At 41.9% G+C, this 72,089-nt stretch overlaps 2 protein-coding genes across 2 annotated transcripts; one reads left to right on the top strand and one right to left on the bottom strand.

The window, feature by feature from the left end:
* Positions 1-3,013: 3,013 nt before the first annotated feature.
* LOC103191047 (1,25-dihydroxyvitamin D(3) 24-hydroxylase, mitochondrial) lies at positions 3,014-13,472 on the bottom strand. The gene is made up of 12 exons (XM_007911988.2): positions 13,159-13,472; positions 12,185-12,375; positions 11,503-11,596; positions 10,501-10,597; positions 9,320-9,411; positions 8,831-8,942; positions 6,647-6,792; positions 6,037-6,203; positions 5,322-5,400; positions 4,337-4,534; positions 4,117-4,228; positions 3,014-4,006 (listed from the first exon to the last, which is right to left on the bottom strand). The coding sequence occupies exons 1-11, from the start codon at positions 13,393-13,395 to the stop codon at positions 4,118-4,120; spliced, it is 1,524 nt and encodes a 507-aa protein (XP_007910179.1). The 5' UTR covers positions 13,396-13,472; the 3' UTR covers positions 3,014-4,006; position 4,117.
* A 5,870-nt stretch (positions 13,473-19,342) lies between these two features.
* zfp64 (zinc finger protein 64 homolog (mouse)) lies at positions 19,343-35,047 on the top strand. The gene is given in 8 exon segments (XM_007911981.2): positions 19,343-19,540; positions 22,891-23,124; positions 28,487-28,561; positions 29,345-29,518; positions 29,942-30,004; positions 30,756-31,007; positions 33,092-34,272; positions 34,274-35,047. Coding segments are annotated over 8 exon segments (2,088 nt in total). The 5' UTR covers positions 19,343-19,497; the 3' UTR covers positions 34,340-35,047.
* The last annotated feature ends 37,042 nt before the right edge of the window (positions 35,048-72,089 follow it).

A 72,089-nucleotide genomic window follows, 5' to 3' on the forward strand; every position in this document is an offset into this window, starting at 1 on the left:
TCTACCATCTGGAGATCAGAGTAGGATTTGGACTCCTTTTGCAAAGACTAAATCATGCCCCGAAACTCTGGAACATTTTTCCTCTAGCTCTCCGCTTTGCCCCTTCCTTCCCCATCTTCAGATAGCACCTGAAGACATCGCTCTTTGACTGGGCCTATGGTTACCTCCCATCTCCCCCCGGCTCAGTGTTGTGCTCTACCACTGTCAAGCGCTCTGGGACGCTACACTCAATGAGGGGCGCTATATAACAACAGCAACAACAACTTGCACTTATATAGCGCTCTCCAAGCAGGGTAGCATCTCAGAGCGCTATATAAATGCTTGTTGTTGTTGTGGAGTCCAGTCGCTCAGTGCTCAGTGCTTCGAGCACTCGCCTCACAAGCGAGAGACTTGGGTTTGATTCCCGGCATAGCGAAACATTTCCTTACTCTACACACCTCTGTCTACACCTAAAGCAGTAAGTAGAAACCTGGTTGTTAGTCGATTGGCGGATCGCTTTCCCGGGGGTAATAAGTCCTTCAAAAAAAACTAACATAATTTGGTCACTTCAATCCACAACTGTTTGTGGGACACTGCTGTGAACAATTGGCTGCCGTGTTTCACCCACAAAATATAGTTAATTCACTTTACAGTATATTCTGTGAAGCTCTTTGAGATATCTCGTAGATGCGATAAGGCGCTATATCATATGCAAGGATTATTATTATTATTTATTATTGTAAAGAGTATAAAATGACTCTCAGTAATGTCTTCTGAAGGGCTCAGTAGGTGTACTTCTGATATGGCACTGAACCAGTCAATATGGTGCAGTATAATTGGTCTCAGTGCTCCTGGGCTAGGGACAGCGGAAAGTCAGTATAGTATCTCTTCCCTGATCACTTTCTGGTATTCCCTGGTGGAAAAGAAGAATGAGTGAACATCAAGTGGAGAACAGGATGAGCCTTAGCTTTCATTCTATCCGTGGATGATTAGTGTGCAGACTGCAGAAGGTTATTACCATGTGTAGAACTTTACCCCAGAATGAGTCAGTATATTCTGGGGAAGAGAGGAGCAAATTAAAATAAGAAGTAAATATTTTGTTTACAAAAGTTGAGAAATTGAGTTGCCTCAGCATGCAAGTTGTATAATACTCTGTGCTTAATTATCAGGTTCAAAAGGTACATCTCCATCAACAATAAGGGTACAGTGTGTGGGCTGATTATTTACATTATATGTGCACGCAGAAAGTCTTAATAGAGCTCTACTGATCATAAGTTATTTATTGTCTATTACCTACGTATAACATGCTTATAACTGACACATGCTGCTGAATCACCTAATATCTTTATTTGCAGGATAGTTGGAAGGTGGGAGTGATCAATACGTCATAAAATTTGAGCTCTTACATAAACTCATAACCGGTACCAGTTTCAGTTTACGCTGTTTATCTTGTTATTTTTGTAGTTCGATAAGGTCTTCACAAGGACAAGGTCGCTCCAGGAACTTAAATGCTTTTAGCTGTCTTACTTGGCATGCTATAGCTGGGAGGACATTGAACTTTTACCATTGTATAAACCCCATGACATCTATTTGTTTTTTCCCAATCTGATGATTGCCAAGAATGAAGCTCTAATATTGCCTTTTCTAGGAAAATGTATAACTAGCTTTGAGAACATTCATATTTTCAATTGGATCATTAAATGATAAATATGTGAACTTTTTTACATTACCATAATTTGACATACTTTGCACCCTTCTTCCTTTGTTACCATCTCACTGCCTTGTCAGTAGGGTTAGCGAGCAAACTGCCCCCTCTGATGACTTTCTCAATCCAGCCAACAAAAAGTGCATCAGAGTGGTTCAAGGTAACTCGCCCATTGATTGAACCCTCGCAAGTCCTCTCTGACTGGAGTTTATTCAATGACTAGCTAAGCTATATGGAGTGGCAGTGTTCCGGCATCACTGAAAACCCTGATCTCAGCAATGACAGCACAAGAGGATGTACAGATGTCCGCACTGGGCCCGGCAAGGTTGCTGAAAATCAGCCAGAGCACCTTGGCTGAATCATAGAATCATACAGCACAAGAAGGAGGCCATTCAGCCCATCGTGTCTGTGCCAGTGCACTCGGTGTCTCTGTGATGATGTAGTTAATATTAACCACGTCTGCTTATTGCTCCACTCTGATACGATGCTTCGAAGCATTAAGGGGCTTCGCCATAAGATGCCTCACCACTGGTTCATGAAAACAATTCCCACTGTTAAATTCTCCACCACTATTATAAAAAGATGCACTCCTACTAATATAGTATTAGATGTGCGGCAAGCACAGAATTTTGTATGATACAATGCACATTTATCTAGCGCCTTTCGTGATGGGAGGATGTGTCAGAGTGCTTTACACCACTGGCTGGACACTCAAGCTGGGAGTTGATGGGAAAGATGACCAAAAACATGGTCAAAGAGGTATGTTTTGAAGCAGGAATTGTAGTGGCAGGGCAAGTAGGAGGGATTCTGGGATAGAGTTCCAGAGAGCAGGACAGAATGACTTCAACCTTGCCTGCCAATGGTAGAATGGATAGAGTGGAGGACATGAAGCAGGTCAATGGTTGCTGGGCAAAGGGAGTGGTTGTGTCAGTAGGTTCGTAGGAGGTCACAGAGATACTTTGCACAAAAAGCATGGAAGAAGAACGAAATGAAAAACTCAAACTTACCTAAAGACGATGAGCCATTTGCACTTGCACAGACTTGCTCCAATTTATTAATCAATGTAATCAACCACTGCATCAAAATGTATTGTAGTCACTCCAAAAATGATTGGTTTAAGCAGTTCCTTCCTTAGAGAACCACCTTTCTTGTATGTACGACTAGAGGGTATGACATCTGTTCAATGTGGTTCTGGTTAGTTCAGTCAAGTATCTAAAGTTTTATTACACATTTAACACTTTGGATTGTTAATGTTTTGCTTTCTATTGGCCTTATCACAGATATAGTTTGAACAATCCAGCAAAAGCAGTTCAATAAAAAGGAAACCAGTTGAAAGATTGACTCTTGCGAGATTTAATAACAGAATATATCGATAATTAAAGACACTTCCAAGTCAGAAAACACACTTCTTTACTCTTCAAATAGGTTATCTCGTTATGTAAATATACACAAGTTGGTTAATATGTTGTAAAGTCCCTGAGTTTTAACTTTATAGATTTTTTCTGAATAGAACAAACTCCATTAGAAAGTACAGCACATATTTTGACTCTTAACAGGTTGAACATTCTGTTCCATCGATTAACCAAGGAAAATTAACCTTTAAGCATAATGATAACATTTATTATGCTTCAAGGAAAGAATTAATATATACATTTAGTCATTCAGAAATAATCTGAATATTAAGTTTTGCAACATTAAGATATTTTCTCTTGAACCTATACAAACATACAATTCGGTGAAGCAAAGAGCGGTTTGAGCAGTTTCCATTCTAACTGGAAAGTAATCACAAAAATACAAAATCAGTTTGGATGAAGATCTCGCCTTTCCATAAAACCCACCCTCTCATCTTCCTATCATCAGAGTGGGTTTGGGAACATGTGTCAGATGCCAAAATGCTGAATTGAACAGATTTTTTTGGAGCAAGTTAAAGTACAAGTTCCTAAACTTCCAAGATTCTTTCTGGTTATCTGGCATATCTTACTTCTTTTGGGAAGAAAAAGCAGTACAAGCAGCCACCAGCCATCGATTACATCTTAACTCTGCAGTATATTAAATACCAGTGTCGCACACTATCACTTTATGATTCTCTAGCTAGGGAAATTGCCCACTGAGTAGCTTTGACAGAATAACTTGTATTACTCAATGTCTTATCAGCTCAACCTTCATGGTGAAATAGCAATAATCCTACATGGGTCACTGAACATGTTGTAATCCTTCAACTCCCACAACACTCTTTGGCCTTGCACTCCCTATTTAGCTGATTACAAAGTGCTGAGGTGAACGAGTGTAGCAGAACAGTGCTCTCGAAGAATCTCAGATCTCCTGAAAAGAAAAAAAATTATTTGACTATTTATTCGAAGACGAAAATATCAAAAATAATTTTTATAACACTTTTAGTCGAACAACCGGCTTAAAAATCTTGTATTTTATACCTCAACGTCTCAATAATGCGACTGGAAGTTCTCGACCTGGAATCATAATCCCAGAGTGTAGTATTTCTACATCGTCTTCATCAGTGGCTACAACTCTGTACTTCTGTATCAGCTGCAAAGCAAAGAAATCCCAAATTGCAAAAGGCTTTCTTTCACTCTGGCTAGTTATTTGACTTAAAAGTATAAGCAGATGCAGCAAAAGTGAACCTTCGTCACTCACCCAGCAAAGGGCCAATTGTAGCTGTAGCTCTGCTAACCTCCAGCCAATACACATCCTCTTCCCAACGCCAAATGGTACGTGTGCGAAGGGGTTGATCGCCCGGCTCTCCCGTAACCATCGCTCTGGCTTAAACTGATCTCCATCGTGAAAAGATTCTTCATTGCAGCTCAAAGCATGATTGTTTATCATTAGTATGGTCTGTGATGAAAGTAAGAGGTTTCTCCATTATTTGCCATGAGAAGAATCTCTTGAAAGACATCACTAAACCGTTCCGCAAAGTAAAGATGGAAAATGTGTGTTTCTTTTGCTCTTGACTTTTATGATTACAACAGTGTTTAACTCTTTAACATATATAGCCCAAGGATTCAATTTCAGGCATCACTTTATTGCAGTTATAGTTACTGTAATAACTGGTATTGGTAAATTGTTGCCTCATTTTTCCGTTTACTACAACGACTGAAGAAATAGTTCAATTTTGCAGATAATTGTTTGAATTGTGGTTCACGCAGCGTTAGCTGATCTTACCAGAGGCACCAGTTGGCACATTATAATTGACCGCATCATTGATGGAGAAAGGGAGAGGATAGTATCAAATAGGCTCATTTGTAGGTGTCACGAGAGGATGGGATATTATGCTCTTGGGGGTTTGAGGACAGTGCTGAAACTCATTGTATTGGCTTGCATTGAAAGTTTGGTGAGGTGCTAGATGTTGGCTGTCTGCCTGGCTGGTACACTTACAACCAGAGTACAGCAAAGAATTAAATCTGTTGAGGGTGAGAACACTGACAATTGATACATCACCTGCTATATGACTTAAGTCACTTGTCTCTCAATACAGCATGTCAAATAACAGTTAACTATTACTATAAGATGAAAGTTTTTTTCAAAATAGTTACAGCTCTACACAGTTTAATACATTGTTAAAAGCAATTGAAGGTTTAATTGAGTTATGTTGTGATTTTGTTGTGCATCAACTGAGACTTACTCCTTTAGGTAGCAGGTAGTCACCGAGAACAATCTCTTCATCCAGTGTTCGACTTGTGAAGGGCACAGAAGGAGTTATCCTAAAATAGACATTTGACATTGGTAATGGTTATTTTGCAATCAATGTAGCATTAAATCTGCACTTACCAAAGAATAGAAATAGTCTTCAAGGTAACCACAGTTAGTGTATGTTAGAAGATGCACAAGGCATTTGCAAAGTTTCGGCTTGATAAAAAGTAGGTATCATAGTGTATTTAAAACCCTGAGAAACAAATGAACGGCCGCAGGTATAATAATTTACCCAATGGGTGTGTAATTGACACATTTTGTCTCCAAGATTCTCCAAATGTTACAGATAAAACTACACTTCTATACATTGGTTCACAGAAGTATTTGCTGTTTATGTGAGTTGACAACCCAGTGAAGGTGCTGGTGCTAAGTATGGAAAGGACTTGTAATTAAATTGCTTAGTTATGATTCCCTGCATGCCAAGTCCCCAGTCTTGTCTAAGCTGTCAGGAGAAGGTCGAAGATTTATTGGAGGGTGGTTGAAGAAAGGGTAAACCAGAAACCAAAGCCAGTTTTGTGCATGTCCAAGTGGGCTGCTCATGATCAGCATTGTCAGAAAACAGTGCGTGGCACAGGGCAGAACAAATAACAGAGGTGAATTGAATGAACTAAGACCATAATAATGATACATAATCTTGTCACACAAACCTCATGGACTCCTTCAGACAAGCCTTTAGAAAAGGCATTTTCTTAATGTCTTCTGCAGTTGGTATTTGGTTTTCAGTTAGTGTGTTCTGTATTTCCTGTAGAAGTTTGTCTTGCGCCTTGGGATTTCGAGACAAATTAAAGATAGCCCATAGTAAACTGTTAGCAGTCTGAAACAGAAGATAGGAGTAAACATTACTACCTCAGTTTTTTTTTGTTTCTCCTTTAAACATATAATACATCATGTGCCACAGCTATTCTTGGGAGGCTCTTTGGAATTCTGATACACATATTTAATGTTGAGTAAAAATATAGCTTAATTTGTGAGCAATAATTTGAAACTTATTTTTTCCCCTGTGAATTTTCTTCCCTCCTGTCTTTCTTGACGACATATTTAATTCTACTTTTCCTTCTGCTGGGTTACAGTTCCACAGGTGCCCTCTAGTATCTTGCTCAAAAAATCATTACCGTGGAGATACATTAGATGCAATAGAGACTAGTGAGAGAAAGCATAACAAAGATAATTGTGATGCAGGGTTTGAATGAAATATACAATAGAACTCTGTTTATTACGCAATCATTAGGGTCCATAAAATAGCGATCAGAATATTACCGTTTCCACCCCTCCAATCTGTAGTTCAGTGATGGCAGCGTACAGTTCTTTCCTTGACAGTTCATTGTCATAGTAGATCTCCGACAGAAAATCATTGGCCGGGCAGGAGGAGTGTCTGCTCAGTCTTTTGTCAATGTAGTGTTTTGCTGCAACACAAACAAGAAAACTGCTTTTAAAATTCTGCACATATTGTACCTTCATAGAACCAGGTTAGTACACAAAGTCTTTAACCTTAAGATATGAAAGGCGTTTCCCCAAATGATAACTACTAGGAACACATATTTCTGGAGGCAATGGCATTCATTCGCAGAAATAGATGTGGGAGGTTCTCAAAGCATTTCTTTGAAATTCACATATTTTGTTGGTGAGGCCATTATTTTATTCAACTTTATTGAAATGCATGAAGCCACCATAACTTTTTGTGCCTTCCCATTCTTGTCTTGGAAGCATCACAATTTAGCATGATCTTCCTCTCACTCAACATCCACACTCAACTTCCAGTAAAGGTTTCTAGCTAACAAATTCTTGCTTATTTTTGTAGCATCTTATCATGTCACAGCATCTCAAATTGGCAAATGCAATTGGGTTTAGTGATCATTTGCGCCTGAAAGGTCCCACCAACAGCCACGAGTTGACAGTCCAATTGATCTGGTGGATTATTAGCAGGACCCAAGGAGTGATACCCTTCTATTTCAAATAGTATTGTGGGATCTTTAAATCCCACCAAACAGGCAGACCAGAGTAAGGTTTTAACACTTCAGTGGAAAGATGGAATCTCTGATATTGCAGTGCTCCACCTATACTACCCTGGAGTGTCAGCCTAAGACTATGAGCTACTGTACAGTATTTTATAGGGTTAATACATGTTGTATCCACAACAAGTCATGTTCAAAAGTAGTACCTTATCTACTGCTGTAAGTGCTTTCACTACTGAAACAGGAAAGTGGGTGTGTTGGTCAATAGTGTCTGGAATGAATAAGCTATGTACGTATTGCTGTCAGTTCAATGACCCAGTCACTGCCTCATGTTAACCTTAGACTGCTATAAACATTTGGCTCCAATGCCCTGTTCCAGGTCATTCAGTTTATTGGTGCAGAACTGGTGACTGATTCTGACTGCTTTCATTACAGTGAAATGGCATCAAATTCAGTGTTCAATTACCCAACTTAGAGAAATCAATTAAAGAAATATGGGGGTGGGGGAAAGGAGGGGAATGTGACATGTGATCACAGGTAATAATTATCACATTACTAAAAATTACATGTTTATAACTCCTTTCACGTCGAGAGGACGCCCCAAGGTTCTGGACAATCAATGTTTCAGACCGATCTGGTGGTCTAGATCAGGGAGGGTGGATGGCAGGTGGGGGAAGGAAGGTGATCGAAGGCACGGTTGAAGAGATGAGTCTTGAAGGAGACAAGGGAGGGGATGATGCGGAGGGACTGCGGGATGAGTTCTAGAGGGTGAGGGCAGAGTGGCTGAAGGCTGAATATGATTTCCTGAGAATAATCATCCAATATAACTGTCCTCAAGGTCAGTTGTGTATAAAGCATGAAATATCATTGCAACCCTTACATGATAAGGTTTATGCATGCATAGAATGCAGTACCAGAACTTCTGTTGCTGCAAGCAGTACTGCCATGTGAGTGCTACTCATAGTGAAGCTGGTGACTTGATATAAAAGCAACATTAAATAAGAACTGATATAAAATAATGATATTAAATAAATATTGCGGCAATTTCATGAAAATTGCAATGGAGGTCTTGTCTTCAAAGAGCAGCTCAAACACAAACCGTAAAACACTTCTTCAGTTCTTTCAAGAATCAAGTGACCTGGAAGTTTCATCATCTGATGCAGCACGGTGTAGCATGAAAGCTTATAAAAACAGAACAATTCATTAGCAAGCAAACTACAGGACTACTCTAATGTTTAAGGAACTGTGAGCTATGAAACCCTTTGCGGAGTCACTGTGGAAGTCAACTTTTATGGGATAATTGTATTCTACACTTTGTTGATTTGATTAAATACTGTTTTTGCTGTAAGCAGCCCCTAGCATTTTATTGGAGCGTCAGCCTGGATTATGAGTTCAAAGTCTCAACACTTGAAGCTTATATCTTTGACATGAATATCATTTCCGGTTTACGTGACATTATTAATGGATCTCTTCAATCAAGCATCTATACCTGTTTTGAATATATTGTCCCAGGCTTCTGTATGGTCCTTCCACGTCTTTGTGTTAAAACATTTATGGAGTTCAACTGGGGTCACCATCATTTTACCAAACGTGCTCATCATCTAAAGTGTGGACAATGACAAGAGCATGTTATTCAGAATGTACAATCATTTGCAATTCCCACATAAGAAAATGGAACGCATTATGAAAGCTTATACTTCTGTCAAACTGAAATGTCTTGTTGTGTTGTGCTTCATTGTGTTGTCTTGTAACCTGTTCTCACTTATACCAAAATAGGTGACCTGTTTCTGCCAAATGTATTCGGTTGGGTGTCCTGTTAAAATATCTAGCTCTACTATTTCAATTCTGTTGGATATTTTGATAACACATGAAGCAGTTGAACAGTTCCATTGTATAAATTTCTGATGGATTTGCGGAAACACTGTTCCCGGGCTGGTTGCTTTGACTACCAAAACAATGTACTTGTTTGTGTACTTACAGTTTTAATAGCCTTGATGAAGTTTAAGGATTCTTCGACCACATGCCGTTCCAAAAGGCCAAACCTTTTATCATATAACACCAGGCAGATTGCTGCAATTAAAAAGTTGCTGATAAATGCCCAAATATAATCGTCAAATTATTCAACCTACGTTCTTTAAAACTGCATCGTATTTTCACAGTGTTTTGCTTGTATGTAGTCTTTCTTTAATAAACGGGTGCAAATAAACATTTCAATAAAATATATTTCCAGCTTGTGGCATAAAAATAAAAGTGTCTTGAGATCTACTGAAATATGTATTCATTTTTGACTTCCTAGTTTCTTCAATGTGTCATTGGGTTGGTTTATTAATGTGCTGCCTTATCAGATGACAGAACATGGGTTTGTGCGGGAACCCTCACTGGAAGCTTTAAATCTCGCCCAGACATTGGAGCACATGGTGGAACCTAGGTTCCTCTCCCTGGAACCTCACTGGAAGGGGCAAAGCTGATCATCCATTCAACAAAGTTGCTGCTTATCCTCTTTCCTTGCAGTTACTTGGAGCTCACATAGGCTTCTACCTCTGAGCTACAGCCAGCGGGTATAGCCAGAGGTCTGGATCAGTAAGTTAAACAGGAAAAAACTAATGAAATTGAGATCCCTCTCATTATTTAAAAAAAATGCTTTCTACTGAGTGTCGTCTTTGTGAAGATGTTCAAACTGTTACAGCCCGGGGTCAATTTCTGGAATCCACCTTAGGTGTTGACACAAGTTGATCTGTGTTCTTTGCCCCTTAGGTGTGCAATCCCACATCACCCTTAACTGTCAGGAAGAAACACTTTCAACAGGAATAGTTCTATAGCTGAATTATTTTAGCTGCTGATCATGTATTTGGGGAACAATAAATGCTGTGCCACGGTGGCGAGCTATTTCAGATTTGATAGACCTGGGAGAAACAGTGACTGTGCCCTTCAGTAAAGGCGAGTAAATAGTTAATTTACTGGGAAAGGACTGCAATTAGCTGGAAACAGTTTTGCACAAGGTGCTACGGTCACAACTCGATATCGCCTTATCTCACTTCCATTTAGAATTTTAGTTCATCCTCGAACACACTGGTGAATCACAGTGAACACAAAAACACTTCTAATCCAACAGCCTCTCGTTTATCTGCACGGATCAAAAAATACTTTCAAAAGACGTACTTTCAAAAGACCATTTGTTCAGTTCGTGGTACAAGTCATCAATCCTGCCGGTCTCATCGCGGACCTCCTCAATTTTCCCCATGAAATCCTTTAGAACCTGTGAGAGATTCCATCATTACAAATTGGTGGCTTGTCGAAAGTTTGGTGAGAATTGACGCTGACATTCGCACGCACCGTGATCTGGGTTATTCCTCCCTCCAGCCATTGATCAAAGGTTAATTTCTTAAGCATGTTTCATTTTAATAATATATAGATATAAATAAAACTGCGTACGAATGTGTTTATTTCCCCGTTTAATAATGACAAGCCTATACAATGTTCCTTGCCAACACACAACTGAGCAAACAGGGGGGCAAACATACTGAATAAATCCAAGAACAAACACTGAAGAGAGAAATAGCTGACATCAAAGACAATCAATTAATCAATCAATCAATCAATCAATAAATAGCAGTAGAGAGATAAACTATTTTGTCCCACTGACAAAGTGATGGACTGAAATATGCCTCGTGATTGTGTTACATACATATATACATACATTGCAAAATATTGTCACATCTCACGCCCATGACAATGCTTACAATTAACTCTTTTAAGTCAATTGCTCTTCAATAATAACTGTTCATTTGTACTGTATCTATAATTTTTCATTAAAAAAAAAGTTAGGCATTTTTCGTTCGGTTCCAAAACAAACCACATTTGATTGCCTTGTGCAATCATTACTCTTAAGGCTTGAAACCCCCCCACCCCACACCCCCACCACCCCACCACCCCACTCCTCCACACCCCCCACCACCACCACCACCACTTCTGGCATTCTTTTAATCGAGTTGCATCAATAAAAAAACACACACCGAAAGCAGGAAGTTTATAAAATAGATCAAATACATGTGTGAGACGTATATACATTGGAGGGGGGGGGAGAGAAAAAAACAACCTCAATCTTGAATCTCAAGAGGGAAGACACCAAAGGGTCTGTGACAGTTGCAGGTGCTGACTTACCCCATTTATTTTCCCATCGAGTTTGACCACTTCTGTGGGTTTCATCAGCTTTTTCTGAAACACACTCCTGACTCTTTGCCATTCTTTTCCTTCTCTGAGGACAAAAAGGAGGAGAGGGGAAGGAGGGAGGGAGAGAGAGATAGAGATAGAGAGAGAGAGAGAGAGAGAGGACTTGGTGATATTCCAGATAAAACAGTTAAACTAACACACACCCCTCTCCCCCTCCTCCTCTCCCCATGAGATACCAATACACCACCAGTTTAATGACTGGGAGTCCTGATAAAAAAAAATTGCTCTCTCCCCCTTTTGAACCCATTCTTCGCCCTTTTGAACCCATTTATCCACGAACGTCTCGATAAAGCCATAACGATTTCTTTCTGAGCGTAACAGTAAAATAAAACACTCGCGACTTCATTGGGGGGTTGGATTTTTGCATCGAAATGCATATTCTTTTGGGGTGAAGGGGTCGAAAAAAAGAAAAGGAATCCATCACAATGTACAGGGGTGACCCCCCCACCACCCCCCAAAAAAAAAAAGTCGTGAGAACTATCCCCGTTGATCCAAAACATACGCATTATCATCGATTCGGGATTTTTTCGGACGTTATAAGGGTTATCACGACTTTTGGGTCACTGTGTGCACTGCACCAGAGGAGGTCGGGGTTGCGATGTACAGTACTTACAGGATAAGTAGTCCATATGCTTCGTCCCTGTAGTCTCTATAGGCTTTCCATGGTTTAATCTCCAGGCGTTGGGGGTATTTGCTCTCTTTACGGAAAAGGGCTTCGAGGAGACGGGGATCACCGATGTTCACTGATTCGAAAGATCCCAATTTCATTTTAAAAATCTTCCCAAATTTCTTGTGGTAGTGGAGCTGGAAAGGCAAAGGGGACGATGTGGAATAATAGCGACCAGGATATATTTTTTTTTGGGTGGGGGGGGAAGGGAAAAAAAAAAGTCATTGATTGATTTCCATCATTTGATTTGATTTGATTTGATTTGCAAAGAAAATGCACAACTTGTGGCACAACTTCATCGCCCTGAGAAATGCCATCTGTCAAGTTTTGCAATTGCTCAGGTTTTTATTCTCTTAAAAGAAAACAGGTAAATAAATGGGTGAAACCAACCGATCCATGGGTTCAATTTGAGTATTTTCCTTTTTTTTTTGGAGGGGGGAATGGTGGGGGGGGGGAGGGGGGGGAGAGGGGAGAGAGAGAGAGAGAAAGGTGGTGAGTGGAGGAGGTAAAAATGAAATTATTGGCCATCCTAATAAAAAAAATTGGGGGTGGGGGTGGTGGGGGGTGGTGGGGGGGGGGAATGAAAGAAATATATTATTTACCATCGTAATATTTTTGGAGGGCGAGAAAAGCAAATATAAAATGATTTGCAATCGTTAACATATTTGTTGGGGGTGGTGGGGGGGGGGGGGGAGGTGGTGGGGGGGGGTGGTGGGGGGGGGGGTGGTGGGGGGGGGGTGGGGGGGGGGGTGGTGGCGGAGGAAAGCAAATATCACATTATTTGGAGGGGGAAAGGAAAGGAAATCAAAAATTAAATACATTTGCAATCTCAATAGGAAATATACAGTTGATTGACTCTCCCCCCACGACCCCCTCTTCCTCTCCTCTCCTCTCCCTCTCTCTCCCATCTCTCCATTTACCAGGGTTTCGTGCTGCCTTTTGAGCCCTCCTTTCCTGATGATCTCCAACAAGTTGCCCACCACTGGCCACCTGGTGGGACCGGGCATGGAGGTGTGCCCGCAAGGCGCCTCCACAGGAGAGATGTCCTTCTCCAGGGCGCAGGAGGCAGCTGGTCTCCCAATGTGGTGTTGCAACCTCATCCCTCTCTGTCTCGAAAACTGCGCAAAGCAATTCACATGTTTCATCTGAGATCGCATTGGTTTCACCTTCCCAACGAAAGATGATGATGAGGACAAGTGTTGTGTTTGCCTCTCGTTTGGTTGTCTACCTTGGAGAGAGGGGGGGAGTGGGTATCTATACTTGTGTTGGATCTTCTGCCACATATATAGATGCGGCGGCTTCTGTTGTGCACAAGGCTCAGCCAATGGAAAAAGTTCCCTGGTTGGTGTGGCTGTCGAGCCCACCATTCATTTCTGGAAACAGGTGGTGGTTGGGGGTGGAGGGGGGGAGAGACGGCCAAGAGAGTGCAACGAACTCATACAGATCCAGGAAGAGATTGGCAACTCCAGGTCCATCCTTGATTGACTGACTTATTAACCACACCACCAGGCGCATGATCTGCAGAGCACTGTGGATTCAGCTTCGTGCAAGATCAATAAGTTGGACATCAGTCCTTTCCCCCCCCCCCCCCCCCCCCCCCACCCCAGTGAAAATTACAACCACCCCCCCAAAAAAAAAATAATGGTATGCTGCCAATCTAGAAGAAGTCGCCCTGTGTTCCTGAACACACACAAAAAAAAACAATGAGCATCAGGTAGGTGTTACCCAAGGTTAAAAAAAAATACTGTTTTTTTAAATATATATATATGGAATCAATCTCCCTCCCCCTCTCCATGGCTCAGTTACTAAAGACATTGCCTCATGTGAAACCAAACTCAGGAGCTGCCAAGTTGATCATGATCTATGCTGAATAGGCTGGTCTCAGCCAAGGCACCAACAAGGCTGCTGCAATTGAACTCGTTGCTCTCCTGGTTAGGGAGGGAGAGAGAGAGAAAAGAAGTGATCCGACCGAGGTTATCGCCTTCTGATCGGATCAAGTAAGTAGGAACCCAGTCGTTGGTCGATTGGCGGATCGCTTTCGGGGTTTGACAAACCCCTCAAAAAAATATCGGCCGTGACTGAGCACTGTGTACGCAATCGGATTCCACGTTTCGCCCGCAAAATACACAATCGGTACACTTTACAACATATTCTGTGAAATGCTTTTGAGATATCTCAACGGCTTGATAAGGCATTATATGAAATGCAAGGATTATTATTATTATTAATTTAAATGACTCTTGGTAGCAGGTGAATCCTTAAGCAAGGAGAGGGTCAAGCTTTATTGTGATGCCCGCCACTCTCCCTCATTGCTAAATAGCCTGCAGCCATTCATTCACTCCGAAGGCTCACTTAAGAGGGATAGTAACTTGGGAGAGACAATGGAGGGGAATATACTTGTGGAATAATATGCCAGCATGATCCACCCTCCACTGGACAAGAAGGAAAACTGGAGGGTGACAGCCAAACTTTATTTAGTTTCCATTTGGGTACACTCATAAGGAACATTGGATGGCTGAAGAATAGATGAGATATGAGTCACATTATACTCACGTGGGTTACATTACACTTCTGTAAAGACCTGTTTAACTGGCTTGTGACTCAATCATACATAGATTTATTGGCCCTTTCATATTCCTGTAATATAATCTATTGTCCCCATCTCTGTGGATTGTACTTGGAGTATCAACCAAAGGTTGATCTTTCTAAAAAATAATTTTCTAGAAAACAGATGATCACATTTCCTAGAATTAGGATATGTGATCAGCTGCATTTGTTCTTTTAAAAATAACGCAGAAAAAAAGCACTGTAGATGCAGAAGCATTGTTGACTGATTTATGAAAGAAGAATTTGTATTATTAGATGTTCTTACAAAACACTGATTATATTTCAGATTAAGACCCCTGAACAGTAAGATCATATTTCTACAAATCACGTTAGTTATCACACATCTTTTTGTTAGTAAATACAAACACACCCAAATCCTTTTATCCAAGTCTTTGTAATGGACACCTCTTCACTGTGTATGTGTTTGCTCCTTTTTGTTTCGATGTACAGTACCTTACACTTGTCTACAATAAAATCTATCCACCACTCCTTGACCCGTTTGTTTAAATGGCCCACTTATTCTTGAATATTATTTATTCTTCTTGTTTTATTTACCTGTTCACATAACTTGATATCAGCACATTTTATAAATAGCACAAAAATATTCTCCACAAGTCATTGATGGTTAATGTGATCAAGGGATGCAGAACAAACCTTTGTTGAACTATAAACTCACTACCATCTGGATATAGCTTCTATTTTTCACATTCTCCTTCCTGTGTGCTAAATTAGCTGTTGATCGAATTACCCAATTTACGATTCATTCTCCGAACAATAAGCTCTTTTAAGTCTTACATAAAAAATGTTATAAAATGTTTTTTTGACTTGATTGCCCTTATCCACTGGTTCAGTTTCTTCATCAAAGAACTGCATTATATTTACACAGATTTACATAAAATGTTCAGCACACAAACTGGCCATTCTGCCCAAACAGACAGTGCCGGTGTTTTACTCCAATTGAGTCTCCTCCCACTCCTTAATCCTTCCTTACCTTTCCATTCCCTTCTCCCTTGTTTGAATATCTAGCTTTCTCTTAAATGCACATATACCTCATTGATTCAACCACCACTTCAAGCATAATTTCACAACCCTATTTGTGACACATAACTATTGCTTCTAAACTCGCGTTGACTGCTTCTTCTAAGTCTCTGGTCCTTCGATGAGCATTCATCGCACTCTATATATCCATTTAAGCATATACTTTCCTGAAATCTCCTGAAGGTATTGATCATTTTGCCCCCCTTCTGTTGCAATAAGGTTCCAAAGGCACCAGGTGCCCTCAAAAATCCTACCCAAGCTGTTAACATTTGTGTTTGAGCTATGATGGTGAATATTGGCAAACTGTGGTATGACTCACTGAATAAACTCAATGAACTATCATGGAACATTTTTTTATTTAAGACAAGAGTAAACTTAGATACTAAGGTCATCACATTTCTTAACCTACGAAATGTGATCATAAAGTTTGTTTTGGGAAATCTCTTCCTCATTTCCAGGTGTTTGCATCTACGTAGAAATAGTCCAACATTTCAAATGGAATTTTGCTTCCTTTGAAAACTCAAGATACCGACCAGCCCTTCAATCATCTGTTGACCAGAAAATGCTGTTATGATTAAGCTGTATTCTGTGGCTAATAACTTAGCAGTGATGCTTGTGCATTTAAAGATAAATTAAATTTGCATAATTCAGTCACACGTTTTGTGCATGTACATATGCTGGGTTTGTTAAAATTGTTTTTCTGCTCACTTTTCCTGAAGATCTTCTTAGGGTGTGGCTCCTCAAAGATTGACGTCTCTATACCTCATCCAAGTGACAATTATTCATATGTGAGTGCAATAAATGTTGGCAGGCTCTTCATGTGTGGTGGGTATCAAAGCCACCCCTATCCCATCTTCATTCAATGCTAATCTTACCCAATGTCCAAACATGCAGACTTTCTAACAGAGGTTTAAGTCCAAACCTAGTCCTTTCTGATCTGGATGGTCAGTACTACACCAGGCAGTTTATTTACTCAGGGATCCATCAAAAGTTGCTCTCTTTTTCTGAATATTTTGAACGAAGACTAAATAACAAATAATGGAAATTATTTCAGGCTGGTTGATTTTCATGGTAAATTTACCATGTTACGCTTTTATGCTAAATCAGAACAATAAGCAGACTTTATATTACTTAAGATAAAGCAATTATAGAGTTTTGTATTACTTTGAAAAGTCCAATTGAGATGTAACTATGTAGGATATTATTTTTGCATATTGAGCATCTTTTGGAAAATAATAATGATCAATAATAACATTGTGTTTCAGTTTCATTAGCTGTAAATGTATTATATTCTTGCTTCTAAGCCCAGTGATTCTTTCTATGTGACAGGACAAAGTAGATTAACAGGTTTAACAGACGTTCAGTCAGGTCAAAATAGTGTCACTGAGTTCTTTCCAATGCAATCCTATCAGAAAGTCTTTGCCAAGACAAGTTTGTGAAATTTTTACCAGCTTCATTAACCATAGACCTATTGAACTAGACTGCCCTCCACAGGCTGGAGCTATTTCTTCACTCATGGAACGCAATCAACCCAATCTGATCTGTAGATCTCTACTGCTACTGAGTTGTAAATTCCTTTTCTCATTTAGTTTATTAGCACACGCTAGCTATGTGAAATTCTCCACATTCTCAACGTGGCTTGACAGTGTGCTTTACAATGCATTAGTACTCAAGAAAAATTGGCTGCAATAAAAGCATTATATAACTCTTGGTTCTTAACACTGGGTGAAATTTTCCAGAAACTATTCACATGTGGAACAGGCCATTACTATTAGCAGCTACATTGGTAGAATGGGCATAAAGGTACAATCATCTCCTCCTCTCATGTATCTTATCAAGGCCTTTAAAACACTGCTTTGTTACCATTTCCGTAGTGTTCTTTGTTGGGCGTAGTTGTTCGATACCCATTAAGTCAATAAGGACCCGTTGAGTGGGACCAATGGAAGGGGATCCAGAGGTGAAAAAGCAGGAAGAATTGAGTAGAGGGTTTTTGGTTGGATTTGTAACTTGTGAGCTGAAATAAGTTTTCTACACATTGATTGTTGAGAATTTAAGTGGTGATCGTTTCATTATTGAACTATTGATCAATGGCTGCTGAGTGGTATAAGGAGCCAAAATCTGGCAAAGCTTATCGTGGAAACCACGGTGACGATCACTAACTAATAATTTGCATTTATCTGGCGTTTTGGATTGGGGGGGGGGGAGGATGTCTCAAAACTGCTCCACAGAGCTGAGTGTGAGCCCGAGTTGAGGACGAGTGAGTTTGGTGGGTAAAGTGGCTAAAAGTGCAGTTGAAATGATTAACTTCTAAGAGTTTTGAAGGTGGGGAAGTGAAGGGCGAGGTGGATGGAGGCTGGCGTTTGCTGAGTGGACGGGAGACGCCGGAGCAGTTTGGGTGATGGGTCCAATGGCCCTGAGTGGGATTGCCCCGACTGTGGGGTGACAGCAGCTTCAACTGTTTGGCTCCATGTGCAATTTCAGGGACTAAATGGGGACTCTTCCACTGTGAGTCAGTTATGTGTCTCCCCACCTCATCACCCCCTCCCTCCTCATCCCCTCTTCACCCCCTCCCTCCTCATCCCCCCTTCACCCCCTCCCTCCTCATCCCCCCTTCACCCCCTCCCTCCTCATCCCCCCTTCACCCCCTCCCTCCTCATCCCCCCTTCACCCCCTCCCTCCTCATCCCCCCTTCACCCCCTCCCTCTCACCCCCTCCCTCAACCCCCTCCCTCCTCATCCCCTCTTCACCCCCTCCCTCCTCATCCCCCTTCACCCCCTCCCTCCTCATCCCCTCTTCACCCCCTCCCTCCTCATCCCCCTTCACCCCCTCCCTCCTCATCCCCTCTTCACCCCCTCCCTCCTCATCCCCTCTTCACCCCCTCCCTCCTCATCCCCTCTTCACCCCCTCCCTCCTCATCCCTTCACCCCCTCCCTCCTCATCCCCTCTTCACCCCCTCCCTCCTCATCCCCCCTTCACCCCCTCCCTCCTCATCCCCTCTTCACCCCCTCCCTCAACCCCCCCTTCACCCCCTCCCTCCTCATCCCTTCACCCCCTCCCTCAACCCCCACCTTCACCCCCTCCCTCCTCATCCCCTCCCTCTTCACCCCCTCCCTCCTCATCCCCTCCCTCCTCATCCCCTTCACCCCCTCCCTCAACCCCCCCTTCACCCCCTCCCTCCTCATCCCCTCTTCACCCCCACCTTCACCCCCTCCCTCCTCATCCCCTCCCTCTTCACCCCCTCCCTCCTCATCCCCTCTTCACCCCCTCCCTCAACCCCCTCTTCACCCCCTCCCTCCTCACCCCCCCCCCATCCCCCGCACTCTTTCCCCCCTTCCTCAACCGACCCCACAAGCGAAAGCGGCAATAGGAAGCCCCCGCGGGTTCGCGGGCGGAAGTGTCGCCGGAGCTTCCGGTAGGAGGAGGTTTGAGGCGGGGAGTGTGTGTGGAGGGAGGGGGGGGGGGAGAGGGGGAGCAAATGTTTAACCCTCAGTTAGAGTCGCCTCCGGGGCCGCGCGGCGACAGTGACAGGAGCCGCCGCCGCCGCCCGAGCTCGACCGGGGGAGGGGGGGAAGAAAAAAAATAATAAATAAATAAAATAAAAGGGCGGTTCGGCCATGAACTCGGGCGGACAGAGCGACAGCTTCGCGCCGGCGCCGTGTGAGTAACGGCCGGGGCCGGGGTGGGGGGGGAGAGTGCCTGTATTCAGGGGGCGGGGCGGGGCTGGGAGCCCGGGCCCGCCGGCTGCCCCGCTGCTTCAGCCCCGGAACCTGGGTAGCCGAGCAGGCCAGGGAGCCCGGGAACCTGGCTATGGCTAAGGCCCAGGGTGGGGAAGGGGAGAGGAGGGGGGGGAGTGCGAGCAACTCAGGTTCCCGGGCCCCGGCGCTGCGTTATGGGTGGACACACGTTCAGGGGCTCTCTCGCTCTGTTGGCGGCGGCGCTTTGATCTGTTAGACACAGTGTGAGTGTGGAGTCGCCTCTGACCCCCTCCCACCCCCCCACCCCCCCCACTGCACCCCCACACCCCCCCACTGCACCCCCCCCACCCCCCCACTTCACCCCCACCCCCCCCCACTGCACCCCCTCCATCCCCCCCCACTGCACCCCCTCCATCCCCCAACCCCCTGCCCCCCACTGCACCCCCTTCACACCCCCACCTCCCGAACCCCCAACCCCCCACTGCACCCCCTTCACACCCCCACCTCCCGAACCCCCAACCCCCCACTGCACCCCCTTCACCTCCCCAACTCCCACCCCCCCCCCACTGCACCCCCTTCACACCCCCCACTGCACCCCCTTCAACCCCCCACCTCCCCAACCCCCACCCCCCCACTGCACCCCCTTCACCTCCCCCACTGCACCCCCTTCACACCCCCACCTCCCGAACCCCCAACCCCCCACTGCACCCCCTTCACCTCCCCAACTCCCACCCCCCCACTGCACCCCCTTCACACCCCCACCTCCCGAACCCCCAACCCCCCACTGCACCCCCTTCACCTCCCCCACCCCCACACACCACTCTGCTCCTCCCCCTTACCCCACTGAATTGACATATTCCACTTTGCCCAGGTACCCACCTTCTCCCCCCCCCCCCCCACCCCCCCCTCCTTCTCAACGCCCTGGGACGTCCTCTCGATATTTAAAAATGTCATTTGTTAATTCTCGCTCTCTTCCGGCTTCACGAGTTGTCGGTCTACATTTTTTTTAAATCGGCCGGTAGTTTCGGAGGATTGAAAGATTTTAAAATGATAACTTAGAATAATGTCAATTTCTTAATTTGCCAACACTTACAAATTGGTTTATTTACCACGGTTACTCATACTGTCCTTCGCCTTAACAGTCTCGCAGTTAATCCTGCAGCTGGAAACTGCTCTTTCTATTCCTTGCAACAACAACAAAATTACTTTTCTAAAGCGCCTTTCACGTCAGGAGGATGTCCCAACGCTCTGGACAGACAGAGTTACGGACCCGAGCTGAGGGTCGGGGTGGAGGATGGGGCAGGGCAGGGGGAGAAGCAGGGAGATCGAAAGCATGGTCGAAGAAGAGGGTCTTGAGGTGGGTCTTGAAGGTGGCGAGGAAGGGGGCGAGACGGAGGGACCGCGGGATGGAGTTCCAGGGGTGGGGGCAGAGTGGCGTTCGTCCCGCCCGCCAATAGTGGGGCGAGCAAGGTGGGGAACGTGAAGCAGGCCGGAGCCCGCTGAGCCGAGGCAGCAAACAGGGGGTAGGGGAGTTAAGAGGTCACAGTGGTAGGGGGGAGCAACACCATGGAGGGCTTTGAGCGTGACGACCAGGATCTTGAACTGTATCCTCTGTGTGATGGGAAGCCAGTGGAGTTGGGCAAGGATGGGGCTGATAGGGTTGAGGAGCCCGGTGCGGGAGAGGACATGGGCTGCAGAGTTCTCGATGATCTGCAACCTATGGAGAGAGGAGTTGGGGAGGCCGACAAGCAATGGGTTTGCATAGTTGGGTCTCGATGTAATGAAAGCATGCATGAGGGTTTCGGCGGCCTGGGCTGTGAGACAGTGGTGGAGCCCGGTGACGTTGCGGAGGTGGGAGAAGGCAGAGTGGGTCATGGGGTAGAAAGGATAGTTGAGGATCAAACAAGACCCCAAGGTTCCAGACTGGCTTAGCAAGGTGGAGTATGTAACCATGGATGGTGATGCTGTCAGCGCCTGAGGTGAAGAGGCGCTGACGGGAGTCAATCAGGAGAACCTCGGTCTTGTTGACGTTCAACTGAAGAAAGTTAGCTCTCATCCAGGACTTGATGTCTGATAGATAGTCTGTCAGGACAGCAGTGGTCCTGGAGTCAAGAGTGGAGGCGGAGAGGTAGAGTTGGGTGTCATCCACATACATGTGGAAGTTGACCCCATGTCTGTGGATGATGTCAGTCACCAAGAGGGAGCATATAGATATTGAAGAGGAGGGGACCAAGGACAGAGCCCTGAGGAACTCGGCATGAGACAGTCGGGGGGCGAGAGGTGAAGCCGTTTGAGGAGATGAAGGGTATGAGAGGTACGATCTGAACCAGTCAAGGACAGCCCCGTGGAGGTTAAGGTGAGAGGAAAGGTGGTGAATGAGGATAGAGTTGTCAACGGTGTCGAAAGCAGCAGAGAGGTCTAGGAGAACGAGGAGGAGGCAGAAGGAGCCTTGGTCGCAGATGGACAGAATCTCATTTGTCACTTTGACCAGGGCTGTTTCTGTGCCGTGGGCAGCACGGAAGCCCAATTGGAGCAAGTCTTGCAAATTTGCAAACCTGAGAGCTATCAGTTACCCATTTGCAATAATTTGCTCCTGCATTTAGCCTAAATCGAAGCCACATTACCCAATTCTCTTTCAAATAGCAAGTATTACTGCAAGATCAAAGACGTGCAGGCTTAAATTACTAATGCTGCATATTTATATACAAACAATATATACAAAGCAATATCAGGAACAACTATAACAATTCATTCAAAAAATAATATGTAACCCTGGTTATCTCCCCCTAACACAGGGGAACTAAGGCCAATCTGCCTTTACCCACCGATCAATTAAGTTCATACCAAAATTTGCTTAAAAGCCCGATTCCGCCATAAACAAGTGTGTTATTGGAAAATGGTGAAACATCTATTTCAGCTGCTGAATAGGAAATTAAGATACGGGAAACCTATCTTGGATAAATAAGATTCTGCAAAAACTATACCAAGGATAAATTGGTATGTTATGCTGCTGGGCAGTTATAGTGGGGGAGAGATCAAAAAGATGCAGAAATGTCGACATGTTTGAGACATGAAACATTGGCTTCAAATAAAAAAAATCTGATCACTCAATCCATGATTGTGTGCGGGACACTGCTGTGTGCAATTGGCTGCCAAGTTTCGCCCATAGAATACACAGTCACTATGTTCTTTCAGAGGCTTTGATACATCTCGAAGACGTGATAAGGCACTATAGCAAATGCAAGATTATTATTATATTATAGTTGTGTTCTGCATTATGCTGTACTTCAACATCTTGTCCTGTGTTCATAGTTTCTCCAGGTACCATGGTGCTGGTGGAAGTAAGTGCGGATATACACATCTGCGGCATCTGCAAGCAACAGTACAGCGCACTGGAATCTTTTGTGGCGCACAAGCAAAATGGCTGCCACCTTGGGACGACGGCAGGCGCTGGTACCGTTCAGTACGTGGGGGAAGGAGCAACGCCAGCTACCCAGACTCAAGCTGTTACAAGTACCATTACTACACAGACGCAGACCATCCCAGGTACGGCGGTGACCGTTCGGCTTGTTTTAATGGGAATGATGTGATTTGGAGCAGAGGTGGCAAGATATCGATCGTTGCTCAAACATTAGGCGACCCAACACCCTGTACCTCTCACGTGTGCCCTTCCTTTATGTGCAAGCCTCGATAATGGTGGGCAGCACAGCCTCTCCTCATCAAATGAACATAACTATCCTCGCTTCACAGCAGGAGTTGTAGAGTGAAGCACCAGATCATGATTAGAAACAGAACTGGTTGTTCTCTTATCTGAGCCAAACTGAAGGGAATTGTAATGGTTTTAATGGTGTCTTAGCCTCTGTGGATCTCACATAAGTCAAGGAATTGTACTGGGGAACTGAATCACTTACCGTGTGAGACAATGCATTTACCTGCATTCGCCCACAAATATACAGTCAATTCACTTTACAGTGTGTTCTGTGAAGCGCTTTGGGACGTCCTCCCGACGTGAAAAGCGCTATATCAAATGCAAGGATTATTATTATTATTACCTGCTGGGTTATTGGCTAGCTATATTTGCAATGTGCTATTTAAACAGTACATGTTAACTTTTACCAATTTGCTGGCAATTATACCTAACTGCAGTTTATATTCATTCATATTCAGTTGAAGTTCCTGTAATGTTAATGGTTTTAAAACATAGTTTTGTAAGTAGGAACAAATTGACGTTCTTGTATTCAGCAAGTTTGTGCTTCAAGAGTTTGAGTTTGAGATCAGAATTGGTTTGCAGTTCTGCTGAATAACACTTCATTCCTTTGGGAGGCAGTATTGTACCACACTTTGCATCTTACCCCTCCAACTCTATTTCAGTGCATTCATTCCCCGCATTTGATTTCAAAGCTATTCTCATATCTTTCTAAACTGGAAGCAGTGCATTTGTTGCCCTAGATCCATAAGACAACGGGCTCAATTTTAATGCTTTAATTTCCATAATATTGATCTTATTGAATGGTGCATGTGTGTGTGTTTGCAAATCATGCATTGTACATCCCTCCCTCTTCCATTCCAGTGATGTGCCAGTGATCTAGCCAAACAAACTTTATTTTTTTTAGCCATTATTGGTTGCATTGTAGCTACTTCTAGGCTTCTGCCACGCGAATCTTAAATTCTCTAGGCGGTGCACAAGAGTTACTCGTGGCTATCTGTCCTCCTCCCTAAGCAAAGCTCCTTCCTGATGATGTGGCAGAGGTGTGGAACTGTCCATGCGCGGACTTATCTGAGGGTACTGGCATTATATAGATGAGACATTAAACCAAGTAAACCAACGTCCTGTCTGTGTGCTCAGGTGGACGTTAAATATCCTGTAGTAACATTAGAAAAGGGGAAGGAATTTCTCCCAGTATTCTAGCCAACAATCCCTAAAATAAAATTGTCAGTCATTTTGTAGTTGTTTATTGTGGGACACTGCTGTGTCAAATTGGCTGCTGCAAATAAACAGTCACAAATAAAATCTTGTGAAATGCTTTCAGACGTCTTGATGATGTGATAAGGTGCTATATCAAAAGCAAGATCATCATATATCCCTGGCTTCTCTCCAGTATACACTGAAAAATGTTCCAATTTTTAACTCGTTCCCCCTTTACTAAAGGCTCTCAGCTCGCCCACAAAACATAGTCAGTTCACTTTACAGTATATTCTGTGAAGAGCTTTGAGACGTCTCGAAAACTTGATATGGCTCTATATCAAATGCAAGGATTATTATAGCACAAACATGCCTGTATGCCCTTCATATGGAAATCAGTTTGCACATAAAGAATGGTCACTTGGGCGAGGTAACGGAGGTGCCCGGAACCACACTCCAGCGTGAATTAGAACTAGTTAGAAGAGATGAAGGGAGAAATTGGCACATAACTTTATAGATAACCTGTGCGTCATTAGTGCTGCTCTATATCCTTCCCAAAAGTGACAGCTGTTTTCTCAGTCTCAAGTTTGGCTTCTTGTTTCATGTTGCCTGGATTATTTACTGGTGGCAGTTAAAGAGCTGGTCCTCGTATTGATCTTTGTTTTTGTTGTCAGTGATCCAAGCCGAAGCGTCTTTTTTTTTCAGTCAAATTTATTGCTCATTTCCTGGTTTTAATGTTTGCAAAAACAGTTCACATTAATCACAGGTTAACGTCTTCTCAACGATCTCCTTTAGCGATGCATTTTCATGTTAAAATGTTGTTTGCCATTAACTGCCTGAATGTGTGCTTGACACTTCAAAACCCTTGGGCCTCTTGTCATGCGTTCGAGAAAAACAGGATGCCCAGAGTTGATTGGTTTGAAAGGATCTGTAATCCAGATTTGAAAATTCTCAGGTGCCGGGCAGTCAGAAGTGGTCAGTGGAGAAAAAGTATCTTAAAGTTGTGTTAGATTTAATTTTAATTCATTGTCTTTGCATAAGCTTCCACTAAATGCCAGACCAGAGGGTTCTTATTGCCATAGAGGGTACATTTTTACCAAAAACAACTGTTCATGCATGCTGCAGATCATTTATTAATGTGTCTGGATGCTTTGCTACCATTACAGTATTTATTTTCACTTATCCATAGATGGAGGTTCAAGTCTGTATTTCCCTTACCTTTAGCCTGTGCACTAAAGATTAGGGAAACAAGAACTATGTTCAAGCCTTCCATGTTGTCTAACTGGGAAGGGAAAACAAGGACATATAAGTTTCAGCCTGGAAATTGTTCCATGGGTGGGTGGGAATCCTGGGTCTGGGGCTCAGGAAAAATGTTTCCATGAAGGGGGTGAGGAAGAGTGGGTTTGATCCCCCTGTGTTCCCAGATGAGGGAAGTGGGACAAAACAGCTATACGGTTGAGCCAGCCATGAAACACTTCACAGTACAAAGCAATAGAGAGACAAATGATTGTGTCCATGTTGCTTAAAGCACTAATCTTTCACATGTGGATTAGAACACAAGATTGATGGTTAAAATTAGTGATCCTTGTTCAACCATCAAGCTCAGTCGGTGAGAACAAGACAGATTCTTCACAAGCAATGTCTGGAACAATTTGTATTCAGGTAATGTTTCTTTTGTTAAGTGACAGGGGGAAAAACAAATTGCTTAGAGTACCTTTGCCAAAGAGTACATGTATATGGGAACATGTGAAATTATAGGAAACATACATTTAGTCCTAGAAGCCTGACTTTATAGTTGAACTACAACCTCCCAATTTTTAACTCGTTGCCCCCTCTACTAAAGGCTCTCGGCTTCTTTTACCTTCTTTTGGTTTATGTTCCACAGGAGATGGTCATCATCCTCCAGCACCTTATACAAGTGACCATTATTCATGTTTGATCGTCGATATAAAGCATTGGCAGGCTATTCAACTAATGAGGGAGGGGAGAGATTGCATCACAGCCAAGCCCAATTCTGTTGTCGCCCAACATCCACCCATGCACACCTTGCCCCAGGGATTTCTGACTAGTAATCACAGACAGGACTCTTGGCTAATATTCCCCTTTCTACCACAGAGTCACTGAGGCCAATTCTAGCACCCCACCTCAGCCCCAGCGGTAATCACTAATGACTGATCATTGAGCTTGCGACATTCTGTAAGCCCATTGCTGTGCCTAAAATAGTCACTGCACTTTACAGTAAATCCCGTGAAGAGCTTTGAGTTGTGATCGGGCACTGTATGAAATTCAAGGATTATTATTTGTAACAACATCTTGCATTTCTATAGCACGCTTCACATAGGATAACATCTCTTAACACTTCACAAAGACTGGGTCAGAGGTGGATTTTAGGGGGCGTAGAGGATTCCAGAGGTTTGGGGCCATCAAAGTTGATTGGTAGGATGTGAGTAAATGTTGGCGTCAGCAAAAGAGAATGGCTTCCCTCTTGTCCATGTTAAACTGTATAGCTATAACATTTAATGCACTCACTGTTTACGTGGATTCTCTGCTTCTCATGAAACCCATCTTTTGCATGAAACCACACCATGCCTACCACACCTTGGTGTGGTTGATAATAACACTGCATACAAATTGAGGAAAAGTATGCAAATTCTCAGCGTAGATAATGCTGACCTTGATGAACACTTATTCGTTGCCAGCAGAAGGGATGCATTTTAAGACAGATTACATTTTCACCACTCTGTGGCCTCAGATTAAAATCTGCACATAAGGATTGTGGTGATATGAGATATGCACATCAAATGTACAATGGTAAAAATGTAGGTGGAGCCCAGTCCCGAATAGAAACAGTTTTCTGTTCATTTTGGATAGGGTTCAACAATTACCACCCTGTATTTAAAATGTTAATGGTATAAATAATTAACAGTGCAGAACTGTTTCCTTTGATTTAAAGTAGTGTTTGTGTGCCTGCGGCTGTTTTTTCTATTAACTAAAAGGCTTTTGCTTAATTGTTTAAATAGAGATGCCAGTGTAGTACACAAAGCAAATACAGAACCTAATTAAATATTGTGCAAATATTTACTTGGTTTAAATAGCACTACATCACTTTCTGCCACACAGTGGCCACAGTAGATAATTTTTCATTCGAAAGAAACAACCGTATTTATTTTTTGAGGAAGTATTGTAAGTCGCACTGGCAGTTTGTTTTGGCATTTTCATAATACTGTAGTGCTTATGTGGGTTGGTATCTTTTTCCGTTTGGTTGCTGGACTGTCGGTTCGAAAGGGCCAATGTTAGCTTCCAAACTGTTATCAACTTGATGTCTTAACTAGTGAGTAGCGCGTGGTTTAAGAAGAAACTTAAATGCAGTGACAATAAATGCACTTTATTGCTGAAGTGTGTTTTTTAATCCTGACAATTGCTTACATTTCTAATTCCAAATATCTACGACGGTTTACAGAATTATGTTTTTTCATTGAAAGTTACTGTCTGCAATGATCTGCAGGTTTTAATTTGCTGAGAGATGCAAGAGAAAATCTGAAGGCAGGATTTACTAACTGTGTGATGTCAGTGTTGTAGTTGTGCCATGCTTTAAGCTGTCCTGCTGGCAAATGGCATTGGTGTGCCAGTGTGCTCTCCTTGCAAGGTGGCAGCAAGTGTTCATGAGCCAATGATTTCCCATGTATAGAGTTTCTGAACTTCTTTGGATATTGGAAGGAAAAGATGGTGTTTCCCCAACAGAATACAAATAACTTTCAGCTGCGGCGCACCTTGTGTATGCCGTGCTTACAGTTCAAGGAATTAAGCGCTCCGAGACCCCGTCCGGGATGAAGGGCGCTGTATAAGTGTTGTTGTTGACTGCATGTCCAATTAACCCCCCCGAAAAGCAACGTTGGCACTAGATAATGTAAAAGGCGGAAGGCTTTTTAGGGGTATTTTGATTTTTTAGATTAACGTTTTTTCTTATTCCCTCTCTGATTTTCATCCCTTTCTGGCTCACGCTAGACTATAGTACTACAAACATCGGCCATCCTCCGCTATCGCATCCAAGTGACCATTCTTCATGTGGGAACCTAGACGGTAAGTGTCATCACAAGCAGCTGATCCTGTCCTCACCTGGCATTCACACAAGCTCACATTCCAGCAACGAACACTGATTGTTGATCATGAGCAGGAACAGTTCCTAACTGTGTTCCACTCTCTCAAACCAGAGACATTGATCCAAATTGGAGTGCACACACAGCATGCCTCATCATTATTATTATTATTATCAAACCTGAAATTTTCTGCGTCTGTACACTATTGGCTCAGTGTTCACGCAAGGTATTTGGTTTGCCAACTGAACCATTGAAAGTGTCACTGGGCAATGCCCTTACTTACCAACATAGCCTTAGGAGTGCTCTAACTGTAATAGCAATATTTAAATAACTTGTTAAATAATAATAATAATAATAATAATCCTTGCATTTGATATAGCGCTTTTCACGTCGGGAGGACGTCCCAAAGCGCTTCACAGAATATACTGTAAAGTGAATTGACTGTATATTTGTGGGCGAACGCGGCAGCCAATTGCGCACAGCAATGTCCCACAAACAGTCGTAGATTGAAAATGACCAATTTATTATTGTTTGGGTTTTTTGGAGGGATTATTATTAGGCGTGTGGAGTAAGGAAACTTGCCCAAGGTTTCGCCCTGCCTGGAATTGAACTCAGGTCTCTCGCTTGCAAAGCGAGTGCTCTAACCACTGAGCTACAGGACTCCACTCCAAATGTACAAATAAAAGTTTTTAAAGAAGATATTTCCATGTACCAGAGTTTATTTTTATACTCTTAATTGGCGTTAAGCTCATGCCTCTTGTTATAGTTTCCAACCGCTTGTCGGAGTTTGGTTTTGAACAAAGTTATCAGACGTATCTACCAAACAGCAGCAGCAGTGCAGGCCAAGTTTCCAACCTGACGCCGGGACCCACTGCACCACCTCTCAAAAAATCCAAGTCGAATTCGACATCACAGAAGAAACTGACGTGCTGCTATCCGGGTATGTACAAGGCTCTTTTTTGTTTTCCTTAAAATCCCTTTGCAATACCCGAAGCTGTAATTATTATTGTCTCCGTATTTACAAGAAACTCCTACCTGGGAGAATTCAAAGTTTAAATAAATAAGTTAAATAAATTTTTGAAAAAAAAATCTTGGCATTTGATATAGCGCCTTCATGTCGGGAGGACATTTCACAAGTGCTTCATGGGAATTACTCTAGAGGATATCGGCGCTCTGACGCACTAGCCCAGGCGAAGGGCTCTATATAAACGCTTGTTGTTACTGTAAAGTGAACTGACTGTAATTTGTTAGAGAACAAATCGATCTGGGTGTATTTTACAAGCATTTATAATACATTTTAGAAGAACGAAATTTAACATCCAAATGCACTTCCTTTTCACTTTCTTTGTTTGAACGATTCTAGGTTGTACATTTAAAACATCCCACGGAAATAAAGATTTGGATCGACATTTAAGAACTCACACAGGTATGGCTAGATTAAAGGTTAATAATAATAATAATCCTTGCATTTGATCTAATCACTTAGGTGTTGAAAGATGTCGAAAGAATTATGTCTGAGGAACAAATCCAGTCAATGGGTAATAAAATGCCATTTGTATTATTTTCAATTAATGGGTAAGACATTTTGGGTCACCAACTTGTGGGCATAGGAAACAGATCTCAATTGATGTAAATGGTAGCAAAATTATATACTTTTCCTCATTAACAAGAAAAATTCCGTCTTATCACACACTTGAGTTTAGTACTGGAGTTTTTTGGGGGCGTTTAGGGGTAGAGTTTTGGGAGAATAGCACCTGAATTTTTGTTAACAATACCCGTTTGTTTTTCTGTATGTGAGATTCCTCCAGCTGTAAGGGCTTGTTTCTTGTGCTGCGTTCCACTCATTGGGGGACAGACTGTCAGTAATTGCTGACCGTTCCTGAGTTCAGGGTTTAAAAGCAAGTGCAGCTTTCGTTACTGCAATAGCCAGGAAATATCTCCCATTTCAAATTGATAGCAATAAGAGTACATCTCAGTTGTAGTTTGATGGGCAGCAAATCATGCGTACAGTTATTTTCTGTTGTTTCGGATGCTGCCTTCTTCCTACAGCAAGACCATAAAGACAATATTTCTCCCTAACTTTACGTGTGAAATTCATGCGCCCTGTTACCTGATGGAGAAGTGTGCGTGTTCAAATTTTGAACCTGGCGCGTTTTTCTTCTGAACCACATTTGCAGGCGAAAAACCATTCAAGTGTGATATCTGCAACAAGAATTTCAGCCGCCAGGATAAGCTGAAGATGCACAATCGCTCCCACACGGGAGAGAAACCGTACAAGTGCCAGTACTGTGACTACGCGGCAGCCGACAGCAGTAGCCTGAAGAAGCACCTCAGGATTCATTCTGACGAGCGGCCGTTTAAATGCCAGATATGTCCTTACGCCAGCCGCAACTCCAGCCAGCTCATCATCCACCTCCGTTCTCACACTGGTGAGTTTGCCTCTCTGCCCCCATTCCTCTGGAACTCCATCCCACAGTCCCTCTGCCTCGCCCCCTCCCTTGACTCCTTCAAGACTGATCTCAAGATCCTCCTCTTCAACCGTGCCTTCGGTCACCCTCCTACCCTCCCCACCCTCCAGCCCTCCTGATCCCACCCACCAGCTCAGGTGTGGATCCCTGACTGTCCAGCATCTTGGGACGTCCTCTTGACGTGAAAGGCGCTATACAAATTTGTTGTTGTTGCTAGCTGAGGATGGCAGATGTATTTGAAATGCTTTTTGTACAGTTTGCCAGTAAAAGAATGAAAAATGAATAAAGCAGCTATCCAGGTAAAGTATCCCAATCCTATTTTAATTCAACATTTTACGATCTCCCTCTTGCCCCTTCCAGCTGGGTTCAGGAGCATAATCCTGGCTTTTCCTCAGCCCCTTGCTCTCCAGGGAGCTGTGCCTAATGTTGGTACCTCCTCAGATCAGCCAAATCAGCAGAGACCAGGGTTAGAACCCGAAATGGCTTGGTCTTTATAGGGTGGTCAGTGACCAGTCTTGTTAGCTAGCTACGCAATCATAGCAGCTCATTAGTAAATATTTTGAGTATTGTTTCTTCTTGTCTAGCTAATACGAAGGGCACTTAAGCAAAAGACATCGCAACAAGCCAACTCTATTGTTCAGATGAGCATCGAATGGATGTAGGTAGGATTAAAAAGTTGTAACTGATGCAACTGGACCCTAGCATCAGCCAGATTGCTTGTTCTCTTGACTGAAGGGAATACCTAGACCCAATAAATAGGGTGGGAAGGAATAACACTATTTTTCCACTACAATAGTAAATAATAATCATCCTTGCATTTGTTAGAGAGCGTTATCACATCTTCAAGACGTCTCAAAGCTCTTCACAGAATATACTGCAAAGTGAATTAACTGTATATTTTATATCACTGTATATCACTTGACAGTATATTTTGTGACTCTTTCACACAGACCGAGCAAAATATTATTACTGGGAACGCTTCATTATTAACACAAGGTATATTAAGTTGTAAATTGTTGACTGCTATTAAAATGAAGAAGCAGATCTGGTTACTTTGGGACATAGCTGGGACGTGGGGGAAAGCTGCAGGACAAGCTGGTAATTCGAACTGTACATCTGATATTACAGTGTGACACAGCGTGAGCTTGTGCTTGTCTAAACGGCATTTCAGGAGCGAGACCTGCTCATGGACCTCACGGTTGCTAATATGGTGTAAAATACTTTACCAAATCGTCTGACGGCTTGAGTACAAACTCACAGCTGGAGGGTGTCAGTTGCTGTGGAACATGAATGTGCCACAATGTCATAGGCACTAACTCCCAAGCACACTCACAAATCATTTCATAATGAGACAGTATTGCTAGCCGTATCGTATAACCATCAAATGATAGAAAAAAAATTAACTGACGAACAAAACAGTGTGAATATTACCAATAGTTTCGATTGCAAGTCCAAAACGTTCTCCTCGGATGAGCTGAAATTAACCTGAGCACAATCAGTAAGGTTTACTGACTATCTACCCTGCTGAAAATGGTAGATAAATTCTAATGTTAAGGGCAGTGCTAATGAGGAAACATTTCTTCACTCAGAGGGTAGTGAATTTATGGAATTCACTACCCCAGAAGGCTGTAGATGCTCAGTCCTTGAAAGTTTTCAAGGCTGAGACTGATAGATTTTTTAAAAATAGAGGGATATGGGGATAGGGCAGGTAATTAGAGTAAGGTCAGAAAATCAGCCATGATCTTATCGAATAGCGGGGCAGGCTCGAGGGGCCGAATGTCCTGCTCCTAATTCTTATGTTCTTATGTACTGTTATTTAGTATAAAATTATTCTAATTCACAAATCGGCAACAATGCTTTAATCTGAATAGTACAGAGTGTCCACAAACACTTGTTATCCCCACGATTTGTTTTCCTGCAGTGTACTAACCAACAACTGAAATGCATGTGGAAGAATGATAATATTGTATGTAGAAGTGCTTAATTGCAACCAGTCGTTTCACCCGCGCTGATCTAGAAATCCAGGTTTTCGTTCTGCTTTTCAGGAGACGCTCCGTTCCAATGCCCAGTTTGCAACGCCAAATTTAAAATCAACTCTGACTTGAAAAGACACATACGGATCCACTCCGGTGAAAAGCCCTATCAATGTGACTTCTGTGATTACCGCTGTGCCATGAAGGGCAACCTCCGGTCTCACGTCCGTATAAAGCACAGCATGGAGAACGCCTTCAAGTGCCCGCAGTGTGAGTTTCAGTGCGGAAACAAGTCCACGTTGAGACAGCACACAAGGATCCACCAGCCAGACAAGCCGATAAAATGCTCCCAGTGCAGCTACTCATGTTCCAGCAGAGGGTCTCTGAAGGTACACGAAAGAATACATTCCGAAGACCGGCCTTTCAGGTGCAAGTTCTGCTCTTTCGGCTCCAAGCAACGCAGTAATCTGCTCATGCACTTAAAGAAGCATCACATAGGGAAAGATAAACTGGGCGGCAGGAAGAAAGGAGAAGGGCTGAAACAAGGTTCAACCAGGTTGGTGGTCAAACTGGATGCAAAGAAACCCTTCAGATGCGATTTGTGTGAAGCCAGTTTTGTCCGAGAGGATTCGCTGCGCAGCCATAAGAATCAGCACCGCATTGTATCACACGGTGTTGAAGACGGAACCCTAGCAGTGCTGCAACTTCAGATGCATCAAGGGAGCCAACCCAATGCCACGTCCGTCTCCAGTCATCAACAGCCAAGATCGGTCACGACGTTTAGCAAAGCAGAGGTGAAGATTATCGTTGGCCACCAGTTGAATCCAACGAACGGCGTTCAAGCAGCTGTGAACGAGCACCACACGATGAGAGATGCTGTGGTGTCCGATTCCAGCCATCAGAACATCAGGGACGAAGTCTCACATGGACCCCAGTTACAACTGTTGCAGCAAGTCAGCATAATTACACCAGCGCAACAAGCAGTTCCGCAGAATGAAGCTGATGCAAATTCTTCTTTGGAGCAAGAAACAGTTCTGCTTAGCCCCATTAGCTCCAGTGCTGCTGACAGCCTCCATCAGGCCCTCATGCAGACCACTGCAGTTACGAACCAAGGATTAACCAACCAGTCATTCATCACGAGCTCGACAATCAATTGCTCAGACCTGGATGGCCTCAACGCCCTCATCCAGGAGGACAGTAGAGGAGTTACTGTAGTGAGCAACACCAACCAGAATGTTGTAACCTCCTCATCCTCCAGCATCACCCATCTTCTTTTCCCCGTCTCCTCAAACGCAGCGACGTAGATGGATGGATAGATAGGACTTGGATTTTTTTTTTTTTACAGCGCCTTATGTTGAAATGTCTCCAAACGCTTCACGTGGAATTACTATCAAGTGTAGTGGCTTTTTTTTGCAGGCAAACGAAGTGACCATTTACACCAGCCACGAGGTGAATTGCCATTTAATCGAGAGGACTGATAAATATCTTTTCCTTTGTTTCGGCAGGAAGACCATCGAGTGATAATTGCCCAGTGGTCAGATTATAATAGCGATAGAACTCCTCTCGCAGTCCCAACAATCATCATTGCAGACCAGGGTCAGTCACCTATTCCTACCTAATAGCAATTCAGCACTTTGGGGTGAGCTCCCAACATTAAAGGTGCTATACAAATGTCACTTGTTGTTGTTGTTGAAGCAGCATTGACAATAACTGTATGTATGGTAACTGCCTGAACAGACCAGCTGGTGGACAATAGTTGGAAAAGTGGATAACATTTTCCATGAATGTCGTTCACTTCTACAGCAACTCCGGCAATTTCAGCTAGATTCACTTGTGATCGTAAATAAAAGAATCTGACCCTCCTCGGTAAAATTGATCAAAACCTGAACCCTTTTCAATAAAATCGAGACAGATGCAATATTTCTTCTCACGGGCCACTGTTATTTAATTCAGATACATCTTGTATTTTTTTTGAACACCACTGTTTTGTACCATTTTTATGAATAAATATCAAAAAGTTTCAGACAACAACGTTTAGTCAGTATGATGTGCAAAAATGCCTAGAATTTGCTTGTGATTTCCCCCTTCCTGTTTTATAAGTGAAGTTCACATTATTTCACTTTCGTGGATGGAGCATTGGATTCCCGTGGAACTGAGCTGCATCACTGTCTATCGTGGCTGCCACTGACATTGTAGAAGAATAGAGGCCACCTCAAGAAACAGAAATAGCAGCCTCAAAGGAAAAAAACAATCCTGCTTCATTTATAATACAAAATTGGTCCAACCATTCTGAAGGTCTGGAAGAAGGCTGCTTTTCTTTCTGCCTCACTTAAAGATGATTGGAGTGTTGGGAGATCAAAGAGGGAGATAGAGACATGATAGATAAAAACTAGGAGAAAATCAGGAGGTTTTGATTGCGAATTTGTAAGGTATAGTTTACACTGTGGCCTTCTCTAACCATTTCCCATCCCTTATTGCTGGCAGAAGCATTAGATTTGTTCACAATGAGGTCAAGCAGCTTATTTCTAGATCACTAAACTGAATAATTTGCATGTGTTCTACTTGTACTTTATTGAAGGCCTAGATTTACTGCCAGCGGATTTGCTTTGCGAGGGTGCTGAAAGGACCAAATACTACTTTAGCTAAAGGCTAATTTTATTTGTAGATTTCACTGCCCAAAACCCTGAGATGAAACCCAAGAGCAAAATCCGGACCCCTGCAGTTCTCTCCTGTTAATGTTTCTGACATTTCCATATGGAGATAACATAATAGACATTTGCAGAAAATATGTCTTGCCAAAGCAAATTATATTGTTTTGTTTTACGCATTGTCTTGAGTGAATGGTAATAAATTTGAGTGAATCGTTTAACACATTCTGTACACTGCAAATAATAAAAAAAGTTGAGTGTTAATTTGATACAAGTGTTGATGAGCCAAAGCAGCCTTGTTAATATCTGGTAATGATTGGTATGTATTTTGAATTGTTCCAAGGTTGGTTTGATGGAAGTGTCACTTCCATCTGGATCTCTGAACTTCCTTAAATGACACAATAACCCTGTCAGATTGGGCACCAGTTCTGCTGGGACATCTATAACAATGGTGTGTACGAGCAAGTCTCTTCATACTTGAGAAGATCCAATGAGGAGTTTCCAGCAGTCATCACTGAAGGTCAATCAGTTGCAGGCAGTGGTTATTAGAGTGCAATTTCATGAACTGATCCATTCTCTTCTCGTAGATGTTGACAAAAGCCCAGTTGACGTCAGCATGCTGAGCAACTTGTTGAGCAAACACAAGGTATTGCTTGGGCTAAATATTGAAGCCTCCTTATATGGATACTGTGGTTCAAGCTGAGCTAAGCCACTTTGAAATTAATGGTATCTCTCTTTTATAGAACAGTTTTTCTTATTTATTAGTATTGGACCACCACTGCACTGCTAGACTACTAATCAGTCTACATCTTTCAGAACACAGTGACCATTGTTCTACTCCGTTGATGTAGAAATGTTTAAATGGTTTGGTACCGACGTACATCTAACCATCAGAACACATCAATTTTGCGCCAGGAAATCAGATCTTGGCTTTGTCTTGACTTTGGAGCTTGCCGAGCAAGAGAAATTATTTTATTTTCTGTCTGTGCCGTGTTAGTTGATTTTACCTGGTGGCTCGATAAATACGGCCACAAATGGACTCCAGACCCATGAGCAAATGGAGACAGGAAATCGGACAGGATTCACACTCCCATTTGCTATCCAATGACAGAGGACACTCACCCTATAGACTGATGTGAGGGCCTGCCGATGGCCATTGAACAGTACTGCAGCTAAGAGTGCTGGAGCTTTGAGGAGGGAGGAAACTGGTGACCTACCAAAAGAGAGGGAGTTAGTGAGCAACAACAGACTTAATCAGGTGTAACTAATCCGATCTGGGACATCACATCAATGCAAACAAGTTCTGTAGCTGATGGCAGACTAGCCAGCCTGGCAGAGCTTAGAGCAGCAGAATGAGAGAAGGGATTCTTTCCACTCGGCTACTGTTAACCCTATGGTTAGGGCTGGTCCTAGATGGACAAGTAGCGGGAAGCTTGCCAACCCATGCTCTCATTGGCCAGTTATGTTCTCTTAGCTGGTTAAACTCTAGCAGTAATAATAATAATAATCCTTGCCTTTGATATTGCACCTTATCACGCATTCGGGAAGTCTCAAAGTGCTGCATAGAATATACAGTAAAGTGAATTGTCAGTGTATTTTGTGGGTGAAACGTGGCAACCAATTGCACACAGCAGCGTCCCACAAACAGTTGTGAATTGAAGTGACCATTTTTTTTTGGAAGGGATTATTATCCCCGGAAAAGCGATCCTCCAATCGACTAACAACTGGGTTCCTACTTACTGTTAGGTGAATAGTACTACAACCCATGCTGTGTGACCTCCCTCCACCCATCCCAAGCTTTGACTTTTGCCAACCTGTGCTTAATCTCCAGAATTAGTTGCACAGGTTGCATTCCTCCAGGGATAGAGTGAGCATTTCAGATGCAGGGACATTTCCAAGTGTAAAGAGCGTGGTGATGGGTTTCTGCATGTCTAGATTAGCTAGAGTACTTTTGGAGTAATTTTCAACTTGCTGCTTGCTATCTGGCGGTAGGTAATAGTTGGAGACATTGTGTTAGTCATAAAATAAATAAGGGAGAGATAATAAAATAGGTTGTCCTGCTTTGCTCCATGTGTGCAGCACACACAGCTTTTACAATCTTTAGACGTCTCTTTTGAGTACTAAAATTGTTTGTGCTTCCAATGCAATTTCATGCAGCCAGGATTTATATGGCACCTAATTTGATTTTTGATAGTTTTAAAATATGAGGCATGTAATTAAATGGGTGGAATTGTGCACCTTAAACCCTTTCCAGAGACTGGTGAATTTTCCCAGAATAAACCTTCAGGTGGGTGGGCAAACAGCCATGTCCAGTTCCACTAACTCAGCTTTATGGCCCATTTAACTGACTCATAAGTACAAAGATTTATGCAGCCTGACTGACGAGCATAACTAGAGGTTAGGAGCCTTTACAGACGACTTGGCTTGAATAATATCAGTCATTTGGACAAAACGGGAGCATTTTTCCACCAAGATAAATGAAGGAAAATTAAAAGCATTGTCGCTTGCAAAAAAAAGTATGGCAAACCTTTTGAGCCCTTCGTTTGGGAATACATTATTGCACAGTGTCATTTGCATTGTCATAATATACAGTAATCTTGACCACAGAACTCGTTGTATTGTACAAACCCATCAGGTCGCAACAACACTGCCAAGTCATGTCATTTCCACAGAACAGGATTGTGATGCAAATAAGATCTGGCTTGTCTTCAAAATGACGACAATTCCCACATTTAAAGATCGCATTTCTACCGATCTGCTTTATATATATCTTTTAAGGACGAGCTTGCAGAATTAAATGGTTCTAGATATTACAGAATTCAAAAACGACTTGAGAATGCTTAAAAACACCACTGGTTCCCTAGAATAGTGTTGCACTAGGTGACACCAATGTACTTTTATGATCACAAAACCCTTTTTTTAAAAGTTAATGACATGGATGTAATTCTTTTGATGGTCTTGTGGATGAAGACACTGCCCAGTGCAGAACTAACTATAGATTACAGTCTGCGTGTGCTGAGTTAATTGATTTTCGCAATTGGCCTCAGCAATCCTTTTGTTAGGACAAGGAAAATTTGCCAGGATCTCAGCTCCTGATTACCAACAAGGAGGATAACATAAGCCAAGATAATTAAATCAGTTAAATGCTGAAATTAAGGAAAGCAGGTTAAGAGGAGCAAAAGTACAGATGGAGAAGCATGTACTCCTTAACACTGCTGAGAGGTTTTGGATCACTTGTTCTGGATCCGATGTAAGTGCAGTCCGTCAGTGGAAACTACACTTTTTTTAAACTTAACTTGCAGTTGTGAAGAACTGTCATCTTTAATGTTACTGAAAGCTCCGAGATTAAGTTCGTAATTGACACAGCAGCTTTTTTTATTTTGTTTTAGCCATTTGTAATTATCAAGCGCATGCTTGATCGGCTGGAGCTTGCGGTGATATAAGAGTCCACTGGGCGGTGCTGGTGAACAGCTTAGCTCCGCAACTCTTATTTGCAAGATTCATCCCTCCAAACCCAAAGAGTTTGCGGCTATTTCTGTTGAAAATGAAATTCGTGTTTAAGAAATGGCTAATCATGGGGAAACGATACCAGTATTTACAAGGTACAGCATCTGTACTTTGGACGTGACATTAAACCCAGGTCCCGTCCAGGTGGATGTTCAAGATCCCATGGCGTTATTTGAGAAGAGAGTTTCTCTTGGTGTCCTGGCCAATAATGGCCACCCCCACCTCCCCCAATAAAATTGGTCACTCACTTCATGGCTGTTTGTGGGGCATTCCTGTGTGTGAAATGGCTGTCATGTTCACGTACAAGTACACAATCACTACATTTTACAGTAAATCCCGTGAAGCCCTTGGAGACGTCTCGTCTCGACGATTTGATCAGGCTCCATCGAATGCAAGGATTATTGTTGTCGATATTTTGCTCACTTCACTGCGACTTGACTTAGTGTGTTCCAAATGATTTAATAGGCGGTTCCAGTTAGAGATGCAGCACTAGTGACTCCCTCACTTGTTACGGGTAAGGATTCTGACCTACGATTCTCCACACAGCAGCACATTTTACTATCTCAAACCAGGGCATTTAGGTCCTTCCCCCTTGGAGGAAGCGGGGAAAGTCGCAGCAGAGGGACAGTGGGCAAGATCTGCTCACTCGCAGCCACCGGCTAAATGAAGAGCTGCTTCTGTAGAAGCTATGACTGGCGTGTGGTATAGTGGGGAAGGGAGAACCTCAAAGAGGGTAGAAAATACTGTAAATGAACAAAACAGGGCAGAATAATACTAAACAATTTTGGAGCACTGCCTTCATGAGTGATTTCCTTTCGCCTTTTTCTGTCCAATTTTCTCTTCTCTAAGGTTCCTCCTCCACAAGTGACAGATGTGTCTCACTCTGGTGAATGTCAGGACATCTACTGTTAACGTGTGTGTGTGTGTGTGTGTGTTCTGGTGGTGTGTTGGCAACAGAGCCAAAGCATGCACACTTCCCAGCAAATGCCCAACCGCCTTAGGACGTCCTACTGACGTGAAAGGCGCTATACAAATGTAATTTTGTTTTGTATTGAGTCACTGGACAGCAATCAGGAATTATAGCTGAGATTCGCTTCTTAACCACATAAGGAGACTGCCTTCATCTTAGTACCGCAGGAGATTGTTTACAAAGGAATATTTCTTTAACATCGAACACTTTTTCTCATAGGTTTATAAAATCAATACTGCAGTAAACCAAATTCAACCCAATTACAAACCCAAACAATGTGTATCATTAAAACTTCAAGATATTACAGATGGCTGGAGCTTTTAACAGGGTACGTAGGAAAGATTTGATTTTCTTTCAAATTGTGAAAGTGTCCTGTCTTAAACAGCTTGTTTAGTTCTTTGAAAACATTTCTGAAGTAAATTGTATTTCAACAGAAAAAAGAATATGGTTCAACGGTGTGTGTGTGTGTGTATGTTGCTCTTGAAGTAGGAAACTAAAACAAATATTAATAGTTGTAATATAAATATACACCAGGCACTATAGTGATGTGAACTGTGATACACCGGAAAGATAAGATTGTGGCTAGAATACAAAGACAGAAGACTGCACGCACTAGGGGTGGGCCTTCTACCTGGTGGGCCTATTAACTTAGTCAAAGTAGATTAACAGCTCCAATGCGATCACAGCTGTTAAAAAGAGCTTGGAGTGGAATCAGTCCCTGATCATTATGTTTGCTTTTGCTGTCATATTTGGTTCCTCCTCAGCCCTAAAGAAAAACTAAAACCAAATAGCCACTTCCTTTCCTCCAACAGCTATTTGGTCAGTGATTATCAAATGTGCAAAATTTGGACTCAGCAAGCTCTGAGTTACAAATGATTTCATGCACATTCTCTGTTTGTGCTTCATCAATAAAAACACCCACACTGTTATTTCTGCACAAAGGATTTGTTGTGTTGGGAAGGGTTGGAAATACTTCCCCAAACAGCATCTAATCATCCAAGAAATTCTATTTCATCAGAAAATTTATATCAGTGCATACTTCCTGCTTAACCTTTCAAGCACAATAATAATCATCCTTGCATTTGATGGAGTGCCTTATCACGTCTTTACTGTAAAGTGAATTGACTGTATGTTTTGTGGGCGAAACAATGCTAAATTGTGGAGTGGAAAATGATTTTTTTTTCTAATTTACTACTAAAGTTGCTACCATTTTGTGCTTACGTTCCATCCATAACTTAGTGGCTGAAGGCACTGCTCAGTGAACCAAAAGGACATTCCGAACAATAGATTGTAGCTTCATCCTTGAATTTGACATTACGCGTCAGAAGGAAACCTCAAAGCACTTCAAGAAACTTCATTGGAAAGTATAGTGGCTGTGTATTTGTAGTTGAATGTGGCAGTCAATTTGCACGCAGCAGTGTCCCCCCACACAGCCGTAAAGTGAATGACCGACTTCATCTGGGATATTGTTAGAAGTTCGGTCTGTGATAAGTTAGTGGATCTCAAATCAGGGCAGCAATTGGTGCTGTCGAGGGTTTCAGTGCCCTGAGCTAGAGAGGGCAACAACAGCTAAAGTTTCCATTCCTGATCGCTATCTGGTATTGGAAGATGCAGCTGTGTTGATATCCGAGGCCTGAGATTTCTCACAGTCTTAGCTTTAGGAACATTCCGGATATCGTACAGAATTTTGAAAAAAAAATTAAATTAATTCAGACGGAAATCATTTTTTTTTACACAGTTTGTTTTAGGATCTGGCTTTTCTGCGATGTGCTATGTAGTTAGTCTATCGCTGTCTGCACTCACATGCGAGGAAAGGTCACCTGTACCAGGTGCTCGAAGGTCAGCCAACACCTGTGGAACTGTATCACAGCCAGTGGCTCCCTGAAAGGGCTCAGATTGTCAGGTAAAACGGGGTGGGGAGGGGGCAGAGGGGGAACCAAAGAGCAGAAAACATTCATCCGCATGTTTAAAAACTTTGTCAGGCTGAAATGGAGCTTCTGAACTAGGCTGCACTGTTTTTAAGCACACAGGTATTTTATTATAATAATAATAATGAGAAGTAGAATCCTCACATTTGATATAATGCCTTGTCACATCTTCGAGATGTCTCAAAGCACTTCACAGAATATACTCTTGCGTTTTTTTTGGAGCCTTACGAATGGCTCCCGATGCTCACTAACCCCACAGGGTGATTGACAAGCAATCAGGAACCATTCACAGTCCGCCCCTGATCACAGCAAGAAACCAGAGGATTGAGGAAGAAAATTGGCTGAATAATGTTTTCTTTCCAACAACAACAACTTGCATTTCCGTAGCGCCCTTCACGCAAGGTAGCGTCCCAGAGCGCAAATATACAGGGTATCCTGTGAAGCCCTTTGAGACGTCTCGAAGACATGATAAGGTGCTGCATCAAATGCAAGGATTATTATTGCTGAAAGTATATTAAGCAAAGGATAGCAGCCCCTTCCCCCTCCGAATTCTCCAGTGACTGTAAAGCACCCTGTGTTGTGGAGCCGAACATTACTGTCCAGGAAACTGCTGTGTCTGATTTTGGGGTTTGTCTATGGAGCAGCTTGTTTTTTTGTGTATGTGTGTGTGTGTGTGTGTGTGTTACTCTATTTTAGTAGAGGGGATTTCACTGAATTAGTTGAGGAAGCGTAGCACCAGCACTGCTGTTATGAATGGGATCACTCCAGGGAACATGTTTGGAACATATTCCATTGTTGGGGGGAGTCTGTGAGGACAGAGCTTTGTAATTAAAGGGTTTTAGCTGTGGAAGCTCAATTATGAGTTGTGATTGACAATAAAACAAGCCAAACACAATATAAGAGATTGCCACCAACAGAGTTTAAAGGGGCACCATCTAGGTGGTGTTGCTTGTTTAATCTGTTTGCCCAAACACATAATGCAGCAATGCAAGTTACATCAAATGGTGCGATTGATGTAGGATGTCGTTGCCGCTCTCCTGACTCATCACCTCCCCTGGCGATGAAGACAGTATCTCTTTAACCAATTACACACTGACCAAGGTCAGGGGTTAATGTCCATTTCCTCTGGCCCATGGTGAGGAAGTGAGGAAACAATGCTCAGACTGTTGTATAAACTAGCAACGTTACGCAAATGTTTATTTCCAGGCAATACTGATCTTCTTGAGCACAGCAACGTTTAACAAATGGGCAATATCTTTGCTGTAAAATGCCCCTTTTAGTTATAATAATATTAATAATAATAATCTTTGCATTTGATATAGCGCCTTATCACATTTTACAGACGTCTCAAAGAGCTTCACAGAATATATTGTAAAGTGCATTGACTGTATATTTTGTGGGCGGGACATGGCAGGCAATTACTTGCAGGAGTGTCCCACAAACAGTCATGGATTGACTGAACAAGTTTGTATTATTATTATTGATATTTTCTTTTCAAAAGGGATTAGTCTGGTTTGAAGAGACTGGTTCAGTCTATGTAACTGTAAGGTTTTACTGAAATTCGGTGGGTTTCACTGCTTTTCAATACCTTCTTGGAATCTCATTAAAAAGATCCATTCTTTGAAACAATCTATATCTTTCTGTTCAGCTATTTTTATGTTTTTAATGCTAAATTGTAAAACAGTCATGGAATGTAGTGTCAGCGCAAAAGTAACTCCCGAGGAACTTTCTATTTTCAGCGGACAGAGTCCCAATACATACCCAGCACAGGAAGAAGCAGATAATAATAATAATTCTCGCATTTGATATCACGTCCCAAAGGGCCTCACAGGATTTTTTACTGTAAAGTGACCGTGTAATGTCAGCAATGGGACAGTGTGCAACTCTGTTAGGAATTTCCCTCACATTCGATCAGTGTTTCTCCAAAGCTTTTTGAATTGTTACCTTTGTCACCTGTATTAATGCGAACCCCAAGCCATCAGCGTATAAAAAGGCAGCATTTTAGCTTTCTGGACCTTAGTCCGACCAAAATCTCATTGACTTTCTGTCAGATCTGTTCACCTATTGTTTGCGACTTTGATTAAAGAAACAAAAAGCAATTACTCTGGTGCAGGTTATCTTTGTGTTTCACTCCTGCAGATGACCTCTGGATTAATGACAATGGTTTCTTTGGTGATGTTGGTGATGTTAAGGCCCAAGGAGTTTGCTTCTCGGGTTTCTTTGCACTGTTTATAGTAGGGTTAAAAATTCGGACTGGTATCTTGCTGATGTGTCCAGGCTATGTACTGTATCTCTAAGTAGAGTTTATACTTCAGCCTCATGTTGTGCTCTGGCACACTGCCAAGACAAGCTGTGAGACACATTGGCATTCTGGCATGGTGCCAGAGTGCTTAAAGCTTTCTGGTAGCTTTCACACTGGGTGTTTTATCTGAAGCACAATCTCATAAACACAATAAAACAATTAGCTTGTGCTACTGACTATGAGAATGTGTAGCTTTTGCCCTCGAACCATTAACTTGCCTGAACTTCACTTTGACTCCCATAAGTACGCGTTTCAAATTCACTTTTGCTTGGAATTAGCTGATTTAAAAGAGAAATCGGTACAGTCGTTATTAAATTACATCCTCTGCAAGTGCATTTTGATCTTCAGAGTAAGACACTAATATACACCACAATTTTATTGTGAGGCCACTTTGGATATTTTCGCTGCTCTAAAAGTAGATGACAGTGAACTTTTTTTTTCAAACCCACTAGAGGATTTATATTCTGTTCCGTCGTGAGATATATTGCTTACTCAAAACTGGCTGTCCATCGATCATTTATTGCTAAATGTCAAGCAAAGAAACATTGAGTGGTATTCCACTGGTGGAAGCAACTTTATGGTAAATTCACTTCAATCAAAATCAGCCAGAAAGTGCTTCCCATAACAAACATTGGGAATTCACCTGCTACAGAGTATAAAGGGACAAAATAAGATTATGCAAAACACTGTTTCGATTTTTAAAAAATTATATGGATTTTAACATTAGAAAAATTCAAAAAGATTACTTTTTTAAAAAAAGAATACTTCATGGCTGTTTGTGGGATGTTGTCTTGTGTTAATCGGCTGATGCATTTGCTTACAGAAATACACAGTCACTACACTTTGCCTCTCTTCTGTGATACGATTTGAGGCGTTCTCTCGATGTAAAAGTCCTGTAGCTCAGTGGTTAGAGCACTCGCTCTGCAAGTGAGAGACCTGAGTTCAATTCCAGGCAGAGGGCAAAACCTTGGGCAAGTTTCCTTACTCCACACAGAGCCTAATAATAATCCCTCCAAAACCAAAAACATTGATAAATTGGTCATTTTCAATCCATGACTGTTTGTGGGACATTGCTGTGCGCAATTGGCTGCTGCGTTTGCCCACAAATATACAGTCAATTCACTTTACAGTGTGTTCTGTGAAGCGCTTTGGGACGTCCTCCCGACGTGAAAAGCGCTATATCAAATGCAAGGATTATTATTATTATATTATTAAAAGGATCTGCATTCAAAAGTAAGGATTATTGTTGTTATTTTTATTGTATTATTACTCTGCTCGCTTGTGGTCTCTCCTATCACACAGAAACTGCTCTGGTCAAGGTCATAAATGACATCCTGACTATGTGTGACCAGGGCTCCCTCTGCCTCCTCGTCCTCCTCAACCTCTCTGCCGCCTTTGACACCGTGGACCACTCAATCCTCCTCCACCGCCTCTCCTCCCACCTCAACCTTCAAGGCTCTGTCCTTGACTGGTTCAGGTCCTACCTTTCACACCACCTCCACTTCGTCGCGGCAAACGGCTTCTCCTCCAGCCCCTGCACTGTCTCGTGCGGTGTTCCTCAGGGCTCTGTCCTCGGTCCCCTCCTCTTCACCCTCTACACGCTCCCCCTTGGTGACGTTATCTACAGACGTGGGGTAAATTTCCACATGTATGCAGATGACACCCAACTCTACCTCTCTGCCTCCATCCTGAACTCCAGGACTACTGGCATCCTGACCAACTGCTTGTCCGTCATCAAGTCCTGGATGAGGGACAACTTTCTCCAACTCAACGTCAGCAAGACTGAGGCCCTCCAGATTGGCTCGCACCAGTGCCTCCGCACCTCAGGCACTGACAGCATCAGCATCCACGGCTGCACACTCAACCTCACTAAGCCAGTCAGGAACCTGGGTATCTTGTTTGACCCTGAACTGTTCTTTCTCCCCCACATCCGCACCATGACCGGCAATGCCTACCACCACCTTCGCAACATTGCCAGACTCCGCCACTGCCTCACCCCTCAGGCTGCTGAAACCCTCAAACCCATGCATTCGTCACCTCAAGGCTCGATTACGGGAACTCCCTCCTCATTGGCCTTCCCAAATCTTCCCTTCGCAAGCTGCAGATCATCCAAAACTCTGTAGCTCGTGTACTTTCATGCACTAGGCTCTGTGACCCCATCACTCCCCCCCTCGCCTGACTCCACTGGCTCCCCATCCCCCAGAGGATTGAGTTCAAGATCCTCATCCTCACCTTGAAGGCCATCCATGACCTTGCCCCCTCCTACCTCTCTGACCTGCTGACTCCCTCCGTTCAGCGGGCCTGCTCCATGTCTCCCGCCCGACCCGCCCTACCATCGGTGGCCGGGCTTTCAACCTCTCTGCCCCCACACTCTGGAACTCCATCCCACGGTCCCTTCGCCTCGCTTCCTCCCTTGCCTCCTTCAAGGTCAGTCTCAAGACCTTTCTCTTCGACCGTGACTTTGGTCTCCCTCCCTCACCCCTACACCATCCCTACCCCATGCTCGGGCCCCGACACCTGACTGTTCAGGCGCTCTATAAATGTAATTTTGTTGTTGTTGTTGTTGACAATGATGGGGCAGGGGATGTGCAGCAGAATTTATGAACACTCTTATTTGATGCAAATTACATGGATACACTTGGTACCTCTTCCCTCTAAAATACTGTTATTCTTTCAGTTATGATTCTCTTCTCTGGCATTTTAATTTGAAAGCAGGTGGAGGGAGCGGGAGGCATGAGGGGGCAAAAAGAAACACATCTTTGCTGTATTCCAGGTACAGCTGCAGTCCTGTTGCTTTCGCCAAGTAGAAAAAAAGTAGCAACGCAATTCGTTCTGCAACCCAATCACCCTAGTAATTAAAGAGTTCCCGGCTCAAAAAAATTAAATCAACTAAAGTAAACACAAACCACTTTAAATTAACACAGTGCCCTTAACAAAAACACCGCAGACACAGACGGCAAGTCACGATCCCAAGCAGATTGCAATAGAACTTTCCTGTTCGTGAATCGTATGCCTCTGTCCCTCTGTTGGAACAACAGCTTATTTGTTTTGTGCCTTTCATGTAAAAGAAATGCCTCGAAGCGCTGTGGAGAGCGAATGAAATAATTGAATTACCTCGACTGTACAGCAAGGAAACAGACCACTCGGCCCAAACAATCAGTGCCGGTGATAATACTCATACAAGCCTCCACCTCTCGGAATGCCCTCTCCCTTTCCTCCCCTCCCACATACCTCTATTCACCATTCACTCAGTGATCTGTTCATATCGAATTGCCTACATTTTGAGTGCCAAATCTTGACCCATCCCACATTTCTGTGACATTAATGCGTTCAATTTGTCTGAATGTAATTCAACTCAGTCTATGATTTACCCGACCTTCATTTTCAAAGAAATAAAATCCTTTGTAAATGTAAGCTGTAACATTTTACCGGTTTACAGTGTTGCAAAAGAAACAACACTGGATTTTGATATGATTTTATTCAAATAGATCGCCAGGCTGACATCTAACTCTACATGTGCTCTGGTGTCCTGAGTTCTTATGATCTTGTGGGGAGGAAGGAATCCAATCCTGGCAGTCTTGCTCAGTGTTGGAAATGAATTCAGGGTTACAGTATTCATTGAATAAGTGCTACCCCTGATCGTGCTTTGACCTGATCTAACCCCATCTCCACATACTGTAATCACTGGCCAAGAGTCGTGACCGGAAATCTTGGCTGATTTTTCTCTTCCTCTCCATCACACTAGCTGAGATCAAATAATTTGGTATAATAACAGAAGTCGCTGGGAACACACAGCAGGTCAGACAGCATCTATAAAGAGAGACAAATGTGTTAACGTTTCAGGTCAATAAGCTTTTGTCAGAACTGGATCAAATCATTTGGTAGACTTCAGTGATTGAGCTGAAACCATTCTGGTCAGTGTGACTGAGCTACATGGCGTATTACAAACCGGGAGAGATTCTAGTCTTCGAACCGGTCATCTTCAATTAATCATCACAGCCCAATTCTGAAATTTCAGGCAAATAATTAGGAGCTTCCTGTGTGCAGTTGTTTACGTGAGCCTCATATGTGTCTATGTGTTGAATTACTGCAGTGCTTAAGTGTTTGTGTTTGTGCCTGAATGGTTGAAAGACAGATTTCCTAGCTCTGGTAGAATCTAGTATAACCAGCTTAGTGACAAAACTAAAGGACTACCATTGAATGTTGCTGGTACAGTAGTCCTGATATTGAAATTACCGTGGACATGAATTGGACAGCAACAAAACCAAACTGATTTTATTGAGATATATCTTTCTGCTTTGTTTTTGCAGACCATTTGGAACAGAGTAACAATTTAAGAATTATGAGATTGTCAATTTGATATAGCAGAGGTGTTCAAATCATGAAAAGCTTCACGAAGGTAAACAGTGAAAGATGATTGGTTGGTGAATTGGCAACAAGGAGGCATGAACTCAAAATTATTATTGATGCATGCATTAAAGGGGATAAACAGAATATTTTTTTTTGGAGCAGTTATCAGAAGGTGGAACACGTTACCACAACTGACTCTCGAAGTCAAGTCGATTAAATAAGTTAAAAGAAGATTAGATAGGCATTTCCTGTGGATCCGTGGGAACTCTGCTCTGGAATTAGATCGGATTGGAGCGAGCTTCCTGTCGGTTGGCATGACGTACTTCCACTTCCCGGAAGGGATTCCCGTTTGCGTGATACATGTGTGCATTTTTCATCAGGAACCATTGGGATAACAACTGGTATCAAGGAGAGAAACACAGGTGTAAACACGGGAGATTGAACATAAGAACATAAGAAACCCTAGTTGAAAAAAAGACCAAGGTCCATCTAGTTCACCTTCCACCTTCCCTGCGGTCACATGCACATATGTCTCGTACTACCTGTGTACTATATCCCATTGAAAAAGGCACTGGAAAGTGGAAAGTGCTCCTGAAATTTATTCTTCAAAAACAAAACTACCAAATGCGGACCACACCAATTCCAATGCTGTATGAGTACCGATGGAAGTTTTTTCCATTTGTGATCTGTTATTGCCGTTCCCTAAAATGCTTGTAATTGCTGAGAGGTGATGAGTCTGCTCCAGAAGTGCTCTCAGAGGAAGCATTTTGCAATTGATTTTTCCTTCATTGCTAATAGCAATAGAGCACACACCGCAGAGACTTGGCTTTTACTTACTCTAAATCATTGGCCATAAATCTCAAAACTTGACAGATTGATAGAGGAGCTCAGCAGAAAATTAAATGGTGATCCTGCTGATTTAACATACTGTAGTGTCATATACCGGAGTCTGGCAGATGAAGAAGGCCTTGTGCTATTGACAGCAAACCACGTGCAAAAGGATAAGTGGAATGACTCCTGAGTAAATTACTGCGCAGTAATTGCTCCAGTGGAGGCTAAATGCATTGTCAGCATACTATACTTTTGTACAAATCCAAAAAGCTACTTCCGATCTTTTTTTTATCCAACGCATTGTGGAACTTTGTGGAAAGGTTTATTTTTTTCCGAAATGCCTTTTGTTTTCACGTGAATGTTTCATTAGACGCCTGAAGTGCATCCCGTCCCGCTCGTCCTAAGTGAAAGGCTCTTCAGTTGTCCAATTTTGTGTTGCATATTTGGACGACTGTAATCTAGAACAGGCATCTTGTTTGACTTTTTCCCTCTATGGTATATGGTGGTCAAGAGATTTTGAAGTTGACCCAGATGAGATTAGCTAACCAGCGGAAACTGATGGATGGGGGAATAACCCAACCTGAGACATTCCCTCATTCTACGGATTAATCCCTCACTGGATACACTTGCTGAGCCTTCAAAAATAATTATTTAACCTGTTTGGTTTAGCCTCTGCTGCTGTAGCCTCAGGGGAAGGGATAAAGACCTGACTGCAGAGTTGGGAATGAAGACCTGCCTCTGAATATAGTCACCGCCTGGCATCTCCTGCATGAGAGGTGCTGCTTCACAGGAAGCAATGCGAAACCTGGGCAAGATTATTTGATTTTTGTTGTTGCGAGTAAATGGGAACTCAGTGTGTCCGGCACCACAAAGGCTTTGACTTCGAGCACTGTTGAGATGCTAAAAGCCATGTAAAGGGGCATTCACAAGGACCTCAATCTCGGCAGGTTATTAGCTTGTGTGGGTTCTTTGGCAGTTCAGCGCGTCGATTATTTGGCAGTGGATAGCTGAGTTCTAACGAATTGTACATGACTTCAGTCTAAGCATTGCCCGAATTGAAAAAAAGCAGAAGGTTCTCAAAAGTTTAAGACTGCGAAAGTCACCCCTATGAAGGAACTGATGTCGTTTCTCCTCGTGTTAGAAAAACAAAGAGCAAAGTTATTGCACTTGATTCATTTTTGGCTTTAAAGGAGGCACAGCACTAAGCCCCAACAAATAATCAAAATGCTTTAAGTCACTGACACAAACACTCCAGATAATGAAGCTCACAGAGAGATTCTTTATAGAAGCAAGATTGCTTATTGATCCACGGCAAAGTTTTCAAGATAATCTCTGTGAGAAGTAGTAGTATCTATAATCAGTGCTTATATAATCTGATTGCTGAATTGTTGAGGACAATACTGACTGCGAGGAGCCTTCAGTGATGTGCCTCGTTTCATGGTTTCCCCAACATTGCTACACATCACTATTACCAGGCAGTCAGCAGTGATGTGACATAAAGTACACTGACATTGAAGCTTTGAAAATTGTGTTTGTATTTATCTTCCTGCATCCCTTCCCATAGCTCCACACCCCCCCACCCCCCACCCCCCACACACACACACACACACACTCTTTTCCCCCAAAAGCTGTGAGTTTCAGTTAATTAGAGAATACTATCAAAACAAAAATATTCCCTGGTTCTGTCCAGATTTAAGCAACTGTTTATTTGGGGATAAAAGTTTAACATCAGGACTCTCTGACTCTACTCAGAACATCAGTTATAAAGTTGCCTGTGTGTTATTGATATATTTTTGTCACTTAATACTCTTGTTTGTTCATATTATTCTTTGCAAACCGGGCTTGTAGCCTTCATAGGTTTTAGGCTGAAATAGTCAAACCTCTGGGAGCGGGAACTGCTCTGTAATTAGGTTGTCCAAAGCAATTGCCCTCGTACCTTCACATCTTCTCACCTCTGGAATTAGAGAGGGGGTTAAAAAAATGGTGTGGATGGCGAGGGAGGGAGGGAGGGAAGAAGGCAGACAGGCTTCTCATTGTACCCGGCACACAGCTCTTTGTGCAGTGTTGCAACCCTCTGATTTAGAATGGTGTGTCTTTTGTTCCCGTGAAAAATAACCTACCAAGTAAATCGGAATTTGTACATGGATCACATAATGAGTCTAGATTATGTAATTTCAAGTCACCTTCATTGGGCCCTTTTCTTAACATAGTCCAATTCACTAAAACATGTACCTGATCCCAGCAGAGGACTGTTGTAGCAATCCACTGATTCTAGACTAACCACTAAATATAAACTCCAGATCTAGGTGTAAAATGCTCCTAGCTAAAAATCCTTTTTTTCTGAACAGCCACAGTTCATTGAGACGGCCAGTGTCATTCATTAGGAGTGACGAACGTTACTTTTAGTCAAAATTGCGGCTGGTTGTGATTCATTCCACTGGTACAACAGATACAAAATTACATTTGTATAGCGCCTTTCACGTCGGGAGGAAGTCCCAAGGCGCTGGTACAACTGATCACGTCTAGTCCTGAACCCTTTCGAGTCACCCTTGCTGAAACCCCACACTCTCACGGGTGGGGGTGGTGGTGGGGGGTTTAGAGGAATTGGCTTTAGTTGCGATTCCCCCATCATCACATTGCCTGTCAGCACTCACTGTCTGGCTTCCAACCACTTGGGCAAGGTACCAGAGGATTGTCAACTCAGCCGTAGATTTACACTTGGCGCATTTAGCAGACGAGGAGAAAATTAGCAGGAAAAATAATAAACAGATATGTTAAATTGAGCTGCAAAGTATAATACTCGCGTTGATCATGAACGAAACACTTAACACTTCATACCAATGGTTCTTGGACACAGCAACACATTTTAGACATCCGATCTCTTAAGTGATTTATTAATATACCGAACATACATTCAGAACAATCAGCAAATTGTAACTATAGGTATGCAGAATTTCCCCCGGAGAGAGAATGGGTGAGTGGATTTCGTTATAGGGCAGATTGTGGCTGGTCTGTTGAAGGGGATCTTTATGTATTACGAAACTACAGGTAAAGAAAAAACTTTTTATAGAGTAGCACCTTCTACATCAAAATGACTCAAAGTGCTTTACATTAATTGGGGCACAAAATACTGCAAATGCTGAAAATCTGAAACAAGAACAGAAGTCGCTGGGAAATCTCAGCAGGTCAGGCAGCATCTATGGAGAAAGGAAAGTGAGTCAACGTTTCTGGTCCACGACCCTTTGTCGTTTTTTGCTTTACATTAATTGTTGCCAAGTGTTTAATTTCACAGAGGGGTTGATTGACACAAAGTATTTTAATAATAGGCCACTGATCAATATTGTGACCCTAATAATAATGTTGAATAATACAATCAACAGTGGTGTGTAGGGGGAAGGAGGATTTTGTTTTAACAAAATGGCCATTATGGCCAAAATCCCATGAGATCACCCTACCCTTGGGAAGGTTCCCAGAGAGTGCTTTCAATGGCAAGCTAAGCGGTTTTAATTGTTTAAACTCCAGTCAATCCCCAACACACACTCTCTAGGGTCCCCAAGCCCTCACTCTCGCTAAACCTGCGCCTAATACTTTCTTGAATTAGGTAAGCCAGGGTGTGTCCCACTAGGGAGAGAGTGTGCCTGTCATTCTAGATCTGGGGGAATGTCCATGTGTAGGAGCCATACGTATGTCTTGGTTGGTTTGGATACTCTCAAGCATGGGATCGGTTTCAGCATGTGCCAGACATGCTGACCAAAAGAAAATCTCTGCATACAATAAAGTTTTCAGGCGGGGGTGGGGGGATAATGGAGTGTGGAAATTATAACATAAAGCTTCAATGAACAAATTCCATTCATTTCATCTGCTCTCAATTTCTATTGAGACCAAGTTTGCTTTTCTTTCTGCACTATGCTTCCTTTCAGTCCTTTAGCTGCTACTGTTATTAGTGACCCCTACTTAAAACACAGGGCTCAAATGTGTTGCTAATTGCCCGATCTTAAAGCTTAAAATTAGCTGATCGGTAATTATACACAGATTGTTTTGCGATGGCCTTTCTAATAGCTGGTGCTGAACTATTTAATAAAGTAAGTATTGTGTTGCAGCGTATCGCTTTTCAAATAGCTGGGGAAGATTTACTGAGCTTGTGAGGGGGAGCTGAATTAAAGGCATATGCTACTGGTGGAAGAAATGTATTTTCAGTGTGAAACACTTCCCTTAATTAAAACCTTTTAAGAAAAAACTTGTCAAAGGGGCATTGTCTTAATGAAACGTGCTTTGAGGAAGGAAGGAAAATCTTTCTTAATTTGCTTTGAATGTAAAATCTGATTTGGTAAATACTATTAATAACACTTGCTTTTGATATAGCGCCTTATCACGACATCGAGACATCTCAACGCGCTTCACAGATTATATTGTAAAGTGGATTGACTGTGTTGTGTGGGTAAATCATGATCATAAAGTGACTTTTAGCTGAAGTGAGAGATTTACTTACGCACAGATTGAAAGGCAGGCAGTGTCATGGACAATAATCATGTTGGGTAGTTCAGCCACAAGAAGCCCACTGTTATGATCTTCTAGTGAGTCCCTCTTGGGCCAACTGTTGTGGGGGTCTAGTTTCCAGGATTTGTACAATCATTCACAAATATCAAATCCTAACATAACAGGATGTGCCAAATCGACCAGTTTAGACACCAGTTTCATTTCTAAATTCCGTAAAGACAGATTAAACACAAACAAACACAAGTTTGAAAGACAATCTCACGACTGAGGTCATAGAAGGTATCTTATGAAACCGCCGACAATTAATTCAGAAGTTCTGACTTTTTAGTATCACTGAGTTTACAAAAAATTTGGACAACATCAGAAAGCGGCCTTGTACTGACTGGTACTAAATAGACTGTGGATGGACTTATCCAGTGCAGGAGATTTAATGCTACTTTGCAGAAACAAAATGTTTGCATGACTTCAACAAACGGGTTTCCTTTAATACAGTGCAAACTCGCACCGGTAAAAGGTCATCATAGCAATTAGAGCTCCTCATGTTTTTGTCTGTTGCACGCATGCTGTACAGCTTGGTATACACATGATTAGTCTTGACCAGCGTGTAGATATTACTCACTGACTAATGTAAACCAGCTCCATTTGCCTGACAGTAATGAAGCAAAAGAGGAAGTGACCTACATACTCCAAACACTCTGCCTGTTTCCTGCTGGGAATGAAAGACCGCCTATGTGACAGTAAAATGACCTATTGGGATTCAGCAACTTGTGTTCCCTTCACAATACGCCATTGGGCTGTTTAACTCTTTGTGAGGGAATAGCTGGTATTCTAGGAATCCACTCATTTTGAAATGTGTCATATTCAGCGATGCATACGTTTACAGTGTAGGTTTTCAGAAGAACTGTTGTCATTCACACTTGAAAGGAAAATGTAAGATGTGTGTGAAGAAGAAAAAAAAGTGAGAGAGTGACACGATTTCCATGGAAGGAAATAACCATATGTTTAATGAAGATAAGAATAAAATAATAATAATAATCCTTGGATTTGATATAGCGCCTTAACACGTCCTCGAGATGTCTCAAAGCGCTTCACAGAGTATTCGCTAAAGTGAAGTGGCTGTATATTTTGTGAGCAAGAATCGAACCCGGGTCCACTCGCTCAGCAAACGTTTTCTGCATACAATGATGTGGCTTTAATGGTTTGGGATGTATTATTTGGGAGAGATGAGGCGTCCAAGCAGGATACTTCGTGGAAGGATAGGAAGGAAGTACTGTTTGATGACATCTACATGGCTTCAAAGAGATAGATGGGGCTTAGCATATGTTAACCTCAAAGCATGCATTTGAAGTCTACCTTTGAACATCAGAAACGAGGGACATTTGCTTGAAGGCTATAAATTGTGTGTGAATTGATCCGTGCTTTTACCATTCATAGCATCTTCTGATATGCAGTATTTATTACAGACCGCAAGATTCTTTAATAACAGAATCCATGCAATTGATTTGTAATAAACTGAGACGTGTTCCCTTAAGAGTGTCGCTATTTCAGTGAGCAAGAATAGTATGAATATTGAGTTTTTTTATATAGAAAAGAGAAAACAAAATGCAATTAGATTCCGAGTCTTAAATCTAATAATTAACCAATCATGACAAGAAAAAGACCAGGTTAGTTAGTTATCTGTATGGCTTAGTATTTCTGTGGGTATACCTTTGCCCACTAGAGGACATCAGAGGGAGCTAGTTAAGAGCGCAACTACATTTTAATGCTCCAGTGCTACTGCTGTAGTAACATGTCGTATTAATGGCATTTGAGAAATTATTTCTGCTTTTTTTATTGCTCTGGTGGAATGAAAGAATATAGACATTGAGAAGTGGGGGAGGGTGGAGTGGAGAGAAGGCAGCAACTTTTACACCCCATCATCCATATTTAAGCTGTTCTTAGCATATGTCTGCCCCTCTCAATACTGGAGTTCAGGAATACTATACTTGTTGCTTGCTACCACTCCACTTGAAAAGGAAAATGAAAGCAGGATACCTATTTTTTTCCTGCGTGCTGACTCATTGCCATAGAATGCATTATTCAAGTGGTTCCATGGCAGTCAGATGAAAATTACATTAAGTTTGTTTTTAAAACACATATTCATTGGGCAAGAAATCTATGTCCAATGTGTATTTAATCTTTAATAAATGTAACAAACTAAATTTGGAAGTTCCTCTGGCATCAATTCTCTTTTATAACAGTAGTCTATGGCAAATTCAGGGCTTAAATGTATTTTAAATGTATTTGTGGTGAATGACCTTTGGCCTGTTTATTACAAATGCATAAGCTGTTTATTCACTCTGGTCCAGTCTCCACAAATGCATCAAGTAGGGGCTGGCTGGAACCAGATTTTTGTAGCTTTAATAATAGGTCAAGTCAGTGACTACAACTTGTATCAGTGGTGGATTGTAATACCTCGAAAGTGAGTCAAACTGATGAATAAACAACAAACCAAGATTCCTACAGTTTTCACATTACCGTTAAAATACATTGTTTAACTACTGTTGTGTAGAAATTTGTTGCTCAGCCAAATCAACTGATAGAGAAAGCAGATCAGGTACAGAGACCGGCCAAGTAATACAACAGCAATGCAGTTAGGCTGAGATTAGTGATCTATAGCTTCAGGCCTCATAAATAATAGTGGAGAAACAAAAGGGACTAAGCTTAAAATACCAGCTAGCTGGTTGTGAATAATGCCACAATGCATCAATTATTCTCTAGAGAGAATACCTGAAAGTACAACTAACCTTCAGGTTAGCGGTGCTAATATTGTGGTTGGTGGAGGAGTGCGGGGCGGGGAAAGACTGTCACAGAAAGCATCAAAAACATTTGAGTTCATGTAAGAGATAATGATCAGCAGGAGCTCATCAATTACATGTAAGAGAGGTACAATGCACTTTCTCAGTGCTGTCGGACACACTATTCAGGGCGAAATGAAAGGAATTATGCAGGCTTAGCCCAAATTCCCTTAAGAAGTGGGTTAACAATAGCATTTTTTTGCTTGAGGTTAATTAAATGCTTTTTACCTCTGAAATGGAAGACTGGCGTTATTATTACACCAAGGCCTTGAGATGATAAAATGCGTGTTTGTTTGTGATTCAATAGAAGAAATTCCCCAAGGCGGCAAAAGCATTTCCACTATTGATGACTGAAGCAATAAAAAATAGTTGTGTTCTTTAATAACTCTCAATGGATTTCAGCAGAATGTCTTATATTTTTCAATTATTGACAATGGTGCAACCTCTTGTTCTTAAAGGGTAAGAACTCCAAAGTTTTTTAAAGCATCTCAATTGAGAATACTTTCCTTCAATGATTGGGGCAATTTAAAACCTTTTGTGTAGTCACTGTAGCAGCCCTGCACAAAAATAAAGCCCTCCGACAAGATTACTGTTTTCTTTCATTCACAAAGCGGAGCGAATTAAAGGTCTTCTTTGCTTGTGTACTTTTTATCAGGTTATACTCTGCAACTAGCAATTGGGATTTCCAGAAAGCCTTTCTGCCAGATTTGACAAGACTGAAGATGGTTTCACATTTTAAAATGCATGGAAGAAAAAACAACCATAAATTATCCAAAAGCTCAGTTTAGGGTTGTCTTGGTTCAAATCACTATCCTGCTGAGAACAACTTTAATTTGATAAATTTCTGTTGATTCTAGAAGTGCTTGACAATAACTAACCCAGGACCCCGGTCCTTAATCTCTCCAAGCTCCTAACCATCCCAACCCCAGCCCTTTACACTCTTCAGTTTCTCCCAGCTCTCCCCTGGCTCCATTTCAGATCCAGTTCTTGTAGGAAGCTTAATACTTTCTCTCGATCCAGGATTTAAATCACCCAAATAACTCATTTGGCCTATGGTATCAGAATAGCCAAAATCTCCCTATACAAAAGATAAGGATATACCTCGTTCCTTGGGAACAAGTTCCTTGGGACGTCCTCCTGACGTGAAAGGCGCTTTATAAATGGAATCTTGTTGTTGTTGTTGTTGTTGTTCCTTCAAAATTATTAAAAAGGCCCTCTCAACATACCCATTTACTCAAATTAGCAGGCTATCTCTAAGAACCTTCCTTTCCTTATTGGGACATTAAGTGTGTTGTTGCCGCCTAGCTACATGATCCATTCTCTTATTACTGTATTCCTGTTTAAGTCCCTTCAAGACCAGGTTCTAAAATGAACAGAGTACAACGACTGCCTTGTATTAGATCCTGCATCGCTGAGCTTCTTTATACACTTCAATACTGTTGAATTCTCCATTTTCCTCCATTGCCTCTTTGTTACTTGCATTGAGATATTTAAGCATTTATTTTACTAACTGGAAATAAACAAATGTAAGATGCTGCTGAAAACCTAATTAGGCCACACATCATGAAAAATGGGATCTGAAGAAAATAATTTTCTTATCAGTCTGGTCTTCCTACACTTGTGGGGTTAAATTATTATGACCTTAGCGGATATGACTTGCAAAGATTTCACATGGTTTAACACAAAGTCAACAGAACAACTCAGTTATGGTGAATTCCAGATGGTTCTCCACTCGTGGCCAAAATCGCCATTGTTCCTGTTCACCACCAGTGCTTGAAATGGACCTTCTACCTTCCTGTCAGCGGTGCTATTGCTCATCATCACCAATGATCTGGCCTGTCCTGTGGTTTAGAGTATTTCTTTATAAATCCATTAAAAATAAGTGCAATTCTGTAGCTCAGTGGTTAGAGCACTCGCCTTGCAAGCGAGAGATCTGGTTTCAATTCCCGGCAGGACGAAATGTTGGGCAAGTTTACTCCACACAACTCTGTGTACCTAGCAGTAAGTAGGAACCCAGTTGTTAGTCGATTGGTGGATCACTTTCCTGGGGGTAATAATTCATCCAAAAAAATAATAATAATACATTGGTTGCTGAATCTACGTCTGTTTGTGGGACGCTGCTGTGCACAATTGGCTGCTGCGTTTTGCCCACAAAATATACAGTCAATTCACTTTACAGTATATTCTGTGAAGCGCTTTGAGACATCTTGAAAACGTGATAAGGCATTAAATGCAAGTATTATATATTGATTTTATATTACATATGCTAGTATCTGGTCAAGTGGCACTCAAATGCCAAGGGTGACAACTGCAACAGTTGCAACAGTGGTCATGGACAGACTTTAATAATTTGGGTTTGGTATGCAAAATCATCCAGGTAAATGAGGCAGAGAAGCATTATTTATCTGGCTGATTCTTCATGATGAATTTCACATTGATATATGGATATATGCATTTATCAAATGTCACACACAAGGAGCTATACAGCCTTTTTCTCCTGTGTTGTTGTGCATGTGTATGTGTGTGTCAACGTGGAGGAAGTGGGGAGGGAGTTATTATGAAATGGGAAGAAGCTATAAGCAAGATCTTGTTTGTAGGAATGGGCTGAAATGTTGATGCAGAACTACCTTTGAATGGTTCCTGATATAAACCATATCTCACAGGGTAAGCTTGGCTTACAATCTAGTCAGGATTGATTCAACACACAGGATTTATAGTATTTACAGAAAATAGATGGGCTGTTGAGTGTAATGTGTGCAGAGAGGAAGATGGTGGAGAACAGAGGCCAGTACACAAAGTTTAGTTTCAAAACTTAAGATTTTCAAGCCACAACTATGCAGAGGCCACTTTGTGCCATCGTTAGTGTGAAAGAGGCTGCACAGAACCTCCATTAAGTACGCTGTAACTTGTGTGAAAAATGCGGAATTACAACCAGCAATTACATGGTCACAGCCTGCAATTTCCAGTGATTCTTTTGGTCTAGTCAAAGAAATCAATAACATGTCGGTGTTGGAGTGCAATCCTCTGAAACCACGTTTAGTTGTCTCCAGAAAGTAGGAATTGCACATTGTTAAAAACTCTCTGTAAAACTCTGAAAACTCATCCAGCAACAACACAATGACATTTGTATAGCGCCTTTCATGTCGGGAGTATGTCCCAAGATGCTGGGCAGTCTGTGTTTCGGACCCAAGCTGCGGGGTCAGGACTGGGGAGGGTGGAGGGCAGGGGGAGAAGGAGGGCAATCGAAAGCACAGTCGAAGAGGAGGGTCTTGAGATGGGTCTTGAAGAAGGCAAGGGAACGGGTGAGGCAGAGGGACTGCGGAATGTGGTTCCACAGGGTGGGGGCAGAGTGGCTAAAGGCCCGCCCACCATGGGGGAGCGGGTGAGGCCGGGGGACATGAAGCAGGCTGGAGCCTGCTGAGCAAAGGGAGCAGGTAGGTTGGTAGGGGGTTCGGAAGTCGCAGAGGTAGGGGGGGGGGAAGTAAAGCCATGGAGGACTTTGAAGGTGAGGACCAGGATCTTGAACTGTATCTTCTGTGTGACGGGAAGCCAGTGGAGTCGGGTGAAGATGGGGGTGATAGAATCACGGAGTCTAGTCTGGGAGAGGCCACAGGCTGCAGAGTTCTGGATGATCTGTAGCTTATGGAGGGAGGAGTTGGGGAGGCTGACAAGCAGTGAGTTTGCATAGTCAAGCCTGGATGTTATGTATGCACGTGAGAGAAAACAACTGCAGTCCTCGCATTTATAATCTATGCGTAATTGGCTGCCGCGTTTCACCCACAAAACACACAGTCACTACACTTTACCGTATAGTCTGTGAAGTGCTTTGAGACGTCTCAATGACATGATAAGATGCTTTATCAAATGCAAGGATTATTATTAGTATTATTATTATTGGATGAGTTTGCATTGAGTGGGAACTTATTGGAGCAGAGTCCATTATCAGGCTGCTGAGCTGTGTCTTCTGGTGGACAGGTTACAGCGAGAGTATATAATAATAATAATAATAATAATAATAATAATAATAATAATCCTTGCATTTGATATAGCGCTTTTCACATCTTCTCGATGTCTCAAAGCGCTTCACAGAACAGACTGTAAAGTAAATTGACCGTATATTTGTGGGCGAAACGCGGCAGCCAATTGCACACAGCAATATCCCACAAACAGTCGTGGATTGAAAATGACCATTATTATTATTGTTTTGTTATTATTATTATTATTGTTTTGTTATTATTGTAAACTATTGTAAAACTATTATTGTTTGGTTTTTTGGAGGGATTATTAGGCATGTGGAGTAAGGAAACTTGCCCAAGGTTTCACCCTGCTTAGAATTGAACCCAGGTGTCTCGCTTGCAAGGCGAATGCTTTTGTATCGTATATTTTATTTTTTTATAAATTTTTTATAATTTTTTTATAAATAGATTGTAGATTTCAAGCACTCTGAGCGGTTATCCTTTGAGATATATAAATACAAGTTGTTCTTGTTGTTTTGATTGGTCTCTGTCTCTCAGCCACAATGAAGAGTGCGGCGGGAATGAGATGGAAAGATATAATCCTCAGGTAACTAAACTGTGAATCTTGAAACTAATTTCAGCCTCTTTTCACATTAATGAATAGTCCCAACTGCCCCAAATTCAGATGTGAATATAATAATATTATTATTATAACAATAATAACTATAAACCTTGCATTTGATATAGCACCTTATCAAGTCGTTAAGACATCTCAAAGCGCTTCATAGATTATATTGTAAAGTGGATTGACCGTGTATTTTGTGGGTGAAACAAGAAGCCTGACAGTCTCAAAGGAAGAGTCAGAACTCTTCGCAAACAAACACTGGCACACATGGATATTTGAGGTCCAAGTATAGATTACAAAGTGATCAACTTCCCAATGCTTTTAGGTGATCTTGCACCTGTATGGACACGAGGTGAGTTTATTGGGCCCAATTGAAATGCTCTTCTGCCCATAGTCAACGAGCCTGTGGACCCTCACTGACTGATTGAAAATGACCGGAGGATGTGGAATTATATCCCCCTGTGAGTCAGGGCTGAGAGGAAAGGAGGTAATTAGTTAAGGAAAGGTTTTAATTCACCATAAAATAGTGATTGAACCTTGGCTCATCCAAGACTAGTTGGTCAGCACCACACCTGACAGATCCTTTTCTGTTTGTCCATCTGTGGAGCTCAAATCTTCTCTGCGAACGTCTTGAGGTCAGTTGTATCATCCTCAGACATTCCCTGTCGGCATGCAGATTGGGAACAAGTGGGAGTCTGATCCTTAAGCCAAACTGGAAACATTTGGAAAAACCTTCATGGATCTGATTGACCCCAGTTTGGATAGATTGTCAGTTGAAGTTCACTCCTGATTCAACCACCTGTGAAATTGGACTCCTGGATTGCTTTTTATCAGCAAGCTTACATGTATTGTCATGTTACCTTAGCAGAACTTGATTCAGCAGAAATTGCTGTTGCTGCATGACTATGTAATGAGGACTTGTCGTTATCATCTGCAGGTAAATACTAGATATTTTTATAAATTTTATAAAGTTTTTATAAATTTACAAATGCTAGAGTGGAGGCACAATGATCCAAATTTATGTACTTTTAAAGTGAACAGACACTTTAGATTCTGAGTGTAAATTTGCTTTACAATAACAATTGCTGTACGTAGGTCTTTTACACGTGCACAATACCCTCAAGTAGTAGTACCAGTAATAGTTGTTGAAATCTGATATACTCTACTGTCAGCAGGACTCCATTTGAAGTAGCTTTGCTCAACTTCCACAAGGCTTCCACTGATATTTTTCAACTTGTAAGCCGGAAGATACAGAGAAGTTTGAATGAAATATTTAACACACTTCCCACGTGTTGCAGGAAGAAGAAAAAGTCCTGAAATTCTGAGGGAAGGAGATTCTTGTACGAGTTATCAGACAAACGGGCTCTCATTGTAATACTTCGAAACTAGGCAGGAGCAGGAAACTGAATGTTGCTGCTTTTTTAAGTGAGAAATGAGGGAAAATGCAACACTGCCCTATGTGCTTTCAAGAAGAACTGAGACTTAATGTTTTAGTAAGGATAAATCACTTGCTTTGGACTTTGTGATTGATTTTGTATGCTTACAAAACATTGGTTGATGTTTTTATCTTTCGCTTGAAATGAAGTTAGTCTGCACAACTTCAGATCTGTGTATAATAGCCACTATTTGGAGAGAGTTTACTATTATGGCCATGACTGTGTTTAAAAATCACTGTGCAGAATAATTGGTGTGGGGTCATTATTAAACCCTTGGGCAATGTTTGCAAGGGCAGTAAAGTGATACAGCATGGATTGCTCGGCTGCAACGGAATGGGGATTTCACTTGTATGAATTGTTCCAAGTGTTACCAGAAGTAACCGTACTAAGATCTTGCAAACGGTAGCGCTGATGTAATTGAACGGTTTTGGTGGGTTATGTACAAACAATGGAAATCAAAATCTGGACTTTTCAACTACGGGTACTTGCTCAAGGCTTTAATTCCTCTTTAAATTAAGATTCCTAGCTGTTTGCATGTTACTATAACTTGTGATTTCTCTTCTCATTTGATGAGACTGGGAAGTGCTTAAGCCTACTGTCAGGTGTAAATTGGATTCATGCCATTACCAGCCCTACCGCTGGCTTCTTACAGGAAAATCTCACCATAGTTTTTTGATGGTGAAGTGCCTTTATACCTTGACGCTACTATTCTCACTGACAATCTTGATAAATCTACTCCCCAAACAACTGAACAGAAATGGTAACACAAAAGAACTTTACAATTATAATAGAAGTTTAGAAATAAGGCCAGAGGAAAATAATTTTTTAGTTAATTTTATGTAGTCAATATTTATTAATTTCATGTAATGATGAAATTAACCGATTGTATCTATGGTGTATCATGTCAAAACATCTCAAAGCACTTCACAGAGTTTTGTGTGAAGTGTAGTGACTGTGTATTTGTAGATGAACATTGCAGAGAATTTTCGTACAACAGTGTATCACAATCGGCCATGAATGACCAATTGTTTTTTTAACTCGGGGATTATTGGCCGGGGGCCTGGGAGAAACTCCCTTCTCATTTTGAATAGGTCCATGAGATTGTTAAAGTGACCTCAGTTTAATGTTTCATCTGAAGGACGGCACCTTCTCTCCACCCCCCTGCCCCCACCCCCCTGCCCCCACCCCGGGCACTGCATTGATGTTTACTGTAAGTACCCAACCTAGAAAGAGATGTAATTAAAACTTAATCAGTACCATCTGACATTAATGAGAATACAATGACTATCCCTTTTCCCTGCTCCACTGTAACTCACTGAATGTGTTTGAATAGATAATCCAGTAATAATTTCCAGTTGCCCTTTATCTCTTTGCTTGGCAGAATACCACTGATACCTGCTTTGTTTTTGTAATTGACTAAATTACCCTCCCAGCATGTCCTCTGCAGAGTGTCTGATTAACTATTAGGACTCACCCAGCTGGACAACAAAATCGATGAATGGCCAGCGCAGATGTTAATGGTAAGCTTAATATCCCTTTGTATATCAAAGCCTTTGTTCCTGTACATTTTTATTCCCACCATAGAACCACGCTACTTTCACTCAAACATAAAGCACCTTTATTGTGAATGTTCTGGATATCCCACAATTATCATAGGCAGACGGGTATCCCTCACTCACAATACTTTTTTTAAAAAAAAAAGTATCTTGCAGTTTTAGTAAGATTTGCTTTGCTTTTGAATTGAACGATTAGGCAAGACTCGTGTTTGTTGTAGCTTCTCAGTGGAATATTGGACAGCATTAGCTTCAATATACTTGGCCAGAGTGAAAGCTGTATTTTTCAGCAATAACAAAAGGCTGGTGTTCTCTGAATGACGTGACGATTGAGTGACCTTTGACCTCTCCAGTTGAAGTGGCAGTATTGCTAATGTGCTCTAAGGGTATGATAAAACATAGATAATGCTTACATTTTCGGGCTAAATATTAAGCGGCAAAATACCATCCAGCGGATTACAAAGGGCCACAAATGTCTGCTATGCTTGAAGCCGCTTTTTAAGTACAGCATTAGAATCCATTTGGAAATTCTCGAAACAAAATTTTACTTCTGTTATCCTCTGAAACTATTTGTTGAATGTAATTACTTTAAGTTTCAATTTAATATTTTACAAATTGTGTCAATTCCAGTCGGTAACACCTAATAAAGCCATGCCCATTTTGCTCGGGCTTTTCAGCAAGGTTCTGTTTGACTTGATTTACCACTTGCCAGCTAAGGAGTTGCTTTCTTATCAGTTTTGAATGTTGGAATTGTTTATTCCTGTCAGATTTGATTTGCAGTTTTGGACACTCCAGGGAATTGGGTCCATAAATAGTGTTGCTTTTTAATTTGTTTCAATAAGTAACTTGGAGTGTGTATTGTGATTTTTTTTTTGGAATCTTGTATCATTAACGTACAGTGTAATGTTTTTAAAAATGAATGTTACTGCCTGGTCAGTAATGAAAATGTCACTCTCAATTGGTAGATCTTTTGCATATGAGAACATGGCTTTGGAATGCTTCAGCCCGTTACCATTTTGGATTGTTGGATTTAATGTTTTATTGTAAGGTTTGCACTATACAGTGATCTGAATGCTTACAAGTTTTTGTTCCAAAATTCTGTTGATGGTTTGGATGGTAAGATTCACTTCTCCAGCAGGGCAGAGTTTGCATCATGCAGGAAGATCGGACACTCAGCAGAAAAAATAAATCTGCAATCATTCTGAACTAAGGATGGCTCAGTTATTCGTACTGTTGTCACTGTGACAGAAAGTTGTGAGTTCAAGCATCTCATCAGGACTCTGCGCTCATAATGTAGGCTGACAATCCATTGTGTGCTGGGGGAAACATTGTCAGAGGTGCCGTCTTTCAGGCGAGACGTTAAACCATTGCCCCCGTTTGCCTGTTCAAGTGTTCATTAAAGATCCCACTATTTGCAAAGCGATGGGAGTTTCTCTCATTGCTCTGGTCACCAATTCTCTCAATCTTTTTTCCCCCCCACAAAATAAGTCATTCCCGCCCTGCCTGCTTGTGGGACACTGCTGCGTGCAAACTGGCTGCTGTGTTTGCCTGCAAAGTACAAGGTTTACATTACGTCCTGTGGAGCGCTTTGAGACTTTTCCATGACTTGATAAGATATCAAATGCAAGGAATATTATAATTAAATAGGTCACTAATCACTAGATTATTGCTGTACATGCAATGTGAAAATCGAGACATCCAACCCATGAAGGTGCCGATTTCGAGCTCCGGTCTGTATTGAGTTATCTGATTTCAACTGGGGCAACAGGAGCTCTGGGACGCTACCCTGTGTGAGGGGCCCTATATAAATACAAGTTGTTGTTGTTGATTGAGTGTTACTGCAATTGTCCTCCGTGCCCTGGTAGAGGGAATAAGCAGATCTAGTGTTTGTGTGGGTTAGTTTCATCAACTGATCCACTGTGGCAGCCCACATTTTGACAGTAAATGTGTTTGTAATCTCATTCCTCTCATTGCCTCTGTATTTGACAGCTCCGATAGAACTTGACATAAATTGGGTCACTAAAGGATACGTACTTATCAGAAAGTATCTGGAATCTCCCTCTGACTGCACTCCTCCATTAGATTACTGCTTGGTAATCACTACCAGCATTAGCCTGACCTCAATAATTGGAAAAATGACTGAGTCAATCATCAGAAAGAAAATGGAAGGTTACTTGTTAAAATAATCTAATAAATGACAGCCAACATGGGTTCAGAAAGGATAGGTCTTGTCTGACCAACGTCATAGAATATTTTGAAGAGGTAGCAGTCCAAATTAACTATGAGAAGCCATAACATGTAGTCTATCTAAACTTCCAAAAAGTATTTGAGAAAGGACCATGTGTGGAAACCTGGCTTCCAAATTATGATGACTTTAATAATTTCCAGAAATCTGAATGATCTGACATTTTAGGGTTAAGACTGTGGAGAATTTTGTGTCTTGGACTCCTCCATGTGGGAGAAGATCATTACGTATTTAAACTTTCCCTATTCTGCTTCTATTAAGTCCTCCACTAATAGCTGGATGAAGGAGGGCAGATGACAGGATATCCTGTGTGTGAAAGTGCTCAGTGCTCTTGCACATCCGGTGAAAAGCTCCCATTATTTTATCCTTAAGCTAGTTTTGACCCATCTAAATGACTTTGGTTTTGATCAGCAAGAACTTGATTTTATGGTGTCAAAATGTCTCAACGAACTTGACAGTAATAAGACAATATTATTATGTAACCATTTTACAGATAAGGTCCCACAAACGGGTCCCACAAACAGCCACAAGGTGAGTGGCCAATATATCTGGAGAATTGATGACCAAGACCTAGGATGAAAGTCCCATGGGATCTTTAATTTTAAATCTCCTGAAAAACGAGCCAAAGGGACAAACGTCATATTTGATGATACAACATTCTTCCAGTGTTAAGTTGGAGGGTCTGCCTAGACTGTGTGAGCTCAAGTCGCAGTGTGAAGTCACAACATTCTGATCTAGAGGCAAGAGTTCTACCAGCCGAGCCAAGCGTTGACCTGGAATCTCCTTTGCTCTCGATCTTGCCACATTTCAAAACCAACAAGAACATAGCAATCAATTTTGGAGAGTAGAGTGCTGAAAATATAACAAGCATAGAATATGCATCCTGGGAGAAATGTAGAAATCTATGATGGGTCAATTCGATTTTACCCTGTAGAAATATACTGCACCAACGATTGGTACCTTCCTTCAGGGTCAGTGTTGGAGTCTTTGCATCTGACGTGTCCTCCCATGATCATAAAACCCAGTGCAGTTCAGCAAAGATTATGGTTGGGCCTCACTGTGCTGCCTTGGTGCAGGAGTTAAAATGATACACCTCAGATTTCATAAAATCTGTCACTACACTTCCTAATTAGTTATCCCGTGAAGTGCATGAAGCATTAATTCTGCGGCTGGTGTAATTCAAATCCCCTGTTCATCTGTGAAGCTGTGTTTACTTGAAGATATTAATCGCTCCAAAAGACCTGAGATGTGATGGTGCTGCCACAGCTTAATGGAGCAGATAGATTTAAGATGCTTTCACACCGCCCCTTCCGATGAAATCTGACACTCCTTAAAATGTATCATCCTTTGTCACCGTTTAATGGTTTAATGAAGCATGCAGTTTATAATTTAGTTGCTGGCCGCTATTCATTTGGAAAGGACAATAATTGGAAAGACACAATGCAACATCTTGTCTGCATCAGTTTTTTTTTGAATTCCTACCTTTTGTTTGATTTTGATAGTGGAATGGGAGGCTTTACATTTATTCCCGACCATCTGCTTATCATTATTTAACCTCATTTAGTATCTGCTTCTGAGAGGCTGGTACTTGTGTAATCGCCTGCAGTTCTGCTTGTTTTCAAGTTGATTTGATTTTGTTGACTTGCTTTCAATTTATAAAACGACAACCAGCTTTGCAATCTTGCTGAGTTGAACTTTATTTTTTTAAGAAACTTTTTGAGGATGGTTTAAGAGTACGTGGGTTTAGGAGGGCTCTGTATTCTCCTGATGTTTAATTTGATGCATCCCAAACTTTCTGGGCTTCCTGGTTGATCTTGTTTTCTAAAGGGAGCAATGGGAGTTTTTAGTTCTTGAAAGGCAGCATTATTATGTTGACAGTTGTATGTATACTGTAATTATATTTTTAATGTAATTGTATTTCTATCTCAAAATGCCACTTAAAGCACATAGAAAACATTTGCTAGGCGTAGTGATCAGAGCAGGTTGGCACAAATCCCACCTGGTCTTAACATGTAAGAACATATTGTTTTAATATTTATCATTACTCAGAATTGTGAAAAAATTCCTAACTTCAGTGCTTTCTTTTGGAAGCTGTTTTTTCCTCAAATCTTAAAATGAGCCGGCTTCCAAATTAAGGCTGAATCTAAAATATTTTTCACAATTCTGGATAATTTCAAATTTCAAGACGAAACAGTCTGGAGCCTAAGACCAGATGGAATTCTGCTACTTTATTCCATGGCACAGATTACTGGTAACTGAACCATTAGCAACCTGACTGTTGCAAACGTCCCCTGTGTTCTCCACCCCATAAACACAATTTAAATAATTTTGGTTCAAGAAAGCCAAGTTTATTTGACATACAGCAACAAATGCAAGATGTACAAGATAATTACATTCACAAAAAGAAGCCGTTGATTCTAAAATATTGCAATTTCTAATGGGATTCCCCAGTAATATCTTGATTTGCAAATGTGTGGACACTTTCTGCTAACCAAAGTATGTCTCTCTGATCTGGAGGAACTCCTCATTAACGTACGCAGTGTCAATCTTGATCAATTGTGCTGCAGAATAACTTACTCGTGTTGTCATGTAAAGTTGCTTATTGTGGGCTGACTTAAAACCTGCTCAGAATACTCAAAGTATTACTTCCCACCAGAAGATAGCTTTTGAATTTGAGATCTCAGGGCATTACAAGTGGCCCCCATTAATCCCAGTCGAGGGAAAAAAGTAAAAGAAAATCAGTCAACGTTCCCATTCCTGATCGCTGTGCAGTCAGTGTTTGTTATAATTAATTTTCTTTCTTTTCTTTAAAGGTTTTCTCCGCTACACTATCCACCAACTCGGGTGACACTCCAGGCTCTTCAAGTAAAGTATTATAGTTGATCATTATAATCCTTGCATTTTGATATAACCCCTTATCACCCCGTCAAGATTTCTCAAAGCACTTGACAGGATTTACTGTAATGTATAGTGATTGTATATTTGTAGGCACACGTAACAGGCAATTTGCACACAGCAGTGTCCCACAATAGCCACAAATTGAATGACAAATTTTATTTGGCTTAGGACACTGGGAGAAACTCCCTTCTCTTTGCGAATATTACCATTTAGATCTACAAATATAAAAAATAATCCTTGCATTTGATATAGCACTCGATCCCATCTTCGAGGCGTCTTCGCGGAATACGCTGCAGAGTGAATTGACTGTGTTATGGGGGTGAAAAATATGATCCAGAATCTGCTTCAGAGAGGAGCAGAGACCCCGTCTTCTTCTTAGCCGTGCACTGACGGTGCGGAATCAACCCGGAATTCACTGACTACCCGTTGGGGGTAGCACATTGGCAGCACAGAACCACATTGCGCCACTGCTCTGCCTGCTCGCTCCAGTGTACAATGGCATCATCCCCGGAGTTCATGGACATTCCAATTAACTGAAGTATCGGGTTAAACAAAGCAACATAAAGTTTAAATTAACATGCGACTCCCATGAAGCCCTTTAACCTTTGAAGAACAGACTGTGCTAACTGGAAAGCTTTTAGTACGGTGTAGGTCACAATTCAAAACAGCCACAGGTGACATGCCTGTGGAACTCTGATCAGCTGGTCTCTGGCCTGAAAGTGAATCAAAAGTTTTGTCTATTACTGACCGTTTAACATCATGCACCGTAACATCATGTAAGACTGCTAATTTTTTTTAAGATCGATCTATCCAACGTGTGATGTTTTCTTAAAATATGTGTAATGTAGAGCTCCCTCTCCTGAGTTGCTGTTTTTCATGCATCAGGCTGGGTAATGAGTGTCAACAAACTATGGAGCTGTGGGGGTGTGGGGCAATTGGGTGGGTGGGGTCACAATTAAGGGAGATTCCGTCCTCACCCAATATCTACATGTACACGCACACACATCGCCTTTCAGCAGGATAACGGTTAGGAGCGAGATTCCCCGATTGTCCTCCTGACGTGAAAGGCGCTATACAAATATAATTTGTATTTTATTGATTTTTTTCCTTTGAATTTTAGGGTTATAATAATAATAATCCTTACATTTTAAATAGCGCCTTATCACATCTTCGAGACGTCTCAAAGCGCTTCACAGAATATATTGAGGGGTAAGACCTCTTACCCCTGAGAGTGAGTGACTTGACACATATTGAGGATTAAACCTGCATTTTCTATTTTATTACCAGCTAAGGTGAATGTAATGTATGCTGCATGACCAAAAGAGTATCTGCCAGTGCTCAGAAAATGGGCTTGATGTACCCACGTGCCTTTCGAAACCTGAGTGACTTAACTGATCTGATATTTGGTTTGAAAACTTTTTTTTACTTCAATTCAGAATTGTAGCAAAAATAACCTGCATCATGGCCTTTCTCCATATTCCTTCACTTTGGGTGGGGGGTGAGGTCTCGGATTTAATCATTCTTAATGGATGTTTGATACCTGTGCGACCTAGCTGAAGCTTGGCAGAGCAAGTGTTGAGAGCAACACTGGAAACATGTACAAGGGTTAAATACACACAACTGTGCTTAGAAAGCCCTTGTAGCATATATTTGTTGCTGGCAAACAATAAAGTGGAGATGATGAAGAATTCAATGGAATATCACCACTGGCTTTATTTGCCTTAAGCCAAGAATGTCAGTTTCTTTGTTCACTATTTTTTTTATCCTCATTAGCACAATGTCGCATAAATCTGTATTCAATGCTTGTTTCCAGTGCAGTCAGGGATTTGCACAATAATGTTGCAGACATTTAGAAATGAAGTGCAAAAAAAGAATTGTTTGGTAATGCTCCAGGAAACAAGTTGACTAAACCCTCTCATAAGTGAGATTTCAACCAGTTTGGTGAATAGCAATTTGCCAATATTGCATAAAAATGAGAAACATTCCTAAATTTCTAGTTTATGCGACTGTTTTGCAGAATTTGCTTGAAATTGGCCCATTCCTGCTTAAAAAAAACCCTCTGCTATTGCATAGCATAATTGGCTAAATTAATCACTGAAACACACACAGAAAAGATAAGCTATTCATGAACAAATCTGTGAGTGCACAATGACTTCATGTAAATGGGGTCAGTGAGGATCAGGCTTTGTCAGTTTCCACATTATTGAGTCCTAAACCTTTTGCAAGAGAATGTCCTTTAGCAGAGGATACAACTGGAAACAATATGGGTCCGAAATACTGATTGTCCAGCGCCTTGGGACGTCCTCTCGATGTGAAAGGCGCTATACAAATGTAATTTTGTTGTTGTTTAGGACCCAGTATATTCCAACCCAACTATGAGCCTTGGTGATTGGCAATGGGGACACTGGCCTTTAAACCTTGATGGAATAATGGCGTAATTCTGTTGGTTGTGCAAACCAGGAAAGTATCTGTGGAGACCCTGGTAAA

This window comes from Callorhinchus milii, unplaced genomic scaffold (genome assembly GCF_018977255.1).
Source record: "Callorhinchus milii isolate IMCB2004 unplaced genomic scaffold, IMCB_Cmil_1.0 Scaffold18, whole genome shotgun sequence".
Lineage (NCBI taxonomy): Eukaryota > Metazoa > Chordata > Chondrichthyes > Chimaeriformes > Callorhinchidae > Callorhinchus > Callorhinchus milii.

What these genes read in the sequence shown, in the direction of transcription:
- LOC103191047 (XM_007911988.2), bottom strand. Translation starts at nt 13,395, where the DNA reads ATGCGATCTCAGATGAAACATGTGAATTGCTTTGCGCAGTTTTCGAGA. An exon ending in GCATATGGACTACTTATCCT is followed by an intron (nt 11,597 to 12,184) that starts GTAAGTACTGTA and finishes TTTTGTCCTCAG; the next exon opens with AGAAGGAAAAGAATGGCAAA. An exon ending in TACAATTGGCCCTTTGCTGG is followed by an intron (nt 4,229 to 4,336) that starts GTGAGTGACGAA and finishes TTTGCTTTGCAG; the next exon opens with CTGATACAGAAGTACAGAGT.